The 70349-nt window shown below is 43.0% G+C and overlaps 7 protein-coding genes across 7 annotated transcripts in view; 4 read left to right on the plus strand and 3 right to left on the minus strand.

Moving 5' to 3' along the window:
• Nucleotides 1-6767: 6767 nt before the first annotated feature.
• Nucleotides 6768-13184, plus strand: lcmt2 (leucine carboxyl methyltransferase 2). The gene is made up of 14 exons (XM_048240122.1): nt 6768-6990; nt 7080-7204; nt 7388-7469; nt 7726-7903; nt 8129-8285; nt 8724-8913; nt 9108-9215; nt 9397-9484; nt 9650-9883; nt 10186-10425; nt 10547-10644; nt 10841-11028; nt 11157-11292; nt 11628-13184. Exons 1-14 carry the CDS (start codon nt 6946-6948, stop codon nt 11841-11843), a joined length of 2085 nt encoding a protein of 694 aa, XP_048096079.1. The 5' UTR covers nt 6768-6945; the 3' UTR covers nt 11844-13184.
• Nucleotides 12062-14885, minus strand: LOC125291649 (gamma-crystallin S-like). Its single transcript, XM_048238469.1, has 3 exons — nt 14879-14885; nt 13314-13601; nt 12062-12324 (listed from the first exon to the last, which is right to left on the minus strand). The coding sequence occupies exons 1-3, from the start codon at nt 14883-14885 to the stop codon at nt 12062-12064; spliced, it is 558 nt and encodes a 185-aa protein (XP_048094426.1).
• Nucleotides 14886-15828: 943 nt separating this feature from the next.
• Nucleotides 15829-21456, minus strand: tbccd1 (TBCC domain containing 1). The gene is made up of 7 exons (XM_048239530.1): nt 21068-21456; nt 19779-20110; nt 19198-19356; nt 18606-18972; nt 18105-18291; nt 17241-17744; nt 15829-16663 (listed from the first exon to the last, which is right to left on the minus strand). Exons 2-7 carry the CDS (start codon nt 20106-20108, stop codon nt 16426-16428), a joined length of 1785 nt encoding a protein of 594 aa, XP_048095487.1. The 5' UTR covers nt 20109-20110; nt 21068-21456; the 3' UTR covers nt 15829-16425.
• A 99-nt stretch (nt 21457-21555) lies between these two features.
• On the plus strand, nt 21556-29141 carry dnajb11 (DnaJ heat shock protein family (Hsp40) member B11). The gene is made up of 10 exons (XM_048239531.1): nt 21556-21690; nt 22285-22441; nt 23346-23443; nt 24826-24958; nt 25761-25903; nt 26002-26084; nt 26306-26363; nt 26496-26607; nt 26767-26926; nt 28052-29141. Exons 1-10 carry the CDS (start codon nt 21632-21634, stop codon nt 28114-28116), a joined length of 1068 nt encoding a protein of 355 aa, XP_048095488.1. The 5' UTR covers nt 21556-21631; the 3' UTR covers nt 28117-29141.
• Nucleotides 29142-30078: 937 nt separating this feature from the next.
• mob4 (MOB family member 4, phocein) lies at nt 30079-38045 on the plus strand. Its single transcript, XM_048240163.1, has 8 exons — nt 30079-30241; nt 31258-31320; nt 32033-32133; nt 32444-32486; nt 32856-32942; nt 33124-33203; nt 37079-37190; nt 37466-38045. The coding sequence occupies exons 1-8, from the start codon at nt 30182-30184 to the stop codon at nt 37601-37603; spliced, it is 684 nt and encodes a 227-aa protein (XP_048096120.1). The 5' UTR covers nt 30079-30181; the 3' UTR covers nt 37604-38045.
• Nucleotides 38046-38477: 432 nt separating this feature from the next.
• Nucleotides 38478-54222, minus strand: rftn2 (raftlin family member 2). Its single transcript, XM_048240154.1, has 9 exons — nt 53593-54222; nt 48825-49005; nt 45215-45323; nt 44692-44866; nt 43000-43218; nt 41690-41796; nt 40966-41069; nt 40679-40757; nt 38478-40364 (listed from the first exon to the last, which is right to left on the minus strand). Exons 1-9 carry the CDS (start codon nt 53729-53731, stop codon nt 40164-40166), a joined length of 1314 nt encoding a protein of 437 aa, XP_048096111.1. The 5' UTR covers nt 53732-54222; the 3' UTR covers nt 38478-40163.
• A 7428-nt stretch (nt 54223-61650) lies between these two features.
• The window catches only part of plcl1 (phospholipase C like 1), a 68183-nt gene continuing 59484 nt past the window's right edge, over nt 61651-70349 (plus strand). The window contains exon 1 of the mRNA XM_048239061.1: nt 61651-62583. Within this exon, the coding sequence (XP_048095018.1) occupies nt 62392-62583 (192 nt within the window). The 5' untranslated portion in view covers nt 61651-62391. The remainder of the gene's footprint in view (nt 62584-70349) is intronic.

Here is a 70349-nt window from a genome sequence, read left to right on the forward strand (position 1 = left end):
GGCAGCCTCCCTTTATTTATGCTTCATAAGCCAATAGCTCACTTACGCGCCCACCACCGAGAAGCAGCACTGCTAAGGATCATTTCAAAAACTGGCCATGCAATTTGTAGGTGCATTAATGGCCACGTGTGGAAACAGGCCATGTTAAAACACAGTTCTGTTTAGAATTGCTGGACTTTAATCTCTCTGAGGTCTAACTCCAGCCTTAAGTGTGTGTGTGTGTGTGTGTGTGTGTGTGTGTGTGTGTGTGTGTGTGTGTGTGTCTCTCATTTTTGACGAATTTGTTTGAGTGTAAGTTTGTGTTTTTTCCACATCTTGAGAGGCTGAGGTCACAGCTGGTGTGAGTTTCAGACAAGAGGAGCGGCTCCGCTGCTCTGCTCCTCGCTCGCCTAAATCTGAAACGTGACAGCAGGGGCGACCACTCCATGCCGCGCCATGGAAACATATGGGTTTGATAACATACTGGCACCGCTATTTATCGGAGAGAGCCTTTCCCATCCTCCATCAGGCAACCAAAATATGCAAGAATAAACCTCAGTGGCTGTGGAATGTGCAAAGTAAACAGGGGCTTGGATGTCCTTTGTTGCTCCAGCTCAGTTCTCATGAAGGGGGATGAAAAAAACAGGGGGCTGCCAGGTTAGATTTTGCAGGTTAGCAAGACTACAGAATAGCGGCATAGTTCAATTCCCAGCAGATCAGGGCTGGGGTGGAGCGTATGTGTGTGTGTGTGTGTGTGTGTGTGTGTGTGTGTGTGTGTGTATGAATGCCTGTGTGTTAGTGTATCTGTGAGTATATTGGTGTGTGTATGTGTGCGTTAGTATATCTGTGTGTATGTTGGGGTGTATGTGTGTCTGTTAGTATATCTATGAGTATATTGGTGTGTGTGTGTGTGTGTGTGTGTGTGTGTGTGTGTGTGTGTGTGTGTGTGTGTGTGTGTGTGCGCGCGCGCGATGCTTCCCGGGCCTTTGTTATCTGCGTTTGAGTCGGAGCTCAGCCCACACCATGGGGGCCCACCTCAGCTGAGATGCATGCTGGGGGCCCTGAGACGCTGAATAGCAAGTTTTCTAAATCTGTGAGCTGATGCACGAATGAGAGCTGAGAAGGAGAGAGGGAGGAATAGAGTGAAAGAAACAGGGGATAGATAAGAGAGTGTGAGAGAGAGAGAGTGAGAAAGAGAGAGAGCCCAAGAGGAGAGACAGAAGGAGAAGACTCGCTGGTGTTTGAGTGGAAATCGCTGCGAGCCGTGCTGTCTTCACACCCTCAATTAAATCTAATCATGATCTTCAGCGCGTGTGTCATGTCTGGCTTCCTCCTGGGGGCATTGTGGGGAGGAAGATAAACACAGAGCTTGCAGTACAAAGCAGCTTTCTCTGACTTTCCCCTGCACAGCTGAACATGGTAACTGCATCCCCTTGCCCATTTTTGTCCAGTGTTTGGTTTCACTTTTTATGCCTATTCATGAATGGAAAATATTGGATATTGAAAATGTTTTACATTATTCATGTAAGTCTTGTACTAAATGCACAGAGTTTATATTACCAAGCAGTGTTCTTTGTAAATGTTTATTAATTGGATAAAAACATTTCTGTCACCTGAGCATTTTTAGTGACATTCCATAGCACGGCACAATGATGCAATGCATGCAAGTGGGAATGGAAAAAGCAGGGAAGTGAAATCAGACACTTTGTTTGGATTTAATCCCGATGTGCAGGTCCCGTCAGACCTGTTCCCAAAGTTTCAGGGGAGATAAGATACAACCTGTATGTGAACACAATGTGGTCTGTCAGTCACTGCAGACATGTGTTTTGTTCCCACCATTGTATTCCACCTCTGTTTTAGCATCCAATCAGGATATCTGAGAGATGAATTGAACATATTTTCTCAATTACTGCTGGAATTGCTCCAGATGAGAACATTATCATGCAGCCGCAGTGCCAAAGGTAATTTCTCAAAGAATGCAGATACAACGCCATCCTGTTTACAAAAGAAAATTATCTTGAATGCACTGATTGTATCTCTGCAAATGTGAGGTAAATTAACCACAGTGAAAATAGAGTATATTCTCACAATCTCCAGAACTGTTTTGCATAAATCACAAAATACTACTCAGTCTACCTGTTTGCCATTATGACCTCTTATCAACATGTCAGAGTATTTTGATTGCTTAGACTTTTTTTCTGGTCCAGACATCAAAATCTGAGGCAGCCATCAAGGTTCTTTTTTTTTTAAATGTAGGGTACAACTTAAGCATTAAGACTATGTGCATCTGTGTAGTTGATCTCAGGAGCATGCAGTAGCCTTCAGAGTGCTCTGCCCACAAAGAAAAGGCTCATTGTGGCTTCAGGTGCTTTGAATCTAAACCAGGTCAATGATAAGTAAGTCAAGCCACCTCCTCCAGGGATTGGAACTGTACACAAACACAGCAGGACACTTTCCTTGATCCAGATGCTTAGTTGTGTCAAATTATGAAGGGTATACTCTCCACATAAAATGGGTAAATAATTGGAATCTAGAACAATTTCCATAATGAGGAACCAGTTTTCCTCGGGCTTACAATAAGTGTTTGATTATTTTTTTTCTCACTGTCCGTTTTGATTCTACTCTAAAACTAGACTGTCCATGCAAGTATTTGTTAGGACACAGAGTATATCACTTATAACACATACAGCCAAATTTAATTTACACAATCCACTTCCAGAGTTAATGCGATAATTGCAAACATAATAAGATAATGCTCATTGCCCAGGACCTCTATTTTCCAACTCTGCATTCCAGAGAGTTTGTGTATGTGCCTAAGATTTCCTCAGGGCCAAATACCCTCCATGTCCAGATTCAGGAGTTCCCACTTCAGAAGCCCCATACCGCCAGGGGCCCACAGGGAGCAGTCCTCCTATTTTACATTTTACTCCGCTCTCTGGAGCAAAGGCTTTTTTAAATACACCAACTCCTGCCACCATCAGAAAGCCTCTGAGGGCTCTCTTAATTTTTGCCAACTGTCAGCGGGGATTGTGGTGGGGATTTTGGAGTGCACTGGTGCTGTGCGTTTTTGGTGTGGAGCAAGGCGAGCCATCTGCAGCACAACATCAGCACAGCAAAATGACCAGAGGATAGACAGAGAATAGATTTCATTTGCAATGAGATTCCTGTGCCTGAACGCCCATGCAAGCCTCTGTTGGGACGTCAGTCAGCCTTTCCTTGAATTACAGATAGGCCTAGGATATGCAATGGGTACCATTATGAGGAAGTATCATTTTCTCTTTCTTTTCAGAGAAGAGAACTACATTGCTGAGGGCTGACTATATTACACAGGGTATGGCATGTCGTCATTCTTGGCTGCTTGATTTTGTGTGGGAGCTTCAAAACTATGGAGGCCAGGAGGGTCAAAAGGGGTATCAAGATGGCCACATACACTCTCCACTAGCCTCAAGACTTACTGGAGGAGGTGGGTCAATTATCAGTGTAGGGTGGAAATGAACACTGTGCTGGCCATTTGACCTCAAGCTTCATTTTTCTTGCTTTCAATACAAGGTGACCTAGATTTAATAGCTGGATTAAAATATGATAACAGATTTAAAGGCAGAATCCTGCCAGATTGTAGGGAGTATAGAGTATTTAGCAACATCTTCTACATATAGGGCCCTAATTTGAAAGATGGGTAAAGTGTTAAGCTTGTGGGCAAATATTCAGATTTAAACATTAATATAAAAACATGTAAAAATATAAAGGTATAAATGAATGTATACACTAAGAGTGTGACATGTAAAGACTTAAGACTACTTGGTTAATGTGTAACACACATATTAATGTTAAAATCTGAATATCCATATGGCCGTAACGCGTAGGCCCATGTGCTTTTAACCAGTTCTTGCCATGATAAATTAAAGGCTTTTTTATACTTTTTCAACCTCAAAGTGCCTCTGCAAATTCTTTTTTCTTTGGATATTTCATTGTGCCTTTGAAGATGTTGAACGTTCACAAAATATGCCACGCTATGCCTACCCCATTTCACCTTTTGGTTTTGAAAGATGATTAGATGAAGTGAAAAAGTGACTCTGTCAGAGATCCAGTGCTTTGGCACTGAACATACTGAGTAAAAAAGAGCATCGGGACATTTCTTTAGGCATTTTCAGCCACATCTCTCCCTTTGTCCATACTAAGTGGTAGCCCCCTGGCAAACAGTAACAACATTACAAATACACAGAATTGTCTTGTGGGATTGATTGAATTGATGGACAGTCTCTTCGTAATGGAATTCTCTGCCCCAGGGCTTGTGTGGGATGCTCTTAAAATCTCTCAGTGCACCCCTGGAAGGCTCACAAAGGACAGCATGGTAATTTCTTAGTGAACAGGAAGGATATTTGACAGATTCATTTTTAGAGCTACATTAGTTCATATTTCCAGTGACCCATAAGGGAAAAAAGTGCTTTCACCATTGGAGGAACTGAAGGTCATTCCGGAAGGCCTGGTTATTTAATCATTCTGTTCAGCATACTTAAAGGAGCATAAAGTAAACTTAAAAAAATGCTGTAATAAACGTGTTTTATTCTGTCGTTATAAAATCATAATAATAAACCAACTGGTTATCATATAAGTTGTTTGGCCTTTTGAAAAAGCATCACGAAATGTCCAGTATAGATCTTTCATATTGATACAATGTGTAACTTTCTACTGGTAGGGTATGAATGTGGTTGTCTAATGCAAAATGGAAAATGCTCAACAGCTTAAAACAACAGCCATGGAATATAGCTACAAGTTTAATGATGAAACTCTATCTATAACCCAAATGCAGCCAAACATGTTACTTATCCATAGAATTTCAAAATACTATGTCAAAACACAGTATATGTTTAAAGGCTTTTTCATTAGTTACATTTTCTTTAAATTCTGTAGCAGGTGGCTTTCTTTGGCAGCAGTGACAGCGAGGCAAATAATGAGGTGCTGCATTGCATAGCACTTGGCCAGTGGCCAGCTTTAGCTCTAAAGGGCACCAGATGGCCCAAGAGCAGTGTCCGTCCGATCGTCAGACAACTGGAGACGTTAACAGATGGGGAGATGTGTGAGATGGACACGAGCCAGACAGAGGTGAACAAGTGGTGATGGGACTGCACTGTGAGTCCACCCTCTCCCCTGTCAGGAAACATCCAGTGACCCAGCTTTGACCTGTCCCAGCCATGAGGCTCCTTCACATGCCCCTCTGGGAGAGTTCACGGTGGACATTGGATTGATAGCCTACCTGAGCAGTGGATTAATGGGTCCATGGGGAAGTGCTGCCTTGTTTGCATGGTCACTGTCAATTTACTTTGCGCCTCCACTTCTAAAGACCAGTTCTGTAGAATACAGACTACAGTCTGTTCCCAGCACTGATTCCAAAGCACATTCACTCGGTGTTGTGTAGCGTCAGAGACCAAAAATTCCAGTGAACAATTTACAATTGTGTAACCTACCAGCCAGAAACTGTGTGTGTGTGTGTGTGTGTGTGTGTGTGTGTGTGTGTGTGTGTGTGTGTGTGTGTGTGTGTGTGTGTGTGTGTGTGTGTGTGTGTGTGTGAGTGTGTGTCATAATACTACTTCCAGAAAACTAAACATTAAGATACCCAGAAAATAAGGTTGACTGTTTCATGAGCGTTGGTCGTCATTAAGATGGATTCCAGATGCTTGCTTTGCTTCAGCAGCAGACTCTACAGAGCGCTGTTGATTTCACTCTAAGTAACGATTACTGTGCAGTCACTCACTTACAGTTTCAAATGATCACTCCCAGTGACAGAGTAGTCAGGTTAAGGTTCACATGATCACATCCATAAGAGGCCTCTGAGATATGCCCTGATTGCCCTGTCTCAGGGTTTGTATAAGTGCCCTTACGGCAGCCACTGAAACACGAGGACACATATGCAGAGGGCAGGGAGTGCTGCTTCAAGCTGTGGGCATCCACAGCATGGCTTTGATTTAGTTTGACCCTGGACTGCTCTGTCTGTCGTAGCCCATTTATCACCATTATATCACCATTAAACTAGTGAGGCAGTAAAGTCAGTGTTCACAAAATGTCAACATATTGGCATGTTATGGTTATCAGCACTAATGCCAAATCCCAGCAAAAGTTCAATCTGATTCTCAATGATGTGCAATGCAATTAGTAGTGAAACGATGAGGCCATAAATCCTGATTTTGCAAATTGCAATTATGAGGAGGATAGTTGGAATACTACAGTGTCATTAAGTGCGTCATTGGCAGCAGTTAATTATTTACCCATTGTTTCTGTTTCCCTAATATTATGCTTTGAGGGTAGGCCTACTCCTGGTGAAGCAGCAGAAATCAGGCATAAGCAATGGCAGAAGACTGCCCTCTGCTGTCTAAATAGGTTTTGTCCAAAAAAATAAGTTAGGCTACACCAATGAATGTCCCTGGTTACACATGATATTACTAATATTTTCAGCAAAGAAACTATACTGCAATGATGTGTAATGCTTCACAATACATGTTCTAGCCTACATAGACTATATTGTTGGTCTATGCAACCAGGCTAAACCTCCCACTATTTATTCCCAAATAAGCATGAGAACTTGATTTTTCAGGACATGGCATATTAGATGACCTAGTTTACGCACCTACAAATATATATCGCATGTTTCTGCATGGGTTTACAAAAAAAAGATCTGATGAGTGATCTTGATGAGTCAATGATGAGCACAGTTTTACTCCCCACGACTAGAGGGCGGCGTGAGGTATCCACCAATCCGTCTCCATAACCTCCCTAACGTAGATGAAGTTCAACCATAACACACGCCGATGTAGCTTTCTCATTTCACTGTTTCCATGTGCATATTAAATCAATATGGTGGGGCAATGCAACACATTGGTTAGCTAGATATCTAGGTTTTATTTTGTTGTAAGTCTCAGCTAGGCTCGTCAATTGTTGCCCTTAACTTGTGCTGTCTGAGGCAGAAAAGACATGCCTGCCTGCCACAAAACTAGAAAATCAGGGAAGGATACTGCTGTAAGTTTGATTCTGTCAAAGTTGGTATATTTTACAAATACTTGTTTAATGTCGGAAAGATCTATTAAAACCGTTCTCCCCTTGTTCAGGTGCAGGGAACCAATGACAGCAGTGTGGTTAGCAAGGTGTCTGCATCAGTCTATGGTTACTTCCGAGATGACTTCCAGCGGCGGTTTGTATGCAAGGTGTCACGTCGAGCACCTCTCATTAACAGGTGATCGACCGAACATGAATTGGCATTGCCCATCCTATAGACATCGTATAGAAAATAAATGAGACATAAGAAGTGAGGTCTGTGCGTAATGCGTATGTGTGTTGCTGTTTCTGGGTGGATATGTCTTACAAAGTAGCCTACCGCTATGTGACAAATCTTTGTATCCTTGTATGTGTCCCTCAGGGGTTATTATGTGAGATGGAGGGCTGTGGATCATTGTGTCAAGCAGTTTCTCCAGGCCACATCAAACTGCAGTAGAAGACAGGTAGCTCAAAATACTGCAAACATGCACACTACAGTTGAAAGTAACTATTGTGTTAAAGGTTTGTGCTAAGATAGTTTCTATGGATATTGGAGACCACTGTAAAGATGTAATTTTTAGTTGACACATGCACCTTTTGCTGTTTTGTTGCTGTTTACTCACTTTTTGTCACACACACACACACACATACACACACACTCACACACACACACACACACACACACACACACTGCCCTCTATACTCAATGTACCTTTTCAGATGCTGTCACTGGGTGCAGGATTTGACTCTTTGTACTTCAGACTGCATGCCGAAGGGGTCATGGAGAGAGTGACTGTGTTTGAAGTGGACTTTCCTGGTGTAGCCCAGAGAAAAGCAGCCTTGATAAGAGCTGATCCTCACTTGAAAGACTGGAAACCTCTCCTGTCCCACGACTCAGGTGGGTCACACACAGTTGTTTGGAGGATACATGTCATTACAAATCCACATGAACTGAACAAATAACAAAGAGATGTGAAGAGAATAGATGTGTAGTAGATGTTACAGTGTACATAAAATAGGGTTAATTAGAGTTATTTTACAATGTGCATTAAGTAGTGTTAATTGGTTATTTATTGTATATCCATTACTCATAATAGTTAATGATTGTCTTTGTTTGTCACAGGACCATTGTATGTATCTAACGATCAGTACCGCCTTTTGGGCCTGGACATCCGTCAGGAGAAGGAGGTGGAGGTAGCTCTGTGTGGAGCAGGGTTTCAGTGGGGTTGCCCAACACTGCTGCTGTCTGAAGTGGTGCTCACCTACATGGAGACGGACGAGTAAGGCTATGTTCAGACTAGTTGTATTTTTCACTGCTGCTTTCACTGCTGCTATAATCCTATGGAGTAGCCATGTTTTCAATAAAATCCTTGGTTTCTTTTAAAAGGCGATCGTGGACATTTTTCTGCAGCTTAGAGCTGTTTTTAAAGTTAAGAAATTTTCAACTTCTAGTGGGAAAACACCCTATGTCACATCTTTTGACAGATCAGTCACAAGCGGATACTTTGCATATCACAAAAAGAAGCTTCCGGCTGCTTTTTGGAACAAAAGCGATGGCAGATTTTTAAAAACAGAAAAAAGCGGTCTGCACAACTTCTCTTGTAGCTAAGTCCGAACGTACCCTAAGTGACTTGAACAGGCAATATGTACACAGTATATAGGATGTATTGATTCTGTGCATCTGCGCAGTCAGTCATCTTTGCTTTCCGATCATCTAGATCAGACGGTGTGATTGGCTGGGCAGCGAGGCTCCTCCCAGAGTCGATGTTTGTGATGTACGAGCAGATCCGCCCTCTAGACCCCTTTGGGAGAGTGATGCAGGCTCACTTCCTGAAGCTCAACTCTGCCCTACATGCATTACAGAGCTATCCGTGCGTGGCAGCTCAGAGACAGAGGTTCTTAAGCAAGGTGGGACTACACACTCTGATGCATTTAACATGCTCCGTCTTCTCTCAGTCCTGTGTATCTGACAATCAGCACTGATTTTATTTGACCATCTTGACACACATGTTTCTGGAGAATCTGGAGAAACATCCATCAACTGCTATAGATGGATCTTAGAATTCTCATACACATTCTTTCCCTGTTGTTTCCTCCCACAGGGCTGGGAGGAGTGTGTGTGCGTAGACATGAACCAGTTCTACCTGGGGCTCGTACCCCAGCAGGAGAGGGACAGAGTGGAGGGACTGGAGCCATTTGATGAGTATGAGGTTAGATATTCCTTCGCCTGCTTTTTCTCTCTTTACACTTGTCATCTGCCTGAAGCGTTCATAAACTAAACACATACCCTTCACCAAGTTATAACCCATCGTGCATTCCATTCAATAAAGTTAGAAAGCCCTTGTGAGTTTCCTCAGATTCCTCAGATTGCTTTTCTTTGTTTCTTATCAGGAGTGGCACCAGAAGTGTTCTCACTATTTCATCCTCACTGCTTCCAAAGGCTCTTTGACCAGCCAGGCTCTCCTCATCCCGCCCACAGGTACTGCCAACCTCACCTCACCATGAGCACCCATGTGTCAGCAAGCACAGTGCCACAGTCACACTTAGCAGCTGAGCTTAAGGGTGCTATCAATTTTTCTATCTGAAACGCTAGCTTGAGCAGGTAGTGAAAACATAATAGTCACCGTGATTTGATCTTCTCCAGTGTCCCCAGTTCCTGATCTAAGTCCTCGGCTGGAGTCTGAGCCCCTGAGAGCGAGTCGCCTATCGGGTGACCCGTGCGTGGAGGGTCTGGGGATGGCCTCGGCCCTGCTGGAGCCTCGCCTCCTCATGCTGACCGGAGGGTACGGGAGAAGTGGCAGAGAAACAGCCGTCAGGGTCCTTATCAGAGGCCAGGTCGGCTGGAGCTGGGCCTGTGTGGAGACCTCTGTGGACTGGGGTGAGGAGCTTTTAGCTACCAAAGCAGGAGAGGGCTGCCTGGTACAAGCTGCCCGCGTTAAATTCAAATCACTAATGCTGGCCTACAAAGTAGTCTCCGGTTCTGCACCCACATACTTGAATGCCCACATACAGACATATGTTACCTGTAGAGCTGCCCGGTAAAAGGAATAAATGGAAGTATTGCTCTTAATCAATACTCAAGTCCACTGGTTCTCAGTGGTCCTTCAGTCACTCAACTAATCTTTTCTCTGTAGATATGCAGAGAAGAACTGTTATCATGATGGGTTTGTTGTCCGTCAGATGCCCGGCTGTACCACAGCATGACTGCAGTGTCAGGACGGGGATCGCTGGTGTTTGGTGGGAGGTCATCCCCGCTGAAGCCTTTTGGGGATGTTCTCAGCGTGACCTATGACCTCAGGGAACACACAGAATCCAGTGCATCATCTTTATCAATGAATGTGTCATTAGAGGAAATGGAATGCAGTGGCTGTCACCCACAAGCAAGATGGCGGCATACTGCTACTTTGCTAAAATATAATGGTAAGGGTGGTGACTCTGAAATTACAATCTGGTTAGAGCGTTGAAGGGAGGAAGGGTATGTATTTGCCTTTATTTAAGTGTGAGTAATTTCTGACTTCTATATATTTTAATTTTTTTTCAGACCAAAAATTATTATGTGTATTTGGAGGACGCTCAGTGGTGGAGCCAGTCATGGGTGATGTCCACTTTCTTGATTTGGAGACCAAGCACTGGACAGAGGTACAGTATGTAGTGGCAGAGACATGTCAGCAAATTAGCATGTAGACACTGAGCATTCTGTTGCTTACTATATACTGTACTGTACATTGATTTTGATTAGCAAAACTAATGTTGGTGTCAGTTTTTCTAAAGTATTAGTAGTATGTAGGTGTTGAAGGTTTCAGAGAGTGTTTCCTAACCGAGGCTCTTCTGGCAGATTCCAGTGGAGGGCATCTACCCTGAAGCTCGGCATTCGCACGCCGCGTGTGCCTATCAGGAAGGTGCGGTCATATTCGGTGGTCTGGGAGGAACAGGAATTCCTTTAGGAGACACCATTTTACTAAAACCCACCTCTAAAGGTTTCTGCTGGGAGACATTAGAGGTGCATCCTCCTGTTGTACCCAGGTGTGTCCACTGTACATCTAAAAAAGTCTCTGCATCTTCCCATGATTATCATCACCCTTCTCCTCTTTCTCTCCTCCAAGAGCAGAATGAAGCATCTAACCCTACAGACTGTCCTGTGTCTGTTTTAGGTATTCCCACTGTGCCCATGTGATTGGTGAGAGGCTCGTTGTTGTGGGTGGGGTTTGGCTCCATACGGAGGGTGTACCTGGAGTGGCAGTGATCCACCTGGGCACAGGTGCCAGTGTGGAGTACCATCTGGACACAGTAAGTTACATCTTCTTGTTTCTGAATATTACACCGGGCTACATCGGGTCCGCAACTGAAGTGCTCCGTTTGCGTAGTGTAAAACCGATTTAGAAGACTGGTCTAATATTTTTGAACGTTCGCCATCACGTCTGGTGTAGCCAGTTCCATTGATAATAGTTGAAGACAATTGTTGCAGCAGACGGTATGCGAATGGAATGCTTCAGTTGCATGCTTGGTGTGCCCCCCCTGTTAGACTTAAACCGTCAGTAATGTATTGTAGACATTAAATGTCCTTGATTTTTCTATTTTCTCTGTTTTTATCTGATTCCTTCCTTGTCTCTGTCTGTCTGTAGTCTACCATTCCTTGGCCCCTGATGCTGCATTCCTTCTGCTCTGAGCTGCTTGACCAGGACAGGTCAAAGGTCACACTAATTGGCGGAGGAGGGAACTGCTTTTCGTTTGGGACCCACTTGAATAGCCATCCTGTGACTGTGGACCTGAGTCCAGCAGTCTTAGAATGTACCACTTCACTTGCTGCAGAAGAACTAAGGGAGAGCATGGCAACTTAGAACTCAGCATTACAGTCGGAGACTGCAACAGAGAAGTACATCTTATTTAAAACCATGAAGCCAAACAGACAGACTTTAGTTTGGTGTGTCAATTTGAGTTTTATTCCAAATGAACTAGGTCACAAGCTAAGGTACAGCACCGTTGGGCACACAGATATGTGGGGCACTTGGAGCACTGGTCATAGTTTGGAGGGAAGTGTTGAGGAAAGGGCTTGTGGTCACTCGGTGAGACGGCGGAAGGACTGCACGGTGGCACAGACGGCGCCCCAGTTAGCTGGCTTGCGGTAGTCACCCTTCTCCAGGAAGTACTGGCGCCCGCGGAAGTTGGGGTGCTCGTAGAAGACCCAGAAGCCCTCCACGACCTTGCAGGAGTGGACCTCGCGCAGGCGGAATTGCTCCAGCACGGATGGGCAGTCCTCACTGGCCTCGTAGGCCTGGCCCGCAAACTCGGGCTTGTCGTAGAACTTGATCTTGTACTGGGCTCCGCTGGTCTGCAGGCGAGAGGAGAGAGTGCGATGGGGGGAAGGGGGAATGGAGAGGAGCGGAGGAGTGGAGTGGTGGTAGCAGGAATAAAATGGTAATCAGAGAGGGAAGTGAGGTGGTTTTAGGTACAGTACCTAGCTGTATTTGTTGAACAATAACATTGGTTTAGATGTACAGATTCTCCATGTGCTGCCAATTTCTGTATTTTGTTCCCCTTTTAATGACAGTGATACCAAAGACTCAGGTATGAAACTATGCCTTTATATCCTTTATATTTTTATAGCATAAATGACATTGATAGCTGCCACTTCTGACCTGGGGGCAAAGGGGCAAATCAACAAGAATATGAACTATTTTTACAGAATCTTACATCCTGAAAGAGATTTTTATTGGCATTTTTTGTTCGTTTACGGTTTGTTTGGATTTTGACAGTATTTTCCTTGTTATTTTTTACTGTTTTTATGCAATGTTTTGTAAGTTGCTTGGGACATCTATTCAAAGATCTGTTGAGTTTACTTATTTAATTTTGTTGCACCAGCAATGTAACATCTTTTTTTCTCACTGAATTGTTTATTTATAGCCACATTTATATGTCGTTAGAGGTGGAAATGTGAGCGGATGAACCACCAAATCGACACTGTGTCCTTGCGCTGGGCAGAACAGAGTGGCACTATTGATGTATTGGCAGAGCCCTTGGGGTCTATGCTGCATTGAGCTTTGCCAGTTCATTAGTAGTTATTGCCCTGTACGAATGTTCTGCTTTTTCCAGCTTGCCACAACTACTATTCATTGCAATTAAATGAAAGCACATCGTAAACTCCTCTGTTTATGTTTTTTTTGCAGCTTACCCACAAAAGATAATGAGTTTTTGAGATCTGACATCACTGGCTATGGTATAAAACCCACAGCAGCTGCTGCATAATAACAACAGCTTCACCCAAAGCGGTAATGCGAAAGGTCAAGCCTGATGAGTTTCTAGGATGGTACGACTCACAAAGTGCACCATCTTGCAGGAGCTGAGGCGGTCGTTGAGGCCCATCCAGCGCTGGTAGTCTGGGTACTCTCCGCGGTTCAGCACATACTGGTAGCCCATGTAGTTGGGGCGCTCGTACACCACCCAGGCCCCGCTCTCCACCCGGATGGAGTTGCAGCGGTTCAGGTAGGCGTGGAAGTCGGAGCAGTCACTGTCGCACTCATACCGGCGACCCTGGAAGTTCTTGTCCTCGTAAAAGATGATCTGGAGAGGAGGGGTTTGGGATGCCAGAAATACAACAGCTCACAATGTACAACAATATACAGACTTTGCCTTGTTATGTGAGCAGAAAGACTGGTGCACTTGATGATGTGCATTGTATAAGTATATATACTCTTTTGATCCCGTGAGGGAAATTTGGTCTCTGCATTTATCCCAATCCCTGAATTAGTGAAACACACTCAGCACACAGTGAACACACAGTGAGGTGAAGCACACACTAATCCCGACACAGTGAGCTGCCTGCTACTACAGCGGCGCTCAGGGAGCAGTGAGGGGTTAGGTGCCTTGCTCAAGGGCACTTCAGCCATTCCTACTGGTCGGGGTTCGAACCAGCAACCCTCCGGTTACAAGTCCGAAGCGCTAACCAGTAGGCTAACCAGTAGGCCACGGCTGCCCCTGAAAGTCTACTAGCTGATGTCAACATGACGCGCTGTGAATGACCATGGGGGCATCCTTGGCATGGCACCAGCCTGCCAGCTGTCACCTGTTGAGGATATTGGCACAAACCATGGAATGGGCTAACACATCCACTTTCCTAGATAGACCTGCGTTGGCACATTCCTTCAGCTCTTCTCTACTGTAGCTCACTGTGTGCCACTGTACAACCAAATGCTACCTCTGGCCAACTTACATACTCATATTACAATCCATATATTCCCATTACATTATAATAATATAATTTGCACTGTGTGTATATATATACATACAGTGTGGAATGGTACAATGAAACTAACTATTTATAAATAGCCTACACATTATGGTTTTGAAGTTGAAAATAGTACATTTCAATTATACTGTAGTTAAGTATTTACTGTTACAACTACTAATAAATCTGAAATTCTATAAACACTGTGGGAACTACAGTTGATGAACTAAATGATGAATTAACTCACTTCCAATGGCAACTTAAAAATGTCATCAAGTGGATCTATTCTCCTTCTCAAGGAACCTCTGTACTCACCCTGCCCATTGTGGCTGTCTCTCACTCACTGGTAGGTTTTAGATGGAGATGTTTTAGGTCTGGTTGAGTGTGGACACAGGCACCGGAGCCTTTTATACCCCAGGCCCCTGCGCTCCCAGGACCAAGGGCCTCGGGGAGGGCTGGCCAACCGCTTTGTCATGAAAATGAGATCCAAAAATTGAGTCAGTGATTCTAGTGCTATTCAGGTTTTCCAGAAAAGTGGAGCAGGATTACGGCATAATGGTTGCCTAGTGAGTGTCGCCTATTGACGCCCCCCTCTCCTACCCTTGCTGAAACACCCTACCTCTCGTCTCTAACCCCTACACCCACCCCCACCCGACATGTGCCAACTCTGCCACGCACCACCATAGTGCCCACTCACTACCAATCCACCACAGGTCCAGCCCACCGCCCAATGCCAAGACCTATGCCAACTGTAAGAGGCCTGATACACTGGTTCATTGCACTCTACCAGTAGTTGGCTGTGGTTATTCCCTGGGTCAGCCATTTTCAAACATTTTCATACCAAATGGATAAAAAAAATGAAGAGGTTAGAGAAATGGGCAGTTGTGGAGTCATCAGATGCATCACAATGTTCAGTCCTGCACTGCATCATATTCTTGAGCTCCATGCTGACTGGTGAAACTGTCTAGCAGTTGAGGATCACTGGGGGATGATGGGAGTTCTTTGTGCTCAGATCGTCTGCTGACAAGCTGCAAAAATTCTGCTCCTTGCCTGAGAAAGATCATCTTAGCTGACCACAGTAGATGTTGGTATCTTCACAGACAACTCACACAGATATCAAATTAAAAATGACTTTTATTCTGGCATGTTATGTACAAAAAATAAATGTATCGAACTAAATATACAATATGTTGCAACAACCATGGTGATTGAAGAACAAGAGTCACTGCGGAGGTAATAGTGCAACTGCAAATGTAAGGCAAACATCATAGGGCTTTAAGGGTCTACAGCATTAAGGATGTGTACATTCAAATCACATACACACTGGCCTTGAGACATTAGAACAAAAAACTTCAAGTGCACTACGTCCTGAACGTAAGTGAGCAAACTGATGAAAAGTAAAAAGACAAGATGAATCTTTTGAACCTACTAGCCTCAGTCCACCCCCTTCCCCCCACCCCACCACCCAAACTCAAATAATAGCTTCTGAGTGTTCCCTTCTATTGCCCAAGATAAACAGTACTGTACACCCAGAAGGTGGTTTGCTAAGCGAGCTGGCAATTTTGCTTAAGACAACATGCTGTGCTCATGAAATACCCCCTAAAAATAAAGGCAAAAAGAACAAATAAACAAACGTGCGATGTGCAGCAGTGATCCTAAGGACAGACAGTACATTATTAACTCTCTCTTGAGGCTCAATTGATGGCCTTTTATTCACCTGAACCACATAAGTGCACAACAATCTATTGAATGCTGTCTGTGTGTTCCTTTTGTACCGATTCTCTCAGGCCCTGTCTCAAAGACATATGGTTATCTAATCACTTTGACCATAGCACAATGAGGAATGCTTTCATACTTCAGCTGCTCTTTGCCAAAAGCTGAGCTGCAACCCTGGTTCTAAAGTAAGTAAACTAGAGTATCTACTCATGTGTGTGCGCCTGCTGTGCAGATATCATGGAGAAAACCCAAAGCCACGTGGAGGTGCATGAAATAACAGAACGCCTGTTTGTTTCGGACGTAACGGAGTTTGAAAGCAGTCCTCTTGGGTCTGGAGGAATACAGTACAGCTTGCAAGGTTATGTTTTATGTTCCAGGCTAGCCTGGAAAGAGAGGGCTTGTTTTGTAAGGAGTCTTTTTCTCTTTCTCCCTCTCCGTCTCCGTCTCTGGTTGGCTCTGAGTTAGCTGTAGCGGCTAGTCTCTTAGCTCACGGTTGTGGGCTTCTCTCCAGCGCCCTGCCTCAGTGATCCATTCTGCTTGTTCCCGTTTGGCCGCAGGCTCTGGCCGCTGTGGTCTCCATTAGTGCGGCCGCCAGCAGGACTGTCTGGGGCAGCGGCGGCCGGGGGAATGAGGCTGTCCAGCTCCTGACGCTGTCCAGTGGCTAAAAGCCACTCGTGGAACTTCTGCTCCACCAGGGCCTGGAACTGACGCCGCTGCTCCCTGTTAACACACAGCAGCAGCCACAAGGGACATTAATGACTGGGTTTCACACCCACTCTCATCCAATGTTATAACAGTGCCATCAGCTACACAAAGAGACCTACTAAGACATCTACTAAGCTACTAGTACTACTAAGCTAATAACATTAGTCGATGAGATGCTAACACAATTTTCAGCTGACAAGCATTCAATAAACAATGGATTTTATTGAGTGACACCGACAAAAATAGAACTGAGTCGCAATCTACAAGGTGGCGGTGAAAGGGTTGTGGTAGTGGTGGTGTGCGGGGTTGCATTGGAGACAATTGGACAACAACCTTGAAAGCCCTCATGTTGGCGCCCATGTGTGCAGGCCTTTACTATGCTGCCTGCTACACTACTGCTACTGATCTAATAACATTAGTCAGTGAAATGCTAACACTTGAGAGCCACTGACACCATTTAAGGGACAACAAAGGAATTTCTTTTTCTTTTCCTGATCTAATCGTTTATCATTAATATCTGCAGACTGTGGGTTATTTGTGCAGCTTCCACAAAAAGTGTAAAAGTCAGTCGGATTGCTGGCAGCTGACTCACTTGTTGAGGTGGGCCTCCTTCACGGTCCTCTGCCAATCCTGTACCCGCTGCTCCCTTCCCTCCAAAGCCTTCTGGTAGGCGGGCGGCAGACCCCCCGGCACCTCGCAGGTGTCCCCCTCCATCTGGAAGGGCACCACCAAAGGGCAGAACTCCGCCGGCGGCAGGATGCGGTAGCAGCCCTCGTCAAGCAAGCTGCCCTCGGCGCCCAACAGCAGAGGCTGGTTCCAGAGGTTGGGCACCACGGCCAGGCCTGCACTGGCCATGTGATCCTCCAGGGAGGGGTAGTGGGTGTGGAAGGGCCCCAGGGTGAGGGCCACGTTGCCGGGCAGGAGCAGGGGCCGGGTGGGGGTGAGCAGGTGGATGTTGCAGTGCGAGGACGAGCCCACTGCCAGGCGGCCCGTGGCGCACACCAGCCGGACGTTCTCGCAGCCCTGCATGTGGACGCTGCACTCCACCGGGCCCAGCACCACCGTGCTATTCCGACACTTATCCAGACATACAGACCTGCGGCAGAAGAATAGATACTTTAAACGTTAAGGATAAACCATCCCCACACATGCTGTTTATGTTCCAACTCAACTCAATTCAAAAATTGCTTTTGGAGAAGTACTACAAATGCTTGGCACATAAGTGAAACAACCACTTCCCTAAGCAGTTCTTGCTGTGGTTTTCTACTAACAGTACATCCTTTAATCCAGAATAACAACCAAGTGTTTTAAACTGCATACTTATGTTTGAGCTCCAAAGACTCTCTGATCTTAAAAAATGTAAACTGCGAGAACCAGAAATAGCTTGGCAGAGGCCCTAATCCAACACACCACCACCATCAGACTCAGTGTTGAATCAAACGCTGCCTTTCCTTACCTGAGAGGGGACAGCAGGTAGATGAAGGCCTCGCTGCAACGGTGCAGCTTGATGTTTGACCCCGCCAGCTTCTCAGAGTCCTTGGCCAGCGTCTGCTTGTAGATCTGAGACATCAGGACCACCCTGCTGCCAGGTGGTGCCATGTGTGTGTTGCGTGCGATCTTTGCTCTCTTGATGGCTCCCTCCACTGCAAAGCAAAACACACATATGCAGTTAAGTACAGTACACACACACACACAAAGTTGGCCTGATCTAATGGCTTGATCTATTAGTTTCAGTTTCAGTATTCAGTAATTCACTACTACAAACAGGGCCCTGAATCTCACAAAACATGTGCTGTGCTCTGACTCCTGTAAATATATTTTAAAACACACTGATGAAACCCTTTTTCAGTGGTGGCACTAAAACTTGTGAAATGCAGCCAGCCAAGTATGTTTTCCGTTTTTCTGGAAAAGAACAAACCCTTGTGCAAAATGAACCCCTGAAGTAAAAACGCCGCACCTTGCTGCGCCCACGCCAGCTTCTTGCCCGAGCGCAGACAGGCGGAGATGCCGAACGGGTTGAGCGTGAGCGCCTGGCGTAGCCACTGCTGCAGCTGCTGCAGGCCGAACGAGCGGCTGAGCTTGGAGTAGCCGGCCTGGGCCTGCAGTGGGGGCCGCGAGAGCAGCCTGTGGAGCGGGTGGACGGAGCGTCCACGGCTCATGGAGCCCTCCAGCAGCAGGCTGAGGCCGTGCAGCGCCTCCAGGGGCACCTGGCTGTCCCGCAGCACCTGTCCCGAGCCGCTCAGCTGCCCCGGCTCCAGCAGGAGCTCCAGCAGCTCCGACAGGTGCGACTGCACAAAGGTCAGGTGCGCCTGGTCATCCCAGTTCTGTGGGAGGGGGGGGGGGGAGACCGGAGGAGGAGGAAATGGATGAGAGATATAGAAAGAGAGAGAAATGGAGAAATAGAAAGAGATGTTTAAAAATGAGTAAAATATAATCTTCACTTTAGTATGCCACTATCCCATAAATAACCCTGAACGACCAGCATTGGAGCTGAATTCTACAGGCAGCTGAAAAAAAGAAAAAAAAAACATTTAGGGCTGTTTCTCCACCTTATTCTGGGAGTTGAACTTGGCCTCGCGGTCAGAAGAGGAGGGGGAGCGTGAGCGGGGGCTTGGCCACTCTTCGCCGATCAGAGAGGTCCGCAGGGAGACGCGGTTCAGCTGCTGCATGTAGAGGAAGAGCAGGAACTGCAGGGTGTCCACAGACAGCTTCAGGAAGACGAGCACAATGGCGGAGAAACACAAAACATTCAAAAAGTCAAACACATTGACTTGTCGCTGTGACTGTAGAGTGCAACACAACGGCCAAAGATGAAGCCTTGTCCAAAAGGTTACTGTAGTAGGTGGTAAATCAAACAAATGATTTCCAAATATGTGTAGGAAGAGAGTTTATTTGGCTCACCAAACAAAACAAATGGCATACTCAAAGCAATATCCTTGCCTGCTTTGGTAGAAAGTGAATACAACACTTGACCAAAATACAGATCCTGCACAATGGCCAACGTCATAGACCAAAACATGCATTCCTCTCCTGGAAATGAGACTCCATAGAGTTGTTTCACTGGCCGAACCTCCTATTACCCTTAGCCCTTTTTCGGGCCTGGTATTTCATGTTGACAGCAACAGCTCACCTTACTCCTCTGCTTATCCAGTTCCTTGGGGGAGGAGCACTGGGACAGAGCTTCCGCCCACTCCAGCCTCTCCTCTGGCGTGTGCTGTGCCAGGAGGTCAAAGGTCTCAAAGTAGAGCCAGGCCAGGTCCTCCACCAGCTGCAGCTTGCCGCAGGCGATGTGTCGCCACATCAACCAGCCCAGCCTGGGGTAGCAGCCATCGCGCGTATGCACATAGGCGGCCATCTTGCGCAGGTAGTGCATGCTCAGCTTGTTGGAGGGGGCCACCTGGAGAGCCCCTAGAAGGAAGGGCTCCAGTCTTGGCCACACACAGATGTTTCCTAGCTCCATAGCTGAGGATGCACACAAGGGCAACTGGTTAGCAGTGGTACAGAGGAAGTGAAATTGCAAACCATCAACCAAGGACACAGTGATTCTGTGTCCTCCTAGGTGTCTTTTCTAACTGATCCTCCAACAGGTGATTGAGAATGCATGGCATGCTTACACTGCAGATAGCCATACCATCTAGACTGGTTAGCACCAGAACACTTCTCAAATTTGCTAACAGGTTGGTCTGGGTTCTCCAAGGCTATACCATCAGAACTGATAAAGAGACTGGGTCATTCACTGAGCTACTGAATTTATGGCGTTTGCAGATTTTTTTTCACAGTAGGGATGAATTAAAACATGTAAGAACCAGTATCATAGATCATGGAAATTAAGTTAGATCACATAGATTCACTTCGTGGTAGGAAAAAAAAAAAATCACATATTAAATCATGAACCCAATCAACTTTTGAGAGACAGACAAGACATGACATAAAATGCCATAAAGTTGCTTGAAACTGCAAATTGGGGGGTGCCGACGATGTAAATTAGCTCACTGGCAAGCTATTGATAGCTTATAACTAAACGTTGGTTAGCTACTGAGCTGCCAACTAACGTCAAAACAATAGGATGACAAGCAAGCGCTCTAACCACACAACGTTAACGTTAACTGTTGGTACTGTCGTCAATCACCATACATAGGCAAAACCAGCTGGAGACGTTTAACTTCACCCTACGATGTCTAACGTTATAAATACCAAGCTATCTATAAAGAGATAAGTGACTTTAAACGGGGAAAAAGCTAGTTCACTAGCTAGAAAAAAAACAAGGACGCCATTGAGTTCCCATGACAACTTATAAACCTTTTAGAGACGATAACTTCCCAGAGGATGACGGGGCTGATAACGTTGCCAGGGTTAGCCATATTTGCTAGCTAAGTTACCTGCAACCAGCAGCAACTTAACATTTAATGCGAACATTACCTCGATTTCAAACAGTCGGCCCTCGCCAAATCCACTACTGACGTTGCATACACATTCTTGAGGTAGAAGGTGCTCATCACCCAGCCATAACTTTTTAACAAAACCGACGGAATCAACGTTAGCTGTTTACAAACTTTCCTCCCTTCCCATTTGGCGCGCTGTTACTCAGATTCATCAAAAGATAGTGCTGCGCGCACGGACATTTGCTACGGGAACGCGCACCCAGTTGATTTATCAGACACGCGCATGTGAGATCACTTATTTGCACTCATTAGCATTAGCATTACTACTCATAATTGTAAAACGCAATTGACTTCAATAATTTCTATTGTCATTTAAGCATTTTTCATTCATTTTTTAATTAAATTATCCAATTCACTAGCGTTTACAGAAGTGTCCCGTCCACTTTAAGAAGTTTAAGGCGGTTCTTCCGGAGACAAAGAAGGCGGAACTTTACCAGAGAACAGGAAGACGGTACTGACAGACAAGAAGATTTGACACAGAAAGCCGGTCATTTCTGAGGAATTATTTCAGTGAAGCAGCGTACCCACGGGTGTTACAAGAATGAAACTTTCAATTGTCTGCTGTATACTTGTATATTGTATTGCTGCAGTCTTTGCAGGGTAAGTGGTCATTCCGTTATTTCGTCTAACAGGTCTGAAATGTATAAACTCGATCACCGGCTGCCTGGTGGTAAGCTACACATGTTCTACTGTGATTGGTCTACGTCGCCTAGACCTTTCTCCATGTGTTTTCATTCACTACATTTAATTGCGTTCAATACATATATATTAAACCCTTTGTGCTTTGTCAGTGGATTAATTACCTTAAACTACAATGGCTAATATAACCTACATCAGATTGTACTGTATTTGTATTGTGCTTGCAAAGATTGAACGCCACGTTCCATATTCTCTGAGTAGCTAGCTATCATTAACGTTACCTTATGACTGGTGCCATCGTATTTACAAAAAAAACACTGTAGTACGAAAATAAATGTGCTCCTCATATTAGTTAGGTAACGTCAAGTGTTTTCACTTGCATATAATCCAAATGTTCTGTAAGATTTCTGTATGACGGGTCATGTCACAACTAACGTTAGCCTTCTGTAAACTGCAACAACTAGCCTAACAGTTATGCTTGGACCAATGACTGCCAAAGAGGCCAAAGAGAGTACACGATTATGGTCATTTATCTCTCCATCTCCCAATTTGCAGACGAGATTTTTATAAGATCTTGGGTGTCAGCAAGTCTGCATCAGTCAAAGACATCAAGAAAGCCTACAGAAAACTGGCCCTACAACTTCATCCTGACAGAAATCAAGATGACCCAAATGCCCAGGACAAATTTGCTGATCTCGGCGCTGCTTATGAGGTATCTTTATGATTGTCTCCCACTTTCTTTGGCATGGAATGACCTCTTATTCACATATCCATTGACAGATGCGTCCTTGTACAAAATGTGTTTTACTGCATATCTCTTTTAGCGTGGGGATCCTATGCTTTTTTCTTAATGTTTTCTTCTTACGAGGAAGGTTTCATGGCTGATTATTGATCAATAATATTATTGATATTACCGGGTTAGATTTTGTTATGTGGATTGTTGTTAGAAGTGACTCGCGTTTGATTGGACTAGAAGGCAGTGTGGCCGATTGTGATTGGTTCGTTGCATGAGCTAACGACCTAGAGTAGGCTATGCACTAACCTCAGATTATTTAAACTCCGGTTGAATGTACTGATTAAAGGAGAAGTGCAACTCCATAATCAACGTCCAGAGCCTCACATAACATTTCATATAATTTAACTACTTTGTATTACAATAAAATAACGTTTGTACTTTGTACCATTTGAACTTGCAATAACTTTTTATTCATAAGGTTTACTTGTTCTCCTCTGTACTGTTGAATGTAAATGTAAATCAGGTTTCTCGGCCAAGTATACTTGCGTATACAAGGAATTTGGTCTCTGCATTTATCCCATCCGTGAATTAGTGAACACACAGAGCACACAGTAAACACACAGTGAGGTGAAGCACACGCTGACCTGGAACAGTGAGCTGCCTCACTACAGCGGTGCTCGGGGAGCAGTGAGGGGTTAGGTGCCTTGCCCAAGGGCACTTCAACCGTTCCTGCTGGTCGGGGATCGAACCAGCAACCCTCTGTTACAAGCCTGAAGCCCTAGTAACCAGTAGGCCACGACTGCCCCTAATCGTGCCGTTTTTCTTACAAGCACCATTAAAGGAGGGAAACAAATAATTGAGATTCACCTGCTTATTCCAGGTATTGTCAGATGAAGAAAAGAGGAAACAGTATGATGCTTATGGAGAGGAGGGGCTGAAGGAGGGCCATCACGGTTCTCATGGAGATATCTTCTCTAGGTCAGTAGGAAGCACTTGTATAGTAGGCAATGTGATTACTTCATATCAGGTGTCCAAAGCCAACCAGTGCTTTCAGAAATATAAAATCACCCCATTTTGGATACTTAAAAACTCACTACCAGGCTGAACTTTGGACACACCTACTCATTTATAGGTCTGTTTTCTAGGTTATTTTTACATTGTTGAACAAAACATAAAGCTCCAAACTATAAAATAAAACACATATTGTTATGTAGTAAACAAAAATCTTCAAAGAAAGCAGAATGTTTTATATTTTAAGATCTTCAAAGCAGACAACCTTTTCTGTGATGACAGCATTTAACACTCTTGGCATTCTTACCCTTCCACCTTAAGTTAGAGACTGGGAGTTGTCCTGAATGAGTTTGTATACATGTATAGTACTTGTTGGGTGCTTTTTGTTCACTCGTGTTAATTGATAACCTATCCAGTTGACTATTTCATGAACCTGGTTATGATGATGCAAGTAGTGTGGAACACAGTCATGACGGTAAGCGGAGACTATTTTAAAGAATCTAATACGTGAAACATTTATTCTGTAACAGAAGAAAACAAAGAATTAGATTTTTTAAAATAGCTTCAATAGTGGAATGCAGTCATCACAGCAAAAGATGTCTGCTTTGAAGAGCCTAAAATATAATTTTGTGTTGTTTACTACATAACCCCATGTGGTATTTAAAGGTACTCTAAGCAATGTTGGGTAACGTCACTTCTGTTGACATTTAAACAAAACAGAGAGCAAGCTCGCCCCTCTCTCCCGTGTAAATTAAACTCTCCTGAACATTTATCTCGTCGGAGATTGGCTGGTTTGTTATGTTTCATGGTCCAAGCTGGACCAGGCTGTTTTTGTTGCTGTTTTTCTGTTCTGTCGACAGACAACAATTTTTTTTACAGTGACAAGGGACAGGCAGCTAGCGGATGGTGAGGTGGTGTTTGCTGTATGTGACAAAAAATGTGTTAGCTAAGAAATAGCGTAACATTGCTTAGAGCACCTTTAATAGTTTTGTCCTACGATGTAAAAATAGTCAGAAAAAAAGACCTTTAAATAAGGTGTGTCCAAACTTTCGACTGATGGTGTACACAACCACAGACCTCTGACTCTCTTACTGAAAGATCAATGTAAGATGTCTTCTAAACAGCAGTAGTGCAGCACTCTCACATATGTTTTAGTTATCTTGAAGAAGACCAACAAACATGGCTTAGACATTTTGTTTTGTTTTATTGATGTAAACTTTGCTAAAAGAAGTCATGTATTGCATTATGGTATTGGAGTAATTTAAGTTGGCCTTAAGTAAATTATATTATTTTATCTCTCTTTTTATATTTTACTTTGAGTTAATTGCTCTATGATGTTACATTTTCAGTTTCTTTGGTGATTTTGGGTTCATGTTTGGAGGACAAAGACAACAACAGGACCGGAATATTCCAAGAGGAAATGACCTCATTCTAGACCTTGAGGTTACCCTTGAAGAAGTGTATTCTGGGAACTTTGTCGAGGTAAGCAGAGATGATAAGTTGGATACTTTTTGATGTGATTTAAATTATAACAGCTGTTATAAATGACTGTTTCCATGCACACCATATTCCGCTTACGGTCCATATGCAGAATAAGTTGTTTCCATGTGCAGCAGAAACGGGAATGTTTACGTTTACATGTTAATCAGCATCTTCTAAATAAAGCAGCGGCGTGCAGTAGAAGTAGTATCTAAGTCCTGACATCTCAATGGTATCTGTCCCTGAATGTCATTCATGACCGCAAAATAGGTGAATTTGGCCAGATCAAAGTATAAGTATATACCTTTTTGATCCCGTGAGGGAAATTTGGTCTCTGCATTTATCCCAATCTGTGAATTAGTGAAACACACTCAGCACACAGTGATCACACAGTGAGGTGAAGCACACACTAATCCCGGCGCAGTCAGCTGCCTGCAACAACAGCGGCGCTCGGGGAGCAGTGAGGGGTTAGGTGCCTTGCTCAAGGGCACTTCAGCCGTGCCTACTGGTCGGGGTGTGAACCGGCAACTCTCCGGTTACAAGTCCGAAGCCCTAACCAGTTGGCCATGGCTCCCCCAAAGTAAGTAGATTAGAGCCAATGTTGTTTTGCTTTTTTGCTTTATAATAGGCCGCCTTAAGGGGTTTCCACCGATTCTTCATCTGTCAGTGCGCGTAAAACCATCTTCGGGTTAAGGCAGAAAATACTGTACATGGCAGCGTCTTATTCGGAATATTGTCTTAATTGGGTTAATATTGGAATATTATTGTCCATAAAATTACTCAATGTCTCAAACGTTGTCCTCAGGTTGTGCGAAATAAGCCAGTAGCCAAAGAAGCACCAGGGAAAAGAAAGTGTAACTGCCGCCAGGAAATGAGAACCACTCAGCTGGGACCAGGGCGGTTTCAGATGACTCAGGAAGTTGTCTGTGATGAGTGCCCAAACATTAAGTAGGTCTTCCCCTTGTTTAACTCTCACCTTATGAATGTGACTGGTAAATATGATTATGGATGATAACGTTTGTTAATATCTTCATTAATGTTCTCAGGCTTGTCAATGAGGAAAGGACACTGGAGGTAGAGATTGAACAAGGTGTTAGGGATGAAATGGAGTATCCTTTCATTGGGGAAGGTAAGACATTCATTTAGTTGTCAGCCATTTAAAGCCAACAGGTATGCCAACAAATGACAACCAACAACCTTAAAAAAAGTGTCTGAGGAGACTCTGTATCTAAAAAAAAAAAAAAAAAAAAACATTTGTGGAAGTTTAGCAGTTGCCTTATCAAGTCTTTTCTGCATCAAATGTTAAATAAAAAGTGCAGTTCTGTGAATGACCAATTTCCTGTTATATAGGTGAACCCCACATTGATGGAGAGCCAGGCGACCTACGTTTTCGTATCAAAGTTCTGAAGTAAGGACATTTTACTTTATACATAGAGGGACCTGACTGATGTACAACCACAAAGTAATTTAACTGTTTCACCAATATATTCTGTGATTACCAGCCCCTCTAAATGTTTCTAATATTGTTCTTCCCATACAGGCATCCATTGTTTGAGCGTAGAGGTGATGACTTGTACACCAATGTTACCATCTCTCTTGTGGAAGCACTGGTTGGATTTGAGATGGACATCACACACTTGGACGGCCATAAAGTATGCATGATATCTGTAACCATTTTTTCTTTCTTTTTCTCTGACTCAGTCAAATGTTATGTAACTAAAGGCACCACCAGTATACATTTTTACCTTCTCTATAAGTTTGGGTGGGTGTAGCTTTTTGGTGTTTAACATTGAAATCTCTGATATGTCAAGGTCCACATTGTGAGAGACAAGATCACCAAGCCTGGGGCTCGAATTTGGAAGAAAGGAGAGGGACTTCCCAACTATGACAACATCAACATCCGCGGCTCTTTAATTGTGACCTTTGATGTAGCGTTTCCACAGGAACAGCTTGATGACAATCAGAAAGAAGGTGAGAAGGCATTTGGATATATTACTGTGGGGGGTCAGTAACAGTAAACTTTGATTACATAGAAACTAGTGGTGGTGCACCAACATACATAGAGACAAAAAATACTTAAAAACGTACGGTTTGATTGGAATCTGAATCAAATAACCACAGTGACAAACTCAGGGTCATGTCCATAGCAGCAATATGTTGGGCCACCTCAAAATATTATAAGGGAAGTATGATCATAAATATAGGCTTTGTAAAATAGCAAAAAGAGATCTTCATAGCAATGTGCCCTGTAGCTCATCCTTGTGTATCTAATACTTTCTGTTAGTTTTCCAGAAGCCTATAAATTGCAACAGGTGTTCAGCTAGTGAACACACACCTTAATTTAAATTAATATGGCTATTACAGTTTGCAAACAGTTTATATTTCAGATTGCAATTGTAGAATAGCCTCCTTGAACAGCCTCCTTGAACAATGTCGGCATGCGCCTCTTTAGCCAAGGTGAGAAGGCAGTTGCATATATTATTGTGGGGGTCACGTCATCAAAACAGTAATACCCCTTTTTGGGAGCAAAAGGCTTTGATTCAGTAAAAAATAGTGGTGGTGCACCAACATGCATAGAGGCAAAAAATACTTCAAAATCTTCTCTTGTTGTTTCCGGTGCAACGATCCGAATACAGGCAAGTTACAATCTTTAAGCAAAGTTACATAAGTTACCTTCGTTTATCCACACATGTATTTTCAACCCCTACATTGCAATTGTACATGTGATTGCATTTTCAAGAAAAAGGTAAATAGCTAGGTATATAAGTTTGTAAGTTAATTTAAGTAAAGTTTTTCTTCATGTTTTACCAATGTTGTACACATGTTTGCATTGATGGGAATTGGGAAAACAATTATATGTGTTTTGATATGTCAGAGACTGTCTTGATGTCAGAAAGAAAAAATATGTTTCCTGTTTTAGTAACAGAAGTGTCCACTTTTATATGATTGATTCAGTCGGCATTTGATCAGCTATGCCTGTTTAAACCAGTGAATGGAATTGACAGAACTAGCTGGGTTCTCACAGCTCAAAATACATTTGTGTTGTTTATATTGTTGTTTATATTGAATTTCTTTTTTACTTTATTCTTTGTACAGGGGTGAAGCATCTGTTGAAACAGCTCCCTTTCCAGAAGGTTTACAATGGACTACAAGGATACTGACACCTTATCAGATAGCATCTGGACTAATTTCCCTATTCTCTCTCTTCTGAACACACACACACACACACACACACACACACAGACACAGACAGACAGACATACAAAACAGACATACATACAAACACACACCGAGGATTAAGTGTCGGAGTGTATTTATTATTTTCTTTGGGTCTCAGGATGGTTTAACTTAATGTGTCTTTTTTAATTTTTACTTTGGGTTTGTTTTTTTAGTTTGTTTTAATGTTTGTTTTCCTACCACATTGAATTGGATTTATTTTCTTTCCTTTATATTAATTTTATTTTGTGATGTCCAAAATGTCACCATCAATACATAAAAACAAAGTCCTGTTGTAAATAATGTATGAAAAATTCCCTCTGTAGATGTTGAGATTTTTCATCTCAGACATATCCTTGTCATATTGTTTATTTTAAGCCGTCGGTCTTTGCACTCTGTATGAATTTTTGCAGAAGGTGGATTATCTCTGTGTGTTTTCTTTGGACTAACAATTTTGTATGAGGACCTTGCAAAGTTTTATCCTCCCATTTTTTGAATGTAAAGTTATTGAGAAGGATTGGAACTCCACACAATAATTATATTGTCGCTGCCTGGTGAAATCACACATTTTTCCACATTAACAGTTTTCGCTACAGTTGGTATTCCACTGTCCCAGCTTTTTGAGTCCTTGAGTTTTGACCCAACGAATACATTTTTGAAACGTTTGCTGCTCCCCCTCAGTGCTGGGTGGAAGAAACCTGAGAAGCTGGACTTTAACAATCTCAGAGACTGGATAAGGATCATCACTCTGTCTACTTCCCCAATGTTTTCCATATTCTCTGGAAACCTCCATCTTGTCCACCTCTACTTGTAGTGGCTGGTTAGCACTCTCTCTGGTGCTCCTGGAATCCTTTACCAGGGATCCACGTGACAAGTTGTTTTAAAAAAAAAAAAAAAAAGGAATATTTTAGTGGGAAGGGAAAGGTGATTTTCAAATGAGAAATTCAATTAAAAGTTTATAGTAACTTTGTTTGTTTGGATGCTAATGGTGATCATTTGTTATTCTAAATTTCAACAACACAAGTCCATAGTTTTATTGTTTGCTTTTCCATCCTGCTTTGAATAATAATTTGCAGTATGCTGCTGCTATTCTCTTTTGGGCAACAGGCATTTCTCTGCACTACAAAAAAGAAAATACAGTTGTACAGTTGAGGTTAACATGACATATACCTGGGCTGTTTTAAAGTGGCAAGAGTCACACTATCTTGCGTGTCTTCTGATATCTTGGGTGTTCACAAGGGTAGCCTACTCATGGAAGTTTTATAAGACACATGATCACTGTTAAGGTTTATTGTGCTTATAGTAGCCTATCTTGTTGTAATGGTTTCCGGTGCAACAATCCAAATACAGGCAATTTCATTAAGATAGATATAGCCTGCTTTTTCAAAGTAATCTGTTTCACTTTCCTTGATGAAGAGGATATACCTTTTATTACCTTCGCCCCCAGCAGGGGGCAGACCACGGTTTAATTCAAATCTGAATCAAATAACCAGTGATAAACAGGGTCATGTCCATAGCTTCTTTCACCATCATTATGTAGGGCCACCTCAAAACATTATAAGGGAAGTATGATCATAAATATAGGCTTTGTGAAATAGCAAAAAGAGATCTTCATAGCAGTGTACCCTAGCTCATCTTTGCGTATCTAATACTTGCTGTTAGTTTTCCAGAAGCCTAGATTGCAACAGGTGTTCAATAGTGAACACACACCTTAATTTAAATGACATTAATATGGCTATTAGGTCTTTTTACAACCCGTTTATATGTCAGATAAGATTGCAAATGTAGAATAGCCTACTTGAACAATGTCGGCATTCGCCTCTTTAGCTGCCTCTTTAGCCAAGTTTACAATGCTGCAACCTACTGTCTGCACACTAAACAATATGGCAGGCATTGGCAGAAGAAGAGCGGAATGAATTCATCATTGTAGACTCCCAGCTCTCTTACTGACAGTACCATCACCGCCTGTAGAAAGCGTCATCGACAGTCGCATCCGGGAATTCTGTCGAGATGGTCATGGCGGAGGGTACTGCTGTTCTAAGGAGGAATCGGCCAGGCACTAAGGCGAAGGTATTTTATCATTGTCTGAATTCAATATAGACAAGAACGAACTATTCAATAGTGGTAGCTAAAACCAAGTTATTATTTAAAGGAGCTGTGGCAGCATCCATCCAACGTAAGCACACTCTAGAAGTTGCTCACAGCCAGCTAGGGCCGTTTAACATTAACGACTGCTAAGTTAAGTTAGCTTGCAAAGACAGGAAACGTCGAAATTGTGCCTTGATGAACTTATGTGTGCTAAATAATATGTCTGGTTTTCAGTTAGCTTGCAGGCAGTGAAACTGGGTAATATTCTTTTTGCAAATGGGTTTATGAACATCAACAAAGAAGTGTAACGTTAAATCTGACTGGCTGCTAAGTAGCTAACGTTAGTCATCTTGTTAGTCAACAGTGTAAATAGCAAACGCTTGCTCGCTGACTGAGTTAACATATTATTTTATATTGGGAACCCAAGGACTAAGTTGCGATGATTTTGCTTATGATCAAGGCCTAGGATCTAACGTTAACGATCTAGGTCCTTTAAAAAAACAATATGTGATTATCATAGAAGGGATAACTAGCGGTGTGCTAACTATGGAACATTGACGTTGGACCCAAGTTATCAATAAACTGGCGCTTTTAAGTCAGAGAGATACGATAACTTTATGTATGGAATAGCGGAATGTGTGCTAGTCATTGATGCTAGACTGACACTAGGATATTGTAAAGCATTTTGACATCATCATAATCCATAAGGCTAGTTAAAATGGTAAAGCTGATTGACTTTGCTAGCCAGTCTAACCCAAGCATGCTCAATCAGAGCTGACCCACTCTGGGTTCACGTTACATTCGCAGCTGTCATCGCGGAAGCTATTAAACACTGAATATTCTGGTTACGATGAAAGCTTTGTATCCAGCATTCCCAGTAATTATATCATTGTGCATGAAAATTATATTTACGTCACCAGGTTTGTCACTAGCATTAGAAGTAAATGGGGATTCATGTCCATGTGTAACAATGCTCCCTTGCTTACTTCCTTTGGCAGGATTTCTACAACTGGCCCGATGAGTCCTTTGAGGAGATGGACAGCACGTTAGCTGTCCAGCAGGTAATTAATGCCATGGAGACAGTCCCTCTTGACGTTCTCATGGTCTCATAGCTTTTTGTGTCAGGATCACCCAGTCCAAGAATAGAAACAAGTTGCACATGTCTGTTGAATTGCTTGTTCATAATGGCAGTTTTCAAAGCTGCTACGTGCACTTGCAGCAGAATGACAACATGAATGGTTTTAAGCAAGTGGAATTTCAGAGATCAAAGCTGTGTGTGTGTGTGATCTATAAGTGCCAGTCCATCACTTGGACACTTTAAAAATCCAATCATAAATCTTCTGTCAACATGCTCTCAATTTTCTTTGGTAGTTGCCTAGTTCAATTTCAAGAGCATATTCAGCATAGCTAACTGGTATGATCATGGCCCCAGCTGTTTGTGCATTAAAACAAAGCAACTGATTATCACCAGAAGATCTCCTCTGTGGGTTTAACATTAAGTGCACTGGTAATTGGTAGTTCAGCATACTTACTTATCTATTGGATGCCATTGTGTCCGACTCCTTTGCACTCTTCAACGGTGGATCACAATCACACACATGAGTTAATCACAGAAGTCAGTTTAAATTGCAGCTGCTATTATTATTGAGTCAAGCAGTCAAAGGATGCAGCCAGGATGATCAAAGCATGCTCAAAAAATTGGAGATGATTTTGCTTTCACAGTGTCCAATGCGAGTCTGTGTACTTGATTTGTATTTGTTTGTTTGTACCCAGTACATCCAGCAGAACATCCGCTCTGACTGCTCCAACATTGATAAGATCCTGGAGCCACCTGAGGGCCAAGACGAGGGTGTGTGGAAGTATGAGCACCTGAGGTGAGAGCTGACTACACACCTTCTGTGTGAGCACCAAGGCTTACTCAACTAAAGTCAACATGATTGGGCTTATTCACAGACTCTCAGTGAATGCATTCTGTTTTATACTTTACTATACACTTTACTTTACTAATACTATACTTTATGCAACCTTGTACAACATTGTTCCTGATGTAGAATTGGATGAGTTATTATTCCACTAGCAATGTTCAATTTCATACAATCAAAAATGGCTTGTTGTTGTTTTTTTCTGAGCTTGTGATGACAGCAGCTAATAATGACTTCTTAATTTTTTATTTTTTAATTACAGGCAGTTTTGTTTGGAGCTAAATGGACTGGCTGTTAAACTACAGGTACCTGTCACGTTTATGTCACTGTTGTGCCTTCTGGAAATGTTGTGGGTCAAATTCAATGAAACGCTCGTGAAATGCTCTTGAAGGCTGTTCTGTTGGTGATGGGGTTTTTTGTCCGCAAAGATTGCTTTGTTAGTGATTTTGTTTTTGACAGTAAATAGGCTTGGGTGACGTTGGCCGCTATGTGAAATCCCCTACCTATACCACAAGAAATTTTACATCTCTCCTGTGTATATTTAATATATTTGTGCATATTCACATCTCTCCTATTGGTGCATAGTCACATCTCTCCTGTGTATATTTAATATATTGGTGCACATTTAAAATGTACAAAGACTTCACACTGTTGTCCTCCTCTTGCCTGAACAGAGTGAGTGTCACCCTGACACATGTACCCAGATGACTGCCACGGAGCAGTGGATCTTCCTCTGCGCAGCACACAAGACCCCAAAAGAGGTGAGAGGCCAGACCAGGACAGGACTTCAGAGTCCATAGGAGAGTACATCTGTTGCTTGTACTCTTTAAAGACCCACTCCAGTGGTTTATTAAAGCTGTTAAACGTTCCCTGTTTCTCAGAAGTATATACTATAAAGTAGTCCATCTGCTGCTTGCACTCTGTAACATTTGGCTCTTTCAGTGTCCAGCCATCGACTACACAAGGCACACGTTGGATGGAGCAGCCTGCCTTCTGAACAGCAACAAGTATTTCCCTAGCCGGTGAGTTAACAGCTGGTTTACTTAAATCACAGATGCTTAATACTGATTCTGCTAGTCAAATAAACAAATGATAAAGACCATGTAAATCAAAATTGACAGAGATTTGTGTGGAAACATCATACAGTACACCTAATCATTTTTTGTGCTGAAAAAGGAAAAACTTCTGCCAGGGGCAGCCGTGGCCTACTGGTTAGCGCTTCGGACTTGTAACCGGAGGGTTGCCGGTTCGAACCCCGACCAGTAGGCACGGCTCAAGTGCCCTTGAGCAAGGCACCTAACCCCTCACTGCTCCCCGAGCACCGCTGTTGTAGCAGGCAGCTCACTGCGCCGGGATTAGTGTGTGCTTTACCTCACTGTGTGTTCACTGTGTGCTGAGTGTGTTTCAATAATCCACGGATTGGGATAAATGCCGAGACCAAAATTCCCCTCACGGGATCAAAAGAGTATATATACTTACTATATGTACGCATTCTGCCTGAGCTGGCTTAAGAGTTCTGCTCATTAGAATCAACTGGTTTAGTGAATCATTGGAACAAATAGGTGGTTGTTGTTTTCCACTTCTGTAAATGGGTTAAGTGCTCCGTACATTGGCGCCAAGATGAGTGGGGCACACTCTGCTTTCGATATTTGATTGCATTAGATTTCGTTGTTTTCAATTATAACTGCACACACTAGCATCACACTTTGCCACCACAGCCGTGTAGATTACGATGTGGTTCTATTTTGTTGGTGCAGCTCAATAATATCCATTGTTTATACAATGCTTGTCAGTTAAAAATGTTGTCGCTGATGTACATGACCAGTGACCATGCTCTCAATGTCGGCACCTATTTGTGGATCGTTTTAGGTGACAACAGAGAAGGGTCACTTTCAGAGTGTTTGCCATGCCTTCATATCCTAGATAAACTTCCTGGGATGTTAGAATTTTTAAAAGTATCCTGGGAATACCCATACGACCTTTTGGCAAATTTTGGATTTGCTCTGCAGGTCCATCTGGCCAGGAAGCCATTGAAGCCTATTTCCAATGTCCCTAAAACACAGGCACGTAAATACAATCGCTAAACTGGCATGGACATGTTTTTCTTTGGAATTGAGTAAACAACTGCATTTTACACCTTTATGTACAAGATTGCTACAGTTTTGAAACAATTTGGTAATAGCTTAATGTGCCAATTTAAGATTGATTTGCTAGTTATGCCTCTGCTGGAAGTCATTAAGTCAATGAACCTTTTTCAGACCCACTCCCAATTGTACAGCTGTGAATGCTTGGGTGTTCCCAGGCTGATTTAAAAGATCCTGAAAACCAAAATTGGACTTTTGTTTGGAAACACCAAAACTACAAGCATTGTGAAAAATATGCTTTCTGCAGTAGATTAGCTCTAGATGCATATTTTGTGCACTTAACACAGGTGTGTTGACTAATTAGCTCATCTATTTGGTGGATTTAGATAATTGTTGGAACAATAGGTGGGGTTACATGAACAGTTTTTTTTTTTTTAAAAATTGTCATTCCGATTGAAAATTCGTACTGTCTCTTTACATGAGGTACGTTCTATTCTGATCAGGTGCTCTCAAGCGCTTTAGAATCTTTGATTGGAAAAGTCGTTGTTTCTTACCTTTCCTTGAGAAGATAGAGCAGGCAGTCCGATTAACCATAACATGTCTGTTCCATAGACTGTATATATAGATATATATACAGTCTATGGTCTGTTCAATCAGAATAAGAATGGAATAAATCACCTTATTCATTCCGATTAAAATTCTGATCGGATCTTTATTCCGATTGAAGTGGTTATATGAGAATTTGTATTCTGATTGAGACATTATTCCGTTTCTAATCGGATTAAAAGGCAGTCGTGGCCTACTGGTTAGCACTTCAGACTTGTAACCGGAGGGTTGCCAGTTCGAACCCCGACCAGTAGGCACGGCTGAAGTGCCCATGAGTAAGGCACCTAACCCCTCACTGCTCCCCGAGCGCAGCTGTTGTTGCAGGCAGCTCACTGCGCCGGGATTAGTGTGTGCTTCACCTCACTGTGTGTTTTTGTTCACTGTGTGCTGAGTGTGTTTCACTAATTCACTGATTGGGATGAATGCAGAGACCAAATTTCCCTCACGGGATCAAAAGAAGTATATATATTTATACTTATACTAAAAGTGTCCGTGTAAAAAGGGCTAATGATTGGATTAATGATTCAGTTCAGTCAGTGGAACTGACCACAGCATTTAAGAGCAGAGTACAGTGGTAATTTATTCACGATTTTTCCACATGTGATACATTGTGGCATTACAAGACGGCCGGCGTGGCACTAACTGGTTTGCGTGTTACAGTTTTTCTTAAGTCGCTGTGTGCATTTCTCAACTCATCATTAACGTTTTCACAACAGTTTGTGCATCTCTCAAAACAATTAGTGCAAACTGCACCACATTATGGATTACCTGCAAAAGCTTGTATCTTGCTTAAAATGCTTAGTCTATGTCTCAGTATTTATACCATTGAAACTGTTAGTGCAATCAAAATGACGAGTCCCTACGCCATTGTTTTTGTTGATGGTGAAACAGTTTTGTCTTGTCAATGTGACAAGTATTTTCTAATGAACAATGCGCAAGGCAGCACTATTTTCTATGTGGCATAGCTATTTCAAAACTACAAAGTTACACATTATTGTGTGTGGAGGGGGTTGATTGCAAGGCAGTAGATATGTTGCAAAGTTTTTACTGTTGACAGACATTGTGACAGTATAAAGAAAACAAAGGCTTTTACAGCACTGTGCAAATGAAAAATTACCAATCTACGGTAAAACACCCATTAATAAGGGCTGTGCACCACTATACATCCTGACGTTCCTGTCTGTCAGGTCACATATATGTATATGAGGGTGAACCTGATGAAGCGCTTAGTGAAGCGTGTTGTTCGCTCCAAATAAAAAAAACTATGTTGATAGTGATCAGTGTGCGGTGACTTTGATCTGTCATTTTCACATATATGTATATATGCTAGACAGACTATGGCAAATAGTTATGACCTCTAGTTCCACACTTTTGCATGAAATGACTCAAGTGATGAAATAAGGCCAATTTGTTTTATGGAGTAGGACTATTCAGTATGGAACCAGTATAGTGCATTTTGACCAACAATGACATTAGCAATTGAAAATGTAAAAAGCAGACAGCAGACATTTGTACAAAATCAGTTGGATGTACTAAAGCATTGCTGTTTGTTCAAGACGGGGAGAAACTGCTTTAATGATGTGCACAAGTGATAAGATGATACGGAGTTTGAACAGCAGTTTTGTCAATTTCAATTCTGATCTGAGAAATGCGCCAAACAGCAGAGATAAACTGTAGCGGATATTTGGACAGAACAGGACAGAGTACAAACGTTTTTTTTTACAAATGTACATCAAAATGGTTGTTTCCTAACGTTCTGTTACTGATTCTACAATCTAAATTTCTAGATAATTTCTAAATGTTTTAAACTAAATAAAAGTCCTGCGTTGTTAAAGACACTGTTCTGTGACTATTTTTGGTTTACAGGGTCGTTAAGCTGGAAAGCATCTGTATTTTGATGATTCATAATGGCTTTGTTTTTTTAGAATATGATTTCACAAGTTTACTTTCCATGTTGTGAATAGTGTTATTTTGTGCCTCTGGTACTTTTCTACCCAATGAAAATGTATTCATTCAAATGTACCGGTAGTCATATTTGTATTCTGGTGTGTTGATGTGCCATGGATGCTTTGAAGTGTGCTAATTCATAACAAACCACGGAATGTGCATGTAATTTGGAGCCTAAGGTTATTATTATTATTTTTATTTTTTACATGCACTAAGCTAGGACCGTTTTGATATAAACCTAGGTCTGTCTTTCTCCACAGTGTCAGCATTAAGGAGTCCTCCGTAGCCAAACTGGGATCAGTCTGCCGTCGCATCTACAGGATTTTCTCCCACGCTTACTTCCACCACCGGCAGATATTTGACAAATACGAGGTAAAAGCCATTTCCAAGGCATGAGTGCAATGCATTTCATTTTGTCAGGAGCAGTTTTCCATTCAGGCAGCAGGTGGCAGTGTTGATTAATGTTGAACAAATTCTGGTCTAGACATAGGCAATGCTGATGGCTCTGGGAGTCCATAGGAACTCCCAAATGAATATCCCTTATGTAACGTCTAATAATAAATCTACCTTTCTGATGAGTAAACTGTGAATGCATGTGAGTCAGACACACCACCAGCATCACCACTTCCCACTCTTCTTGTCTCTAGAACGAGACCTTCCTGTGCCACCGCTTCACCCGCTTCGTCATGAAGTACAACCTGATGTCCAAGGACAACCTGATCGTGCCCATCCTGGAGGAGGAGGTGCAGAACGCCGCCACCGCTGCAGGGGAGAGCGAGGCCTGAGATGGCGGCCAATATGGTGGCAGCAGTGGCGCCGTGTTCTGCAGCTCTGTCCAGGCCGTCCCTGGTTCCCTCCTATATCCTCCGACGTCCATTTCTCCAATTTTTTGGATATGTTGTTTTCTGAGCAGCTTAGACTTGACACATGCATACTCTGGTGTGCTACTTGTATATATGACCACCCTCCCAGTCCTCCCCTTGGCTTTTATTCTAACAATCATGTGTCGTGGGTGCTTCAGCTTTAAGGTTCTTTCCCTCTCTCTCTCTTTTTTTTCATGAGCGTGGTTGTATCCCACCCACCGTATCCCCCTCCCCATCATTATTAAGTTATTTAGTGGGGGAAAGGCACACAAGCCTCACCCACAATTTGTTTTTTATTTTTCTTAAATGAACTAAAGTTTGATATTTTCATGTCTCTTAATAATTAAAAAAAAATACTTGTACCCAGAAATTTGATTTTTGTAATCATTAGTGTACGTGTATACAAAGAAGCATCACAAGAAACACCCACCATAATCAGCCCTATTAAACATTCACACTGATAGCAGTTTTGCTCCAGTGATGCAGAAGAAGATGCAGAGCACTCTTGCAGTACCACTGTTTGGTTTTATCATGTCGGCAGTATAATAGCCAGTTACACCGGGTCCACAACTGAAGCACTCCGTTCACGGAACGCAAAAAAAAACTTAACTTTTTTCAAACATACGACCTGTTATCACGTATGGTGTAGCTGTTGGAAGCTACATATAGTGGAAGCTAATTCTTGCAGCAGACGCTACGAGAACGGAATGCTTCGGTTACGTGACTGTCTTGCAGGGAGGCTACACCAGTGATCATGTCAATTATCAAAAAACAAAGAATACTCAGACTCCCATGGGAAATATCTACTTTACTTTATATAAACACCTACAGAAATTACAATATTGAAATTGAAATACTGCAGCAGGTTTGTAATACTGATTCTGATGGCATTTACCATCTTAAAAAAATCTGTCAATATAAAACAAGACTTAAAATATTTTCATGGGTTACTTGTCCTGTACAGCAGCTTGAGGTTCTAGTATAAGCATTTTTAAAAAGGTCAAAGGTCATAAGCAACACGTACAGAGGTTTGCCTGAATGGACAGGACACTATACATGACTAAAGGAGAAGGTCATCTGAAATAGTTTCAACCATTGGCATAGCCCACTCATCATATATAACCATAAAGTCAGAATGCTTTAGAAGAAAAAAAAAAAACAAATCTCATAGGACCCCTCCACAATTTCTGTGTGATATGTGACAAAATAAAGAACTCCTGGCATGGTATAATGTCAAATCCCTAATGAAAACAGCAGCTGCTGTCACTATAACAATGAACAGTTTATATCGGTACCTTACATTTTCAAGATGATGCCAGAACAGCACATACTGAAGCTGAGGATAATGCTGTGTGGATTGGCTTATGGAGAGCACCATTCATCTTCTATGGCTAGTGTAGTTTTGACACTGCAAACATTTTAAGTGTTTGCCACAATTACAGTAGTTTCAGTCTTGGTCCCACCATCCATTACATGTCTGAAGATGTAAAGAAACACACACACACACACACACACACACACACACCTCCTGGCAGGAACTGTGAATCCCCGGTCGAAGCTTGAGTGTTTCCAAAAGAAGATGGTGGTGTTTAGTGTTATGACTGAGGTCTGGACACTCTCAGTACCGTCAGGAGCACCTTAGGATATACACACCTGATAAATGTTTACATCCTGCCTGTAACTGCTGACAGGATATGAACAAAAGAAATCAGTTTTTCCTTTGTTTTGCTCTGTGTCTGTGTCTGTCTGTGTCTGTGTGACAGAAGCAGGCTGTTTTGTGACCGTGAAGTACTGAACCGAACAAACCAACGTGGTGGGAAACGTAAATATAAAAGGTGAAATGAACACAAAAACAGGAAGATGTTGGGTAAAAAAAAGATTCTCAAATCAAAGGGACGGAATCAAACTCTTAAGATGCATCCCACCACCGGTGTGTTGTCAGCAAATAAAGTTGTGTGTAAGATTTTCTCCTTTTTCCTTGGCTTCCAATGGACACCTGCTTTTACTATGTCAGTGATAATGCATGCGAATGCTTTTAACGGAGTTAAACTGTGGTGCTAAAATTAAACAATTGTGTACTTGTGCTTTGTTTAGTTTTTTTCTCGGTTTTTAGTTATGCTGGCCTTTCCTATAAAAATAAAATAACCTCACTGAGATGACCACGAAAATGCATAAATACTTCTAATGGTAAATATGGCTTTGAAATTAAAAGTGCTAAGTGATTCTAAAATACGCTCTTGGCTAGGAGGGTTTTAAGGAACCTCAGATTTGACAAATCCCAATTTCTTTACCAGGGCCGGTACGTACTCCACCCCCTTTGTGGCATTTCACTGCACGCTGGCTTGCAAAATACAACATGGCCGAACGGCGCAACCTACAAGCGTCCTTCTGCATTCAACCAGTCAAGTCATTTAGGGTCAGGGTAGAAATCAGGAAGATGGTAGAAATCAGGCAGCCAGATCCGCCATCATCAGGGGGGGGGTCACATACACGTGACCTCGGCCGCTCCATCGTCTTGTTCAAAGCCGCCCTCCTCCAGGTGAGAGAGGGCACTGGAGTAGCCACCTCCGAACACCGGGAAGCCACCGATGCCCCCCGAACACGGCGACAGCTCTTCCATCTGAGGGCTACTCACACCACGACTCACGGACCGACTGGACACCTCACTATGCCCGGACGCAGCCTGAGAGGGACAAAAGAGAGAGAACCAAAGATAAAGGAGGAGAAGAGGAGCAGGAAGGAAAGAGCAAGGGAGAGGTCAAGAAAGGTCAAGAGAGATTATGAGAGATCACACAAAAGATATGATCATCCTCTTCCAAGGTTTTTCTGCTACCAGAGCAAAGTTGAGTTTCCGGTTGTTTGTGTCAAAATAACATACCGATAATGTCATTTCCAAAGATAGCAACTGCGATTAAACTGAAGTTTAGAAGTAGTCTAGAGATGTATTGATACCGAGGTAGTAACATGCTATGGATAAGGAGCTAACCAGATGCTCACCTGGTTCTGGTGCTGTACCGAGGGACCCTTCACTGGTCTTTGCAGGAACACAACTTGCTTTGTGGCCAAATTCCCATCGCTATAGCAACAGGAAAATTTCAGAGTTAGTGTTTCCAACATTCATTAAAAATTATGTAAATACTAAACGTAGTATAGTTTACGTCAGAGGTGCTTTGATTTATGCAGATTTAGACAAGGATCCAGTGTCTATGTATTGGTCTATATGTGATTTTGTAGATGTGTGTGTTTGTGTCCTGATTATAAACTAGTCTCTATACGTGACCTACCTGTCATGGCGTATAATAGGTGTGGGCAGCACACAGGTCAGCAGCCAGCCAAACTCAGCCAACGTGTGAAGCAGCGGACCGTAGTCTGTCTTCACACTCGAGCCCTGGATGGTCCAGAAGAAGACACTTATCGGATCGCCCACTTATCGGATTACCACCAGCCCCGTGTTTCCGTCCTCTTGCGTGAATGTGTCCCTTACTATTCATTTCTATACAAACCAAGACGGCGGATTCCTAAATAAATGCAAGCACCCACACCATACGTTTATCTAAATTAGCTATGTACTAAAAATTACATTTTACCGTGACTCGAAGAGCTATAAACAGTGTTGTAAGGCTGCGTGTACAAATCTGCTTGGAGCTCCAGTGGAATTTTGATTTGCCGACAAGAATTCTCGGGCTAACCGTTGATGTGCCTGAGAAAGGTTGGGAATAAGCACCCAGCAGCCCAGCACTAACCTCCAAGCGTGGTACACAAAATCGGATATTTCAGGCAGTAAAAGCCCCGGTAAGAACCAAACTAGATTTTGTTCAAATCTACACACCTATGGCTACTGAAAAATGTATGGTTCATTTAGCAAATGTTATTTTGAAGTATTAAAAAACATTGTTGTTTTAAGAATTTTTGAACGAAATGGTTGGTAATTAACACGTTTACGATAGGATCCGACACATCCAGAGCACTGGACAACATGCCAAGCACCAATATGTCAGTTCAGCTCACCTCAATCACCGTCCACTGTTCCACCACAATGGTGTCATTGGCTGGAGCGGTCATGCTGCGTTCCTCGTATATGAATAGCCCTTCTAAAGACCGGGGAACAGGCTCACCTGAGGAGGAGAAACACGGCAGGTAAGTCCACATGCTGGAAGGGGACACTAGACATAACCACCTGCTTAGAATATAATAACAACAGTGCATAGGTTTAATTTCAGGTCCTGACAGCACATAAACTGTTGTCCCTGTGTGTGTGTGTGTGTGTGTGTGTGTGTGTGTGTGTGTGTGTGTGTGTGTGTGTGTGTGCGTGAAAGAGAGAGAGTGAGAGAAATTCAGGTGTTCAATCAAGAAGCTAGAATTTGTCTTTACTTGGTGACCTAATAAAGTGACAATGAACTACTTTCTGATAGTCACACAATGTGTGTGTGTGTGTGTGTGTATGTGTGTGTGTGTGCGCATGCGTGCATGTGATGGGGGCAGTCTTTTTTTAAGGTGGTGTTTAAAGTGTTAGAGCATGTTCTTCCATGTTCTACATTTAAAGGCCCCAGATGTCTGTGAGTGTGTCTGATTTAGCTCCTGCCAGTCTGTGGTGAAACAGGAAGTGAGGTCGCAAGGTTGAGAGGCAAGCACTAAATATAGCCCCTGTGAAGACAGAGGAGGAGGGAAAGAGGAAGTCGCCCATTGGGAGAGAAAGAAGGATTGGAGGGTTAAAAAGAAAGAAAGAGAAAATGGAGGGAGGTGAGGAGCGGAGTGTATAAATAAGGAGCGATTTCACCAATCTGTTATTATCTGTGATAATGGAGAGATGATGGAGGGGAAAAGATCAAGAGGCAGATGTGGATCCGCGAGAGATGTCGGAGGACAAAGTGTTCTTAATCCCCCTTCTCTCTCTACTCCTTTCTGTTAAGCTCATGCTCTACTTTATAAGATGATAGGAAGCTAGACGTCTGTTTGGAAAAGAAAGAGGAAAAAAAGAAAAACTTAACTCTTATGCAAGAGTGCAAACTAAGACCAGCACAAGTCTCTATGCGTGGCTAAACAGCACACTACTAATCTGCTGAAGATGTGGTTGGGGTGACTCAACCAGTGAGGCACTACTTGGAATGTGTGTTTTCCATGTATGTGTTGAAGGGGACAGAGATGACTTCTGTGAGGTTACAAACAAAGAGAACGACTGCATATACTGAGTGCTAACTTCGGGCCACTGAAAATAAGACATAATACATTCGGCTCACACACAATTTCTCATTTCTGTGTCGAGACTTAACACTGATTGGATAATTCTCCAGTCTATCGTGACTCCAAGCTGTAATCACCTTTGGGCGTGTCCCAGTACACAAACGAGTCGACCAATGACCAGCCCTTGCGGTAGTAGGCAGCGGTCAGCTCCAGCCAGTCAGCTTCCAGGGCGCTGACCACCTGGCCCTTCCTGGACACGCGCATGGAGAGCGCCCCCTGGTGGTAGCAGCATCCCTGGGCGTCCAGCGGGGTACAACCAGCGGCCCAGGAGTGGAACAGCACCATTAGCCTCAGGTCTGGGCAAGAGAAAGACAGACAGAGGGAAGAAATTAAATAAATATTAAGTCTTAAAACAAAAATACATAACATTTTTACCTTCAAATGACTACTTTCAAAATTAGTTTGTTGGTATTTGGACTGGTAATGGGAAGATTGGCATCTTGGTCATTGTCACTGCATGCCGAGAATACCTAGCATTGTACTATAAAACATTGATGTACTGGGCCAGATAAGTGACCTTTTCCATCACTTTTTGACACACTGGGCAGCACTTTAGTGTCATTTTTCAACCTTAATGGCAGTCCGATAGATTTTTAAGGAACCCTTTGTGTTGAAAAATGATGGTAAAGTAAGTTGAAAGTGACGGTACGGGCTGCCAATTCTTGCATAATGGTGCATTAAAACTCTTAGGGGAGTAAATCTGATTTTTACAGCCAAGCCAAGTGTCTGCTAACATTTGGCAGTTTTTTTTATTTCCCATCAACAATCAAGTGGAAACTCAGCCAGAGGGGAAAAAAAAAACATTATTAGAAAAAATAATGCCCCCTTGATATCAACCATTGTCAGGAAGGGTCCTTGCAAGAAGCCATATATGTCTGTGTCAGTCTGTCTTCCTGTGCACACCACAGCATAGAAGTGAATGCAAATTAAGGGCAAAGGGAGGGCATGAACTTCTGATAAGTTAGATAGTGGTCCTTTGGTCTTTAAGTTTGTGCCAACTGCTTACAGGTTCATACCCTGAAACAGCTTACTGCCATCATAGCCTGAACAAATTAATTCAAAGTATTATCAAAAACACTACATCATGATCAGATTCATTTCTTTGCTTATAGGAGCCTCCTGTACTCCAACACAGACACATATTCACTCTCCTCAGCAACAGTTTCAGGGGCATGTCTGGTTGACAAGGCACTCCATGTCCTCTACATGACCACCACCAGTGCAGTGAAAGAAGGCCCTGAGGCAACTAGGCTACACCAACTACAGTTCCCATTAGGGAGACACAAATCAAGGGTTAAACTGAGCTAACCTGACACTCCAGGAGGGGAGGGGGGTAGGAAGAGATAGAGTGGGATTATGGGGGGGATAAAGAGGACAAGGGAAGAAGAGAGAGAGAGAGACATGGGAGCCTGCTGTCATTGCTGTTGTTGTTGATGTTGCTGACAGGGTTTTAAGAAGAGCTGAAAATAGTGTCCTTGTTGCAAGTACATCAACCTACTGTCTGTGAAGAACTGTACTGGCAATCCGACTGAAACAAGGGTAGAAAAAACAAAAACCGCACTATCATAATGAAAGACTAGGCACTGGCACTATGGCACTATGACTAGCCAGAATTGTAAAAACACACCATCATCAAAATACTGTTTTCCATAGAAGAAGATTAGTACATGTTGCATGATTGAGCAGCCAAACATTCAGACAGTTTGTTTGAATAAAAGTCACAAGCATGAATAAACCAGCATCATTTCATCCATATTGGAGTGTCTCACCTGGACTGTAGCCTCCGTTCTCCAGGTCCCTCTCCCCAGGCGGTGTGCGTGGGGGGCTCCGTGGCGGGGAGCGGCATCCCCTCGTGGGGCTGGACATCCGGCTCCCGCTGCCACCTCCAGCCTGCTGAATCACCGAGCACACAAAGCGCACCCCTCCTCTCGCACTGCTGTTCACCTGGAGGGCAGAGCAGACCACAGGGGCTCACTGCACAGATCTGGGGTCGGAGGGAAACTCACTGCTATAAATACAAGTTCTACACCTGCTAAACTGGGGGAAGTATACAAGTAGTTTACACAAAGGTACATTGTTTGTACTGAATCTTCTGGAAAAAACAAGATAGTTAATCAGAGTACAATGGATTAAGTTGAGAAAAAGTCTCCTCTTTCTATCTTAATCGCACTCTTTCTCTCTCTTCATCTCTTTATATCTTTCTCTCTCTTTATCTCTTTTTATCTTTCTCACACACAATCTATCTCTCCCACACACACACACACACAAACAAGTTTAGTTTATAGCACAAACCCTGTCGATAAGTGCTCTGACAGTGTCGCCGGTCAGGACGTCTCCGGGCAGAGGCCACTCCTCCACCCTCAACACAGGCACACTGTGGCACATGGGCATCGCATGCTTACTGCAACACACACACACACACACAAAGGTCAGATATACATTTACAAAATGCACAAAACCTCAACATCAATATTGTTTAGTCATGTATTTCTGAAGAGCTAAATGTGCTGTCTAAAAAACATTGAAGAGTAGGGTCATATTAGCCTGGCCATTGGGTCATATACACATTGGCAGAATTAGGCATATTTCCAGCAGTTATATGTACTTTATCCTGAAAACAATTAGTGGTCACCATTAATGTATGGGCGAATTATGTGGGTAGTCCACTATTGTATCAGATTGGTACAGGTGCTATTGGCACAAGACACAGGTCTGAATGATTTATGTGCTTCCAACTAGTAAAACTTTCCACCTCATATATCAAGAACAGAAATGCAAAAGGAATGCATCCCCATGTATAGCCTGCCCCATGTGTTAACCTTATAGCTGAAGAAATATTGCAAAATCAATGTATAAACCTCGGTTACTAGACGGGAAATTACAATAATTGACTAGCCTGGTTAGCACCAGACCGTATATCAATTGAAATTGACCTGCAGAGCCAATTTGCCAAAGATTTGTCTGGGTATTCCCAGTTTCCTCGTTACTTTGAGAAACTTGCAGTAAAAAGAGGGAAACTGTTGTTTACGTGCTGAGCTTGCTTTGCAATGTTTACTTGGTTGGTGGGTCACAAGTCATGTGTGGACCCTGTGGGATAAGGCCCCCTGTCCAGCTGGAGGGTTCATACTCAATTGGTTCTGGTGGGCCACTCTGCAGACATTTCTCATGAAAATTTCAGATGGCTTTGCATGACACAAGCTAAGGCTTTTCCCCCCTCCAAGCATAACAGGAAGTGTGTATGTGCACACACAAGGCTAGGGCTGCACTAGATGTGGGAACTGCTGCCAGGAATTCCCTTTTTAATAATATAATGGTAGTAACAGCATCAGAGAAGGAATGGAAACTCCAATGAGAGGCCAGCGACCCTGGTTGGATTCTAGAACTTCATTGGCTCCTTTACTGTTGTCAAGAGCAAGACTTGTCCAATCAGAAGCCCTCATTTTTATCTACAGTATGAACCTATGACCTCGAGGGGGCAACCGCCTCCCCCGCCCCAACCAACTCTTCAGCAAACTGTCTGAGCCCACCCCATGCAGTCTCATTAAATATGCAGATCACTCACATGCATGATTTAATATTTACTACAGAAGGTGGGCATGTCTGGACCACCCTGTCTTGGGTCCAGGGGGAAAGGCTCGTAGGGGAGGGGGGATCCCTCTTCACCCCTGTGTGCTTTCAGGAAAAACGCTCTATGAAGGTCCCTCATCTTATAGCAGTTCTTGGTTTACAACTCTCAGAATTTTCTTACAACTTACTAATGAATATGATACACATGATTAAATGTGGCCAAGTATAGCCTACAAATACACTATAATTACCTAAAATTTTGTTTTAATTCCAAGTTGGTTAGCAGTTGATGTAGAAGCACAATAACTTATTTGACTTCAGCGGTGACAAATCCTGCTGAGCGAGAGAGATAGAGAGAAGCACCTGCAAAGTGGTTCTGTGAGTGTGTCTCTGCATGGGGCTACACTCAATTCAAGTCAAAAGTTGGTCCGTCCAGTCAGTAGTCCCGCATTCACGCCGGTTCAGACAGCGCGGGAATTCCTCCCATTATGATGGCTAGAATTGCGGGACTTCAATAAATTATGCGCAATACCGCGCTGAAATTTAGGCCCTGAATTATTCTCCTCCCAGGATCCCTGACTGGTGATGATTTCAGGACTACATGACCAATGACCTGAGGATGAGATTACCAGCAATGACCTCAGGACAACAAGACCAGCAATGACCTGAGGAGAGCCAATGATGATCTGAGGACAACATAACCAATGATGGCCTATGGACAACTTGACCAATGATAGCCTGAGTACAGTATCCCTGGTAGTGACTTGAATGATAACTAGTGCTGCCGCGATTAGTCGACTTAATCGACCATGAAAATTAGTCGACGGCATTTGTTTTAGTCGAAGAGTCGTTTTACTATTGACCACCTATTTATTTTGGTCTCCCGTCTCAAATGGCTCACTGTAATGTTATTAACTCTTGAAAAGGACGACTGTCTTTGGATGTTAAACAGGCTACTTAGACTTTGGCAGTCATGTTTTAAACCCTGCTAGTGGAAGTCGCAAGTGGAAACGCATGTAGCAAAGCTGCGTGCCTGCCTATTTTCAGATAAAGTGAGGTATCCTATGTGGTAAGACGCACAAAGAGCCTGTAGCCTACTTGTTTAAGTCCTCAACTCCTGTCGCCTTTCAAAGTTGGCTAGACCATCGTTTCTCAAACTTTGGGCCGCGGACGAGCTCTGGCCGCGACGTGGACACTGCTGGTGGAGTGAAATTATTCCCGGGGCTTCGTCTGATAATTTGCTGCGCAATTGATCAAGGAACCGCGGACCGACAAAAAAAAGAAAACAAACGTTTCTGCAATCAGTGTCATCAAACATAGAGGCATACAATTAAATGGTGGTATGGCGTTCATTCATTCAATGCGTGCGCAGCGCCGTTTAAACTGAAACCACTTTCGATAACGTTGATAGCAAAGCTCTCGATTCACCTATTGGAAGGCTATTTAATTATGAAACAACATTTAATAGAACAATGTGGATTTATGCAACTTCCATAAAAACAGAGCACAGACTAATACACTATCTAGCATTGTATTGTATAGTCAAATTTGAATAACATGTCCAAAAGCTATTGTGGCATAATTAAATATCATGTCAATATTCTTTCCATTTGCCTACCAGTGTATGATGCTTGCATGAGGGAAACATCCCAAAACAATGGCACCCATATAATTGCTGTTGTTTTGAGAAGTATTTATCATGTAACCATGCAAAAGCAATGAAACTATTGTAATTATATTTTACATTGGTAAAGCGGTCCTCTGTTTTCACAAACGTTTTGCACTTTAAACATTGGCTGCTTTGAAGTGCATGTATAACAACATAGCATAACAATAATAATTGTGATGTGATATAATGATAATTTGATGGGGGGTGGGTTCATGTAGGTGCCATGATCGGCCATCAGGTCAAAGAAGTTTGACAAACATTGAACATTGTCTATGTCCATTGCAACACTGGCATACAAATAAAGTATATCAAAGGTCTGAAATTAGATCTGATGGTAGCATTTTAAATGTTTTTTTTTTTTACACATAATGTTTTTGAACAGTTCACTTAATAAGCTTCTAACAAAAGTAGAGTTATCTATATTTTATGTTTCCCCTTCAGTTGAGTTCAAAATAAAATGGACACAACGAAATAACAAACACTTGATTTAAAAAAAAAAAAAAAAATAGTCGTTTAGATTAGTCGACTAATCGAAAAATTAGTCGAAAGATTAGTCGTTAGAAAATGAGTCGTTAGTGGCAGCACTAATGATAACCTGACCAATGACCAATGCTGACTTAAATATACCTTCTGCCTTAATGCAGTAGTGTGGTGGCTAGTACCTACCTTGGTCTGGGCCGTGTCATGATGGCTCTGTATAGCAGGCTGAGGGGCAGAGCCCTGGTGCGGCCGACGGAGAGGATGATGGGATGGAGCGCCGCCAGCACGTAGCCCTGGGTGTAGTAGGGCAGCAGGGCCTGGGGCAGCTCACACAGGGAGGACAGGTACTGCACCGTGGGGCGGCTGCCTGGAGGCATGAAGAAGGATGTATTGGTTATTATTGAAAGGCCTCCCTTATTCCAAAGATTACATCTGAAAAGCTTTGGAACAGTCTAAGTCAGGGAATCTCCAACAGGTAACCTAGCTTGCAAGCTACCAGTAGCCTTCCACCTGTTTTTGAAAAGCTCTCCAAAAGATATCACAGAGAGATGGTGAAGGATTTAAAAGAAATGCATATAACGCTTATTGAGCTGTTTTGGGTGGATATCAGCTGTATGAATAAATGTTACTATGACTGATACAAAACATTAGTAGCTCTCAGCCACGTTTACTTTGTCAAAGTAGCTCTCAGAGGACAAAAAGGTTGGAGACCTCTGGTCAAAACAAGTACAATCCAAGTAATACAAGTAGAACTGCTGCCTTTTCTTTCTCAGGGTGATGCAGTGTTATGGTAAAGATGTAGACTGGAGACAGCTTAAGAACAGCTGCTGTCTCCTGGATGTGTTTTGTGTCTCACTGCATCAAAAGTCCAGTGGGAGTGGTGCTTTCGTTTCAGTGGGATGTGTACGTGTGGTGTGGGAGTGGTTTAAATGCATGTCTCATTCACGTCTTGTCCCTTTTTAAAGCGTTTTCAGAAAGCAACCCCCACTCCCCTCCAACACCACTTCCTGTGGTCACAAAGAGCTGCTGTTCATATATAGAGACCCTTACCCCGCACCCCCCAAAAGAAACACATACACGCTAGACACAACATTCCGCAACGCACAATAAAAACATGCACACACTCACCACCCACACAAACACACAAATACGCACACACTTACACTCACAAACAGTCCCTCTCGAGCACAAATCTAGAAAACTGGACATGTTTACCCTCTAAGAAAAAAAAAACTTTACACATTCCTGCGCAAATGTCCCTCACAACCCTTTTCCCAGAAGCAAATTCCCACAGTCTGACACCACTTAAACATAAACAATTTGCCGAACAGGCACAGCAAACTTTCATGTGAATCTGGCAACAACAACAGCAACTTGGAATTAGTGCAGGGAGAAAAAAAACACACAACACATTTTGGCAAGCAGCAATCCCAGCGGGTGTGGAAGGGGATTGGGGGGGGTCTGTAAGTCACGGATATCTGAGACAGGAGAGCCACAGAATGACACCCAGCAGTGTGCCACACCACACCTGAGCCAGGGATGGGTCTCTGGGGCATCTGCCCCATGGCTCCTGGGGGAATCTGAGAGTGTGAGCGACAGCCCTGGTGGTGGTGGCGGCGTTCACAGTCACACAGGCTCAGACGTGACACGGGCCACTGAGAGGCCTGTGCTTTTGTCCAGCACACACACACACACACACACAGCACTCCTCCCTCCCTCCGTTAGCTCACACACTGAGGCCTCTGTTCTCAACTACGTGTGAGGGGAAAAAAGAAAGAGGGGTAAAGAGAGAGAGAGAACACACAGGGGGAAAAGGGAGAGATAGCTAGGGCAGAGACAGAGAAAAAAAAAGAGAGAGCGTAGGGAAAGACAGCTACCATGAGAGAGGGAGGGGAGAGGAAGAAAAGGGAAAGAGTGAGCACAAAACACTGAGCAAAAGGAATAGATGGAGAAGGGGGAGGTGGAGAGGAAACGAGGGGTTGGGAATGATCTGTGGAGGGAGGTAAATAAAGAGAGATCAACAGGAGTGAGACAGAGCATGAGGCAAACTGATGGAGAGAGAGAGAGAGTTGGGGGGTAAGGACAGTTGGGGGAAGAGGGGTTATGGGGTAACAGGCTTCTCAGAGAGAGGGTGAAAAGGGGGAATGAGAGAGAGAAAGGAAAGGAGAAAAAGAGAGCGAGAGAAAGAATGTTATGGGGTGGATTTTATGGGGCAAAGAGTTTGCAGGAGCGAAAGACGATTCATTCTGAACGCTGGAGAGTGAAAAAGAGGAACGTATGAAAGAACACACATTTTCATTGTATAAGAGAAGAAGGAACACTTCAAAAGACAGAGGTAAAAAAAGGAAAGAAAATCTTGACCCCTCATTTCAGACCGAGTCATGTGGGTTATGACCACAACTATGTAAACAGTTGTCTTGAAAACTATTTAACTGGAATGCCATCACATCAGTTAAACAGATCTGTGTCTTTGTCAATGTCCATGTCCTCTATCTCAGATGAACTTCCTTTGAATGTCTCAGAGTCAAGTGAAACTGATTGGACATGGACAAAAATCACAAGGCCTGGCTGTGACGACCTTCTATTCTCCTCAAAATTTAATATAAAAACATTGCCGTAATCTGAGTTAATCCACCATTTCCGGGGGTCCTAGATTAACAGGGAGAGAGATTATGCTAGATTGTGAGACTGTGAACTGGAATGCCCCCTATGTGGTCTGAGAGGATTTTTCCATCGCCAGATAGGTGGGCCACAATTCCAACAGTTGAGTTGACCCACTTTGAGATAGCCAAAGTAATGATGCCATGTTGTACAACACGAAAGTAAAATAATAATAAAAAAGAAAATAGAGAGTGCTGAATGCACTACCAATTCTTTCGTTGCTGTATTTGTGTAGTCAGACTAATCTCTTTGTTGACTCAGTGGCTACTACTTGTAAGCAGTCTGGTAATCTCTGTGAAGTTTGGTGGGCTACCTGAAAGAGAGGTGGTCTCTGAGGAGAAACAATGAGCATCCACCATTCCTCCACATCCCCCTGGCCGTTTCTTTTACTCCCTCTCCACATTCCATGTGTCAGGGAGCCCCAGGGCCTGGGTCTCTCTCCTCAACACTGGAGATTGGGTGCCCAGCTAATTGGATGTGGGCAGCATTAGCCATTAGGTTCTTTGATCTGCTGCCTTTGGCCTCTGTTTCCAATTGATGGCGTGCATCAGTACTACTTGAGTGGGGGCTCAGAAAGCGCCACTGCCTTCAAGATGGAGCCGGTGGTGGCTAAGATGCTGAATCAGAGCCAAGCATCCAGAGTCCACCACTGAGACTCCCCAGATTTAGAGCAAAAGGGAAAAGTGGACAGGCTGATCCAAGGTGGGTGATTAAAACTAATCTGTCTATAATCTGTCATCTTGGCTGGCCAACGCTCTCATAAAACATATGGTTTTCCAGTGACCAAGACTTCAACTGTCTGATATGCATGCTGTGCTGATCAACAGTGTTTGCTTATACATTCTTAATCATGTAAGACTTGTGAAAAAACTCACATATCCAACTATTTCTGTCAGACAACCTCATATACACTTATTGAATTTAAATCATACTACCTCAAGTTTAGAAACTACTGAAAGTTATACCCATGTTAACACACACTAAGCTGGGCCTAATACTTTAATGCCTGCATGAAAGTCTTCCTATCTGGACTATCTGTAAGAGAACTATGTTTTATTACAGACTCCCCTAGGGTATGCTAAGCATCTTGATCAGACATGTGCCGCCCAGGTGCTCTAACGGAATGGGTAATGGACTACACTGGCAAGGCTGTTGATTCATGCCCTGAGAACCATGTGCTCTGGAATCTCTCTCTCTCTCGCTCTCTCTGCACTGGGCTTGAGTTCACCTTCATTTACCAAACAAAAATGACAAGATAGGATGGGTCTAAAATTATTTAACTTTGACTGGGAAGCATCGTCTTCTGTCTTAGAAAAAACTCAGACAGAAGTGTGTGATAAAAGGTATATTTCCTGCAAAAAATACAGTAGAATTCTGAGAGAGAAACTATTTTGGACACCAATTATCTCTCAAGATCAGTTCTGTCATAATACTTTTAAAAAGCAAGCTAAAAAAAGGCTGTAAGAGTATCCAGACAGTAGCAATAAATAACCAAAAGACAGCAGGACACCAGGGGCAGTGCAAGGGGAAAACACTTTCAACTGATTTGAGTTAATCTGCATAATGTACATCACAAGCACCGTTACAGAACATTTGATTTTTGTGTCAGTGGAAAGGAGATCAGCGTCCACCACCAAATCAGCGTCATGGGTTCACCTATGCTCCAACTGCTACAGTAAAAAAACATTATCAGATCCCATGGAAACATAGCCTACATGTTCACCCATTTTGACACTACGTGAAAGTGTAATCCGAGTTTATTCACATGATGACAAACTCTTGGTTTGGATTCTGCCAATGGCAACAGTTTATGCAGTGGGCTGACCCAATGAGAATGAGCTGCTTTATTCCTACATACAAAATTATAATTTAATTTCAAAATAGGTCAAGCCCATGAAGAGATTTACGTCCACTATGGACATGGTCTACTGGGGGGTACGAACACTAGGTTCTGTCTTTACATTAAAAACTAGAAAATGAATAGAGCAGTCAAGCAAGTCTGGAGTTGATGGAGCAGAAAAGACATATCGTGTAGAACCAAGGCGTCCTCAAGTCTGCAACTCGTTTTCCGTGCGGACGTTCACATAAAGCAGGCAAGCGAGGGGAAAACCTTCCTGACCCATTTTTGTTCGCAGAGATAGGAAAGCCTGTCAGTAGGCTACGACAGACGGACAATCCACTAAATTGTGAATGGAAATGTGTGTGCGCGCGTTGCGAGTGAAAATAACATTACATTGTTACAACGGTGAGGCAACTTTGGTGCGAGTTTAACATGTGTTCGTAGGCTACATACCTTCTAAACTGAAGTCCAGCAATACATACTCGTAAACTGTGTCAGTTTTAGTCTCCACTTGCGGTCGTTTTAAAGTGGAGTAAATTTTCCCTGGGCTGCTGTCCTCCGGGTCCTCCAGTTTCCGTAAGCCGCAACCCATTGTGGCGGTATATCCAGCTCACTGAAGGCCGAACACCGGGAGACCCGCTCCGCCACACATACACACACTTCTCTCTTGTGTGAGGCTAACGATAGAGTTTCTCCATCCCTGGCTGTGGCGACTTAATCCGTGGGGGTAGTAGCACGACACCAGACAGCTGCCACAACTTTGATAGAGGCAAATGGTTGTTCCTACCAAACGTTAAATAAATACGACAAAAGAACACTAATTTCTGAGAGCGCGTAAAGAAAAGAAAGGGCGACCCACTCAAAACTGATAATGCGGGCTTCAAAACGGGGAAAGTTACCAGTGAACTATACTGTGAATTTCCTCTTGACTACAAAGAAGACTATGAGACCCTTTCTTCATTGAGTGGTTATGAATAGTCGTAGAAATAAATACGAAATTCGTTCCCCCCACAACAGCCTGAACCTCCGAATGTTAGAAAAGAAGCCAAATTCGGGCTGCTGTCTAGGAGGGGAAAGCGTGGCGCTCGCAGTGGAAGTGAAGTGAAATGGGAGGGACGTGGGAGGGCAATTTAGGGAGAATAACATCAGTGCCCATCACCCCTGGTCTGGGTCTGCAATGCTACTTTACAGTGGCTTTAGGGTGCTGGCAGATAGGTTTCCCAGGAATTTTTAGTAGTGTTGACTATTCCAACCATTATAGAATCCATCAATAAACCCTGATAGTGACAAAAATAGTTACAGTGTACCCGAAATTGTTACACTATAGCAATTACAGCTTACAGATCAAAGTGCTTTATGAGATAGGGCCTGCATTTTCCACTTTAAGCCAGATCAAAGGTTGTTAGCCCATGGGTTTATTTCTTAGATGTGCTGCGTGACACAACTGTGAAATTGTGGGATTAAATGACTTTATTTTTAAGGAAAGCCATCTGAACTTCTTCCTGACCCCTCCTCAGATGTTAAAATAAAACCGTATTCCTCGAGTCCAACACAATCCAGGAAAATCTTTTACTTACAGGCTCTAGATCTCTAGAACCAACAACTCTATGATATAAATGTTGCTGTCTTTATACATACATACATACATACACAATACATACAAGTATATACACACACTATGATGCAATATGGAACTTTGGTAACTACAAATTATCGACAGCCATCTTTATTGTCAGGGTGTGTTGGTTTGTGGTATGGTCACTACACTGCTGGTCAGCTGTATAAGGCCATTTCTCACAGATCACAGGGTTATCTAACTTTACCACTTTAGGTGTTTATGTGCACTCTAGTTCCTAGAGAATTAAATTCCTAGTTGCTTCAGTTAATACATTCCAGGATGGCATTTTTCATCTAGCTTGTTACCAAAACCTTTTATTCTGAAGTCATCAGAATCCTGAATCCAGACGTACAGAAACTGCCTTCTATTAAACCTCTGCACAACATGTGGGCTTATTGGTAACCAGTGTCTTTTTCCTACATCTAGAAAGTAAATAACTGCATGATCTCAGTGGGCTTGTAGCCACACACACACACACACAGACACACACACATACATATACACACACATACACACACACACACACACACACAATATACACAAACACATACAGTACAAACTCACATACACACACACACACACACACAAACACACACACACACACACACACACACACACACACACACACACACACACACACACAGTAGTGAGCAAGCAGATGCATGTGTTGAGTGAGGAATGGTGAATGCAGACCCAGAGGCAGCTGAAGTGGATTCAGAGCGCCAGCTGCAAAGCTGTAAGTACGGAGCCCTGCCAGGTGTCCATCCACACTGCCTTTCCTGCTGTCCGTGACAGAGATCAGCCTCTTATTTCTAGACATTGGTGTAAATGAACAGAAAACCTCCCCAGTTGAAATGGGTTTCCAAATGTGGGTAGTTGGGCAAAGATAGCCACTTGAGTCACTTTGGTGGGTGTTTTTTTGACTGGCGGTAAAATGGAAATAACTTCCAACATGTTATTTTAACCACCTCAAACAGACCATCAGGGCAAAGGAAAAACTCAAACATCTGTTGGGGCACTGGGAAAAGCTTCAGTTTCATTTCTGGCCTTTTCATCACACTCCTGGGGGAGGTTGTATTGATCATGTGTTAAAAGTAAGTGCTTTTCAGGCACTTAATGGTAGCAATGGTGGTGTTGTGGCAGCTTGTTGTTTGTCAGATGCAAATGTTAATGATATACAGACCTCCAGAGTGTTTGTGTGTAACGGTGGTATGATGGTTAAACACTCAGGTATCAGGAAATGCAGGTGTCATGATTGATGAGGTTGATTATGTGCTATGCAGTGTTGTGGCTGTCTGGGTGTGTGTAGACATGCCCAAAATTGGTGCAGTACAGAGATTGCGGTAGGCATCATTGTTGAGGTTGAATTTCAATGAAGTAGGTGCTACACTGAGCGCATTGGTGGTCAGAGGGTGGATGTGCACTGAGTACATTGGTGGTCAGAGGGTGGATGTGCACTGAGTGCACTGGTGGTCAGAGGGTGGATGTGCACTGAGTGCATTGAGCGCATTGGTGGTCAAAGGGTAGATGTGCACTGTTCTGCAAGAGATTTCAATGTACATTTACATTTATTCATTTAGCAGAAGCTTTTATCCAAAGCGACGACTTACAGCAAGAGAATAACACTCAAGCTACAGTGCAGAGGAGAATTAGCCAGGAATTACTACTGCATCTGTCAATTACTAGAGGATAGGAGTGTTATGTATCTGTACAAAATTGGGCAGAGGAGTGAGGGACAGGTGCAACATCTCAGCAGTCATGATCACTGAAGTGAAAAGCAAGAGACATGGAAAAGAAAGGGAAGGAAGGCTATAATGGAGGTAATGAGAGAAGAGCTGACAGGGGAAAAAACATTTTCCTGCTCCAAAAATCTTTCAGCATGTGTAGATCTATTTATAACCTGTAGTGTGAGAGACCACAGTGGCACGGTAACTGGCCAGAAATCTGACATGGTTTTCAGGGCCTCAACTGTACCACCTGTCAAACACACAGAAGGAAAACAATAGCCACCTGCTGAGCCCTTGGAAACACATGACAGGAACCAGCTACAAACGCACCCTTAAAAACATACTTAAGCATAATGCTAGTCTCGGGTGTGCAAAACAATGTTGTTATTGGGTTTTTTGACTGAAACATTGTGAAAATGTCACCATAGATCCTTGGCCCCACCGGATAGACCACTGACGAAACAGCTGGCTTTTGTCAACACCAACGGAGACTCCAGGTCAGATATTGTTTTTTTGTAAAGCAATTGTTTCTTTCTCCTCTTTGTGTGTTTGTTCTAACACCTTTGGCTGGCAGGGAGGGGAACCCACGGTGCTCAGGGTGTTGGACCTGGAGGGTTAAAGGGTTGCTTTCAAGGAGAAAGACTTGGCCTGTGTCCAGAGGGGTTAAAGACTAGTGGCCTTCAAATAATAATGACCACAATGATGTTATGTAAGGCTCTGCTAATAGGCCTGCTGGCTTCAAAAAGCATTTTAAAAATGAGGATATATGGCTCTGACTGTCAAGCTAGAGACTTTAACTCTGGGTCAGTTTTTGTTAAAATGAACAAAATATATGGATTTTAAAAGCTGTCACCTTTCATAAATAATCACCGATACACACACATAATTCTGTAGCAATCTTGGATGATGACCAATTAATCATGCTTTACAACCCTCAGGTCTGTCGGCAGGGTGGAAGTCCAAAACTACCATTATGTACTCAATCTCACCACACCTTGGTAACAATCATGTCCATTACCATTTCCTCTCATTCTGTGATCTTCCTCCGTGTCCTCTGACTAGCTGTCACTTTTTTTTCGACCTCTCAGCCAAAATAACAGGGAGAGACTGGGTCAGTGACAGGAAGGCTCTGTCCCTGCACGGCCCCACCCACAGACACTGGGAAGGAACTCAAGGCCCTCTTTAAACAGGCACTCTGAGGAGGAAAACCAAACATGTAACCACACACACACACACAAACACACATTCACACACACACACACACACACACACACACACACACACACACACACACACACACACACACACACACACACACACACTAAAGACGAGGAAAAGGTTTCTGGTGGTATTTAACAACAGGCTTTCTAATGGCTTTCTGATGTACACTTGGGATATGTTGATTATGTTCAGACCTTCAGAAAATCAGCACAACTCTTCACTGCTGCTGCTGCTGCAAAAGAATATAGCCCTGACTAAATGAGGGAACGGTTCTCTTAAACAAAAATAACTGTCACGTCATTTCTCCATAAGATATTTAAGGCAACTAATTTTGCATTCCTTTGGCACATAACCTGCGGCAATTCACATCAATTTTGTATAGCCTTGTCCTGTCAGCAGTATACTGGATCTGTGAACGCATGAGACCACATGAATCCATCAAAAACAAATACTTCCTAAATGCATAGTGTATCAACGCCACATCTCAGAATATCAGTGTTAACAGATGATTACACTGATTTCGGACATCATGTCTACACAACTATACAATTTCCCATGGTGCCAAAAATGCTCTGGCTGTGTGCCTACAAGAGCTTACAGTTTGTTTCTACAGGTCTTGTGAAGGTTATTCATCTCCGTCCATTACAGATGCGTGCTATAGTGACCATATGAAGCTATTTATCTCACCCGCATAAACCTGATTCTGTTACAGTAACTGGCATTTAAGGAGAGTAATTTCCAGAATAATGGCACCCTCTAGTGTCAAGAAAACATGAATGACATTGCAAAATTATAATGTCTACTACAATTTGATTAATGGATTTTCCATCTTCAGTAAAAATGAAGAATTGTGTTTGTTAGCAACTAAGGAAACAAAGTCCAAATCTAAATACAGCCTGACAACACAACATAAAACATAACAAAATTCCAAATTTAATCTCATTTTGGTAACAACACTGATCATGCGACCCCAAATAAACCAGAAACTAATTCATATCTGGGCCCTGTAATGCTTGGCAGCTGGGTGTAAACTTCAGACTGACTCTGAATGGTAATCATGTGTGCTGTATTGACTGGTGGAACAGGCGTGGATGTCAGTGGGGTCCTCTTAACCCTGTAAAAAAAGCCAAAAACAGATAGAAAAAGAGCATCAAAGAATGAGATAGTGATGAAAAAGCAACAAAGGGAGATGAAAATGCATGTGTGTATCAGTGGCTGGCCCAGCTGGACAGACACCTGCTGCTGCTCCTTGATGTCCTCGGCACCGCACACGGGAGGAAGGACACCAGAAGATTGAGGGGAGGTAGAGCAAGGACATCAACACAGCCCTGACAACACATGCTGTATCTCGTCAGCCCTGCCTGCCCACACACACAACAGTGGTGTTGTTACAGCGAACACCGAGGCAGGGGAAGCTTTGAACGATAAACTTCAAAAACACCTGCAGATGGCTGGAGCCTTGAGCTGAAAGAGACACAAAGGAGTTGATAGGGTTTTGAAATATTGAGTAAATAAACCTCCATTGCAAAATCATTAACACTGTGCAGTGAAATAATCCATCAAACTTGCAACTCCTCTTTAATGACATAGCATGCAGGAGCTCTGTAGTGGACTGAAACATGGTAAAAGAATAACAAATGCTGGACAGTCAGGCAGTGGTAGAAAGTAGATACAGTAGATGGAGCATTTTTCTGCTACTTAAATGAATTGCCACAAGAGGTCACTGTTCACTAGAAACAAACAAGCTGACGCCTCTTTCAGTTCCTCAGCATGACAAAAGGGTGTAAGGCTGTAGATGAACGGAGGAATTGAGCATCCCCAGAGTGACCGCAGAAAGCAGCCGCTGGAGCATCTCCTGTGTGTTCCAAACAGCATCAGCTGTAGGCTTGACGTCAGCAGTAGCTGCTAATTAGTCTGTTTCATCTGCCCTCTGGGTTATTTGCAGACGTGTCAATTTGGTTAGTTTATTTGTTTTATTAGTAATCAAATAAAACTAGGTCATTTTTGTGTGATTAAGCTGTTGACGCTCACTGTCTGCACTGTCAATCAAATATGTTCAATATGCATCATATGTCTCACTTTTTAAATGTATTTTTTTCAATTGAATCTGTCATGAAGGAATTATTCTTAGCCTCACAACCATGATTTTTAGTCATGATGAAATAGTGTCTCTGAAAATGCATGCGATCGCTCATCTTTCCCAATTACATTTTTGGCACCCTCAAATGTAAACATAAAGATTTCATTTAAAACCCATGATAAAACATCAAAATGCACAGAATGATGACAGTTGCTTCTAACTTTTGTCATTGCATAGTCCCTCAACAAATAGATCACTATGCAATGGCGTGTAGACACATTTAAAACATGTAGCACATTTATTGCTTGCGTATTTTCCTGGTCGTTCGAGCTGGCCAGCAAATTCTCTCCGTCTTTATAAATGTCAAAAAACAAAGACTGATTGAGAAAGCGAGCAGACTGTGCTCTTTTGCTGCCGATGCTGTTTTCCATTTGTGTACAGGGACAGGCTTGACCCAAAACTGCTGTGGGGAACATGGTGGACTAAAGGCCAGCTGCATCTTGGCTGAGGAAAATAACCTGGCACACCTACACATAACACCAAAAAACATGATCAAGAGTGTAGATGTGATTCTTTCTCTGTCTGTCTTTCTCTCTCTCTCTCTCTCTCTCTCTCTCTCTCTCTCTATCTCACACACACACACACACACACACACACACACACACACACACACACACACACACTCAGAGACACACACACACACACACACACACACATAAAGAGAGAGACAGAGAGAGGGGGTACATATCTGGACATATTGTTCAGGTGGACACCTTTTTCTTCACATTAGTATGCTATTTAACATGAGGTCTTCATTTTTGCCAGATGCCTAAGAAAAGTTGACATTGGGAGAGAAAAGTCGACGCCAATAATGTCTCCTTCTGTGCTCCTGTGCCACAGTGTTATTCAGCCAGTTGAGATGACAGCGTTGCCTACACACAAATGACTCATAAGTGCAGCCTCCAACCACATGTAAAACATGCTTTTTACCTTAGTCTCTTAGGCTGTCATTGACTTACATGTCTAGACTTTGTGTTTACCTTATCCTACTTGTTTTTTCTTGGTAGCCTGAACCTATTTGAGATTTCTCAGGAACATCAATGGTCACAGGGAGATGTTACCTCCCCGCTGCATATTCACAAGCAGGTGTTAGAGGCCATCTAGTGACGCTAATGACAGCCACTGCTCGCCTTCGCCTCACAATACACTGATCTCTAGACCTGAGGGCCACTCTCAACTGACATGAACTGAAAATGGGACCCACGCTTGACTTGAACCAATTCACACCCATTTGCGAAACACCTATGAACGATCACAAGTCCACAAGTAATGAATCACACATATGCACAGTGTAAATAGAAATGCAGACCTTTCCCCATCTATTCCCCTTTCAGGTGTGGGTCAGATTGGGGGGCGGGGGGTATTGGTGCAGTGGTTTGCTTGGTTTCAACATCAAACTCAATATTCAACCCCTAATACATCTAATTAGATCTAATTGGAGATGATGACCATACCAACACAGTACAAAACATGATAGCTTCACCCTCCCAAAATGCGCATATGCTGGCAGTGTTGCTCCCATTGTGACAAAGTACGAGACTCATGTGAGAAGATCATCTCCGCTTTGAACATCTGGGAATCTTCCAAAAAGCCCGAAACATTCCACATTCCAAACCAGAACTCCTCCCTTTCAAAGGCAGTCTTACAGAAACAGGCTGTGTCGTGATACTGACCGGTGTGTATTTTAATCCGATTGGCCCCAAGATGTGTCTGTCTCGATTATGGACTGGTGGGAGGAGTTATACTGGACGATTGGAAGGCGGCGATAATGACACTTGTGTTCCTCATTCTTGTCAAATGCCGCTCTGTAGTGGAGCCCGGTAGTGGACTGAAGTTTACCATCTCATAACTGAGCAGTCATGAGGGATGGGGATATTTCAAATAATAATGCACCGATCCCAAGTAACCAAATCACAAAGGAGAAGATGATCGTTTTGCCGTAGTCTAGACTACTTGGGCTGCTCAAACAATAATTTGAGCTCAGTTGGCAAAGTTTAGTCGATTTCAGGAGACGTCAACTGTTCTCATTGAAAATGAAAGCTCTTTTGGACATTTGAACATTTCAAAGATATTGGTTTGACGCGCGATCCACTGGAAATATCCTACTTGTTGCATGAAAAGATCTCGTGGACAGAAGAATGCATCTAGGTAAAGAATCTATCACAATGATTTCGAACTGGCTGCATGTCAGAGCGTGTTACTGTTGTTTTGATTAGCCAACACAAAGTGCGTTCACTGAGAGCAGGATAAATGTTTACCATTGTGCGTAAAGACCTTTTTGGTAATCAAGAGAGACTCCGACCTATTTCAGGCTATTTAGGCCATATAGTTAACACAACTGTAATCACTACCAGCCGTTAAAAGTGACCCACCCCAAGACAGATGTGCAATTATTTGTCTGCTGCTGGCAAGTATCACACTTCGCGCGTAGGTTTTTATTAAATGGCTCGGATAGACGGGCGCCCATTTCAAACTTACTTTGCGGCTTTTTTCATTCAGTAAAATACACGGCTTTTACTTTCCTGCGAATTTTGCACCACATTAACATGTCGGAGCGGGACTGTTATGGAGACGGCGTGTGCGGGGATGGAGCCCCTGAGTTTCTACCCGCGAGGGCATCCCGTGCAGGAAGACGAAGCGGCGTCATCCTACCGACCACCGAGCGATCGAGTCCGGACACTGAGAGCGTGCTTTTGGAGGCAGTGAAGGCAGCTCCACGAAGAAGCAGCATTATCAAGGTATGCACAATAGTTTCAGAATCCAGACCTTGTTTTGTCGTGATGACTAAACGCTGGTCTGGAGACAAAGTTAGTTAATACGCTTGCACAAGATAGCCATAAGGTTCACCAGCTTTGCTTTGAATTAGCTGACGTTAATCTCTCAAAACGCTCACACATCATCATACAAATGACCAGGTTATAGCCCAACATCACCCGCTAAAGCAACAGGCACAATTCATCTAAGAAGTGGCCCAGAAACGACCATGAATTATTAGAGTAATTGAAGTAGGGTAGCCGAGAGATTGTTATTATTCAACTAAGCCGACAAGCTACAGGTGTATGACTGGCACATTTCAGGCATGTCAGTAGATCTATTTATGAGACATTTTTGTGGTGAGTGAGTTCCAATAGTAGATGTCGTCCAACTCGATTGTTTGAGAGTCTGTTATATAATCTGGGAAACATTCTTAAATTTCCACTTTGGGATCAATAAAGTATCTATCTATCTATCTATCTATCTATCTATTCTGAAGAATTGTGTAGTAGAGGACAATGATTCAGACCTCACACAGACTTACTGGCCTTTTGTGCCAAAGATCCAATCTGGTTTTTAATCTTATTTTGGAATCAGTGCTGAAGTGTCCCCAATGCATTTGAAGTATAATCTAACTTTACAAATGCACTGTGGTTTAATGTCACAGTGGTGGTGAAATAAACACATATGCTGTTGTCTGCACACAAAGCATTCACTGACGTTCACTAAATACCAGCTAGATGTTATTTGGCTGTCCAGTGGTCAACACTTCACCACGAACAAGACCTCTACAATACTCATTCTCCATTCTCTAGTGTAGGACATTTAGCCTCTCTGTCAATAAGATCATAGGCATGGCAGTTTGCAATTATGTAAGGTCAACATATTCAGTGCCTCTCCAGTTGAACTGTTCAGTACTGTACGCTGCACACAAAATAGTTGTATTTATGAATTAAATCTCAAGTATGTGTAAATTGTATTCTAACACCCCCTGTCATTCTAGATTTCAGTTTAGCTGCCTGACAAACACATTCATTTAGTTAAATGTGAGAAGTGGAAACAGATTTTATTTCATCACATTGCATTTCAGCATTTCAGGTCAGATATCTGTTGTGCTGCCCAGTGTGTTGAGACCCAATATTGTGACCTGATGACATCAGCATATTGGAAGTTGACTAGTGGTAATCTTTCCTGTAACGGGACAATGATAGGGTCAAGAGATGCTGGTGTTTGCAGCCAATCCTATTTGGGGACTTTGCAGTGTTGGTGACACTGATGACCCCGTTGACGGAAAGCAAATCCCACTGGTGTAGCTTCCTGAAAGTGTGTACCGCTGAACTTTAAGCAGCCGATACATGTAGTTAAAAGTTACCTTAAACCGTCTTGGAACACAGGCTTGTGTTGCAGCCAGCACTCTCAAATGTCTAACAATGAGGGTCTCAAATGAACAAAGCTGTTGATGAGGTGAGAGTCTGTGTTGTGGTGGTTGTGCCAGGCGACCTACCAAACCATGTCATTATGATAGACACAGAAAACACCATCAGTGTGGTGGTCCTAAAAAGTTGTACTGTGCATTTGTAACTGTAGTGAGAGAAGACCTCTAAAGCATTTGTAACTGTAGTGAGAGAAGACCTCTAAAGCATTTGAAGATTCCCCTCTTTGTTCACTGGCGGACTCCAAAGTGGACAACGTGTAGTAATCCTCCTCTTCGCGTCAAGCGTGGCCTTTGTGTCCGGGTCCCTCATGCTCGAATTCAAACCCAGTCATGACCAAGGGCAACAAAGTTCCTCTTGAGCCGGGAAGCGGTACGCAGCGATCAACAGATGGCAAAGAGGATGATGATGTCAGTGGCAGGCACAGTCAGCGGTGTGCAGGGAGGAAGGAGGAGGGGGGTTGGATGGAGGGAGGGGTGTGTGTGTGGTCACGTGTTGCTCCTAAGCCGTGGCTCTTGGTGCATCATACAGGGATGCTGGGGGTGGACAATGCCCTCTCCTCATCGGCCCATCACAGACCCCGTTTCATCAGCAGTAACACGCATCTCAAGGGGCTTTTCTGAGTGATGTTGTCACAGGAGTATTATGAGAATAGTTGATTTCAATGTGTTCCATTGATTTCTTCCATTCTCTGGATATTTGAAAGTTGGCCTTTACTTGTAAACCTTGGTAGAGTGGAGGAGGCCTTGGATTGCACATTGTATGACCCGAAAAGGCAGAATATTTGTTGGCTAGGCCTGTCAGAGAATTTGTTTCCCTAACAAGTGATTCCACCACATCACACAAGAGCACGGTGTGCAGTGCTTACATACTTGTACAGACTAAACAAACTTGTAGAGAGAGGATAGCTTGATGCTACATCAATGAAGTTATTAGACGACTGCTGGCACAAGCCTCAGGCTAATACTGCTCTATTCTGGGACATTAGCCACATTTACATGGACACTTTTAATCAGATTAGAAATGGAATAACAGCTCAAATAAACAGAATAAAAAATTCTCATATAAACACCTCAATCGGAATAAAAAATACCTGATCCGATCAGAATTGGAATGAGGTGGTGTATTCCGTTTTTATTCCAATTGAACAGCCATGTATACTGTCAACATTGAGCTTTGAAAATAAGGGAGATTTCCCGGGTTTCTCACGCAGAATACTAACCTGACTCTCGCCAGATGAATTTCGTTCCGCCTAGCTCCACTCAGCCATCTGGAACCGATCCATTGGAATTGTGTTTCAGAAGGCTGGGCCTAATCAAAATTGCTTGCATATGATTGAATAAGCCACTTGTCCGTCATCTATTGACGTGCTACTTCAACCACTCACATCGAAGCCAACCCGTGACGCTGATAACAGTCTCACAGTCGCTTTTACGCTATGTCACATCTATGAAACTCCCGCCCTGCGTCCTGATTGGCTCAACCATACAATCTCGTGCTGAAATCACTCTCAATGGAAGAGGTCCCAGATGGATGTGAGTGAAGCTAAGCGGAGCTAAGCAGAACGAAATTCATCTGGCGAGAGTCAGGTTAGCAGAATACGGGAAAATGTCAACATTCGTCCCCCAACGTTGGAAGGGTTGCAGTAGGCCTATTAGTCCGTTTCGCAATTGCAAGCTCGTGCATTGGTCAGCTAAACAATACAACAAAGTAGCCTACTTTATTTACGCCTAACAACAGCTTATATTAATTTGGTCAATTTTATACAGCCCTAACAAGGCTAAAGTTCTGTAATCGATGCCCCTGTGCGCTGTCATGGGGGGTGGGCTATGGCCTCAGGATTTCTTGCCAAATTACAGGAAGGAACATAAAAAAGAACCAATTTTGACCTAATGCTACGTTGTGATTGTTAGAAGACGGAATGCTGAGATGGTTGGAGAATGTGGGAGTCAGCAAAAGGGCTTTGAATGGCAGGCATTGAAAAGATGTTGCTGCAGTGGTCTTCAGTCTAACGAAGTGGCGGTCATATAGGTTTAGTCAGATTTTTATTTTATTTTTTTTTCCTTCAATGAATTTCTGTCAATGATTTCCGGGACACTTTGATCCGTTGCCCACCTGCCGCACTGGGCCCCCCAAAAGGAGGTAGGCCGGACACAGTAGGCTACCCTTACAACTGATAAAACAGATATAGGCTAATATCACTAAATCAGTGATTTATTACATTGGTTGGAAGTTAATTTGTTTAACCTTCCCATCAACGTAATAACTTCCTGCAAACGTAATTATTATTACGTTGGTGGGAAATTGGGTTATTACGTTGGCAGTAGGCAATAGTTATTACGTTGGTGGGAAATGATTACGTTGGCAGGATTATTACGTTTAAAAAGTGCTGATTTTGTGCCAATTTTTATAACGTTGGTGGTTTATTACGTTGGTGGGAAGTTATTACTTACTGGGTGGAGGTAATTAGTATAGCGCCCCCTAGTAAATGAAGGAAGATGAGATAAGAGCTGATTGATCAGAGGGATTTTTCCTGTCCTTTCTTTATTTTTATATATTTGGCTGACATTTTTATCCAAAGCGACGAACAGATTTCAATTAATTGCAGGGTCAGATTCCCTGGGGTAACTCAGGGTTAAGTGCCAGCCAGGCACCTGGGAATTGAACTCACAACTTTTGGGGCTACTGCATGCTAACCCGGCTCCTTATCCACTACCCTACCATAGCTATCCTTATTATATGGTGCTTCAGAGTGATTAGGATTACAATAATGCATGGCTCTCTCGTCTAATGTGACCTGCTCTCTTTAGGTTTAACACTCTTTTAATGTAGCCCCGCGGTAGCCAAGATTGTAATCACCACCTGCTTGAATCGGTTGATATGGATTAGGGTCAAACGTTGCATGCGAAACGGATGTCTAATCAGTTGATGTCGCTGTTTTTTCACTGAAATCCAACCCCGTTCATAGCTACTCATTGAAATGAAATGATAAGCCTGATTTGGATGTCTATTAACAGTGTCTGTTTAGCGAGACCCTAGTGTGAAGTCTTGAGGGACACCAAGAGACTGTTACAAATTCAGCTGGCCTCAGGTGCATCAGTAGACAACCTCCATGTACAGCTGTTACCACAAAGCATCTTAACCACAGTGTTCCTAGATGTACTTAGATACAGATGACAGATGATGAGAATTGAAAGTGATTGTAGATTGAGTTGCCACACTTAGAAAGCTTAGAGGCTGTAACCTGTTGCCTGGGGCACAGCCTGTTGGATCCTATGATATTTGCGGTAAGCTGCTGGTTTAGTTTCATTCTGGCTTCAGTTGATGTGTGGGAAATCAATCATAGTGAAGACATTTCTGCAGTATTTCCATGTCTCTTGAATTACTTTTATTTTGGAAAGTAATTTTAAAATGTGCAGTTCAGATAGGGTTACATAATGTGAATGTGTTTCTGTACACTTATTCTAGAAGTAGATGTCATGTAGCATAACACCAAATGACTAAATGTTGTGAACACTAGCTGGTTTGCGCCTCAGAAGTATATATGTCTTTCTGCACCACATCCTCTCCTCCTCCTTCACTGCTGTTTGTATCCCCTCCATCATGTTTCAGTTGCTGCCACTCAATCTCTCACCATCTTCTCTCTCTCTCTCTCTCTCTCTCTCTCTATATATATATATATATATATATATATATATATATATATATAAATATCTGTCTATCTATCTCTCTCACACACATTCTCTATCTAAGCTTATCTATCTATCTATCTATCTATCTATCTATTTTCTCTCCTTCTCTCTCTTCCTTCTTTATCATGAAGTATTCTCTCCTCCCTGTCCCTGCCACTCCCTCCTGCCCATTAGGCTAGCCGACCACTCTTCCTGATTCTCAGAAAATCTTATTTTTTTCTCTGTGAAACATGTTGTGTATTCAAGAAATGTGTATAATTTGAATACTAACACAGCACTAACAGTAAGCATTAGTTAAATCTCAGACGCATCTGTATGCTCAGACGCATCTGTAACTCACATTGCAACCAGTATATTCAGTCTAAAAGGGGTCTGTTTCAGTGTCAGTTCAGTACTTGACAACATGTTTGTCTTTTCATGAAGGCAAATGAGTATTTTTTCCACAACCACGTACAAAAAACCTTCTCACTTCTCCCTTTCATACTCACTCTCTCATCTCTCTTTCTCTCTCTTTATTTCTTTATTTCTCCTCTCCCCCCTGCCCTCCTATCCCCTCTTCGTCTCTGTGTTTCCTCTGTTCTTGTCCTCTCTGGACAATGATTTGTTTACAATGAGTTGCTGGCTACTGCTCAGTGGTAATGACAATGTTTCTGCTGTCACACAGTGTTCCTCTGTATGTCTGTGTGTGTGTGTCTGTGTATGTGTGTGTGTGTGTGTGTGTGTGTGTGTGTAGGTGTGTGTGTGTGTGTGTGTGTGTGTGTGTGCCTGCGTGTGAGAGTTTATGTAAGAGCTAGAAAGAGGGGGAACAATCCGGATAGAGGTTAGTGAGAAGCCTGTGTCCACTGGTGTCATCGTGACACTGGTGCCGCACTGCACTAGGAACCAACACGCACACAAACACACAGAGCTTATGCACTACTTACTGGCATAGTATCATGTGAAGGTGTCCACGTGAAAATACAAATTAGTGTTTCCAATTAATATTTCGAAGTGCTCAAATAAATTCACCCACCACATGAATTCACCCACCCATGGTATTAATCCATTATAACTGTATAACATGTATGTTATGTTATGTTATGTTTATGACAGAAGTCATCTCTGTTGAATTCTCCATGTGCTTATGCAAAAACATGAATGCAAATCCCACTTTCTCTCATGGGCAAGTTTTCATTAGTAAGCCAGTGGCCACCAGTGTGTTAGCTTCTCAGGTTTATTCCTACTAATAGGAAGTAGTTAGTCCACCAGACAAGTTTATAATGACGCTCTCTACCCTGACCTTTTGAATTAACACATTAAAGCTGTAATTCCTCTCATGACGTTGGCCTCACCCAATGAGACAACCAAGACTGTTTTGTGAATGAGAAGAGCAGGAATGTTTGAAGGTGTTGGCATGTGGAGCTTCTTTTCCTGTTATGATACGCTGCCCTCATCCACTCAATACTCTGTTAGTCATGACATGAGTTGGCATGAGAGAGAGAGAGAGACAGTGAAAGAGAGAAAGAAAGTAAGACACGAGGCACACGCAAACTCTTGCTGTTATCTACTTCCTGTTTAGTAACACCCTTTTCGCAGCTGATGTTGTGAACATGTCTGTCTCACTCTCTCTCATTCTATCCTTCTCTCTCTCCTCTGTATTTTCCCTCTGTCTGTTGTCTTTCTTCCTCCCCTGTTTTGCTGCGTTAATAAATGCTGTTGTTACAGAAAGTCCAGTGCAGCCCAGTGTGTGTGTAACAGCTTACAGCTGTTAACCAAGTTAAAACAGGAACAGTATATATACTTTTTTAATCCCGTGAGGGAAATTTGGTCTCTGCATTTAACCCAATCGGTGAATTAGTGAAACACAAACAGCACACAGTGAACACACAGTGAGGTGAAGCACACACTAATCCCGCGCCAGTGAGCTGCCTGCTATGGCGGCTTTTCGAGGGGGAGCAGTGAGGGGTTAGGTCCCTTGCTCAAGGGCACTTCAGCCGCGGCCCACTGGGTGCTAACCAGTGGGCCACGGCTGCCCTTAAGTTCTGAATGTACTGAATGATGGGTGCGTTGTAGGAGTGGCTCCATGGTGTGTTCTTCTGGTCAGTGCAGGTGGCACTTAGCAGGACTGGGACACCACCTCCAGCAGAGGAGGACTTCAACTGGACAGCTCCTCTGAGGAGATGTTAGACCTCCACTGCAGTCTAGAAGCCACACGCACATACACACACACACACACACTTAGGCATGCACGCACACATTCACACACACACACATACACAAACACACACACACACACTAAGGCACACATGCACACACACACACACCTAGGCACACATGCATGCACACACACACACACACACATATATATATATACAGTATATACAGTCTATATATACAGCCCTGGAAAAAATTAAGAGACCACTGCACGTTTTTCTGATGTCATTCTATGGTTGCTGGGTAACATTCGAATGAGTTCACGATCATATTCAAAATTAAGAGACCACTGCAAATTTGAATATGGCCGTCAACTCATACGAATGTCACTCAGCAACTGTAGGATGACATGAGAAAAATGGTCCTTTTAATTTTTCCCAGAGCTGTATATACTTGACTGCACACTCAAGACTCTTGCCATAACACTTTGCC

This window comes from Alosa alosa, chromosome 3 (genome assembly GCF_017589495.1).
Source record: "Alosa alosa isolate M-15738 ecotype Scorff River chromosome 3, AALO_Geno_1.1, whole genome shotgun sequence".
NCBI classification, from domain to species: Eukaryota; Metazoa; Chordata; class Actinopteri; order Clupeiformes; family Clupeidae; genus Alosa; species Alosa alosa.

Bases quoted from the DNA above. Each gene is read 5' to 3' on its own strand.
- lcmt2 (XM_048240122.1), top strand. From the start codon at position 6,946: ATGCCTGCCTGCCACAAAACTAGAAAATCAGGGAAGGATACTGCT. The intron at 6,991-7,079 runs GTAAGTTTGATT...CCCCTTGTTCAG, and splicing joins AATCAGGGAAGGATACTGCT to GTGCAGGGAACCAATGACAG. The intron at 9,216-9,396 runs GTTAGATATTCC...GTTTCTTATCAG, and splicing joins AGCCATTTGATGAGTATGAG to GAGTGGCACCAGAAGTGTTC.
- LOC125291649 (XM_048238469.1), bottom strand. The intron at 12,325-13,313 runs GTACCATCCTAG...AGACCAGCGGAG, and splicing joins GATGGTGCACTTTGTGAGTC to CCCAGTACAAGATCAAGTTC.
- tbccd1 (XM_048239530.1), bottom strand. From the start codon at position 20,108: ATGGAGCTAGGAAACATCTGTGTGTGGCCAAGACTGGAGCCCTTCCTT. The intron at 18,973-19,197 runs GTGGAGAAACAG...CCCCTCCCACAG, and splicing joins AGTTCAACTCCCAGAATAAG to AACTGGGATGACCAGGCGCA. The intron at 16,664-17,240 runs GTGAGTCAGCTG...GTGTGTTAACAG, and splicing joins AAGGAGGCCCACCTCAACAA to GGAGCAGCGGCGTCAGTTCC.
- dnajb11 (XM_048239531.1), top strand. From the start codon at position 21,632: ATGAAACTTTCAATTGTCTGCTGTATACTTGTATATTGTATTGCTGCA. The intron at 26,608-26,766 runs GTATGCATGATA...TGATATGTCAAG, and splicing joins CACACTTGGACGGCCATAAA to GTCCACATTGTGAGAGACAA. The intron at 26,927-28,051 runs GTGAGAAGGCAT...TTCTTTGTACAG, and splicing joins TGATGACAATCAGAAAGAAG to GGGTGAAGCATCTGTTGAAA.
- mob4 (XM_048240163.1), top strand. From the start codon at position 30,182: ATGGTCATGGCGGAGGGTACTGCTGTTCTAAGGAGGAATCGGCCAGGC. The intron at 32,487-32,855 runs GTACCTGTCACG...TTGCCTGAACAG, and splicing joins GACTGGCTGTTAAACTACAG to AGTGAGTGTCACCCTGACAC. The intron at 32,943-33,123 runs GTGAGAGGCCAG...TGGCTCTTTCAG, and splicing joins CACACAAGACCCCAAAAGAG to TGTCCAGCCATCGACTACAC.
- rftn2 (XM_048240154.1), bottom strand. From the start codon at position 53,731: ATGGGTTGCGGCTTACGGAAACTGGAGGACCCGGAGGACAGCAGCCCA. The intron at 45,324-48,824 runs GTAGGTACTAGC...TGTGTGTTGCAG, and splicing joins ATGACACGGCCCAGACCAAG to TAAGCATGCGATGCCCATGT. The intron at 41,797-42,999 runs GTGATTACAGCT...TCTCCTCCTCAG, and splicing joins GTACTGGGACACGCCCAAAG to GTGAGCCTGTTCCCCGGTCT.